This window comes from Dioscorea cayenensis, chromosome 6, assembly GCF_009730915.1.
Source record: "Dioscorea cayenensis subsp. rotundata cultivar TDr96_F1 chromosome 6, TDr96_F1_v2_PseudoChromosome.rev07_lg8_w22 25.fasta, whole genome shotgun sequence".
Lineage (NCBI taxonomy): Eukaryota > Viridiplantae > Streptophyta > Magnoliopsida > Dioscoreales > Dioscoreaceae > Dioscorea > Dioscorea cayenensis.
This window is the reverse complement of record NC_052476.1, coordinates 13,400,429-13,472,517: the sequence shown is the minus strand read 5'-3', so window position 1 is coordinate 13,472,517 and position 72,089 is coordinate 13,400,429. Positions and strand designations below refer to the sequence as shown.

The following is a 72,089-nucleotide window of genomic DNA, read 5'->3' as shown; positions in this document are numbered from 1 at the left end:
ACTCTCTATCCTCAATATCAATGTTTTGTGTACCCGAATCTTCACCAACTTCTCTCAATCTCCGATGCAAAGTTCTTTCAATTTCACTATCCGATGTAATCAATGTCGAGTACCTTGTAAAACCAAGAAAGATGATAGAAAGTTAAGATCGAAGGAAAAGAAAAATAACGATAAAAAAAAATGAGTAAAGAATGAAATGGCTAGAGTAATAATCTAAAAGTTTCCTAGAATTCCTTAAAAGTTCCCCGGCAACGGCGCCAAAAACTTGATTGCTTCCCCGCAAGTGTACGGGATCGCCAAGTAATACCTCGCGTGAAGACGCGAGGATCGTATTCCATGGGGCTAAGGATCTCCTATTACTCCTTCTCGAGCTATTATCTAGCCTAAGATCTCAAGTGATGGATTTTTACTCTACTAAATGTAATTAAAGCTAAAACAAGATTGTGACCAAATTAGAGAGAACAAGCAATAAGCAAGCAAGAAAATCAATGAGATGCAAAGGCCTATGGATGAGGATCCCCTTGAGGGGTTATCATGCAACATGGATGATGATCTAAAGATGCAAGGGTAAAATGGACCATGAGATTCCAAGATTAGCACAACCCGAATTTCTCGGCGATTGAACCCTAATCCCATACGAACATAGATAGAAATTTCTCCCAAATCTATATCCCTACGATTGCATTAAGTACGAGAAAATCTCACTTAGGAGTAAACCTACTCTTCTTCAGATTAAACCTACATGGAGGGCTACCAAACACCCAATTTCTCGGCGTGATGATACAAGAAGTATCCCCTTCTAATCCATTCATGATCTAATACATGCGGGCAAGTCACATCTACATGCATCACTCATAAAAGAGCTACGGATTTCTCCTTAGTGTAGCACTTAGCATGAAAACAATGGATTAGATCTCAAAATTACCCAAGCAAAGAATTAACAAGTAATCATCCAAAATACATGATAAAACCCCCCCAAGGTTCACCAACACCCGGTGGCCTTGGGGGTCTAGTGTGTCATCATCCCACAACAAGTAACATAATCAAGTAAAACACACAAGAAAAGCATGAGTGACACTCCCTAGATGAAATGGTGTAGGAGGAGGTAGAATGTATGCCGAATGATGCTTCCCTCGCCAAAGGAATGCCAAATGACGCTTCCTCTAGCCGCGGGTATCCTTCCTTCAAAGCGTGGTAGATCTCCCCTTTGAATGATGTTGCTTCTTGCCTTGAGAGTGTTGGACCTTGGGCTCAGATGATCTTCTAGCTTCCTTGCCCTTCTTCTCCTCCCCAAGGTCGCTCAAAAACCTCTCAAGTGTCTCCCCAAAATTGGCCAAGAAAAGGTCTCCAAAAAGCCTAGCTGAAAAAAAGTCCCCAATATCTGCCCTAAAGTTGGTATTTATACCCCCGAGGCATATGGGTCGTATGGGGGTCGTATGAGGGTCGTATGGCACCCAAAAACCCTAGATTCGCGATCCATACGGGGTGCATACGGTCCCCCATACTCGGGTAGTATGGAAATCAGCAGTACACTCCAAAACAATCCAGCTACATAAAGGCATATGGCCCCCATACTCGGGTAGTATGAAATTCCTGCTTTTCTCTTTTTGCCCAAATGATATCTTCTTGTTCTCCATGGCTTCCTTATGCCCTACAAAGCAAATAGAAGACGATTAAGCATAAAACGGGCATCAAACCTCACAAAATACATGCAAAGTGAATACGATAATTATATGAAAACACCTACATTTAGACACTTATCATACTTTCTTTGTATGCCTCGGTGAACCTAAGGCCAAGCACTTTCAATATTTTCTTCATTGATGCACAGAATGTTTTAATGTTTGCTTGAGGACAAGCAAAAGCTTAAGTGTGAGGGAGTTTGATAAGTGCTTGTGCGATATGAATGCGAAGTGATTGAGTGTGGGGGAGTTTGATAAGCTTAAACAATTGATTGAGGAAATGAGGTTAAACAGCTACCAATGGAATGCTAGAGAGAAGAAAAAGGTGGCCGGTCTCCATGAGATAGATGCGGTAACTTCATTGGCGGCCCAAGTGGAAAATTTGAGTAAGAAGTTAGATCTTCTAACTTCAAATAGAGTGGCGGCCGTAACTAATTGTACCAGGTGTGGTGGAGGACATGCTCCCTCAGATTGCCCGATCTCTATTGGTGATGTTTCTTCGGTGGAGAATGTTGATTTTGTAGGGAATGGCATGAGACCTCAAGTAAACCCATATAGCAATACCTACAATCCGGGTTGGAAGAATCATCCCAATTTCTCATGGAGTAATCAAGGTCCACAAAAGGCCATGGGGCCACCGGGTTTCGAACAACAACAAGCCCCTCAGGTGGAAAACACAGTCTCGGGTTTGGAAACCTGAATGACTGACCTAGAGAAGCATTTGGCTAGATTTGTGTAATCTGCAAATACTAGGTTTGAATCAGTCGAGGCTACACTTCACAACCACACCGCCTCTTTGCATAACCTTGAAAATCAGGTAGGTCAAATTGCAAAGTCTCTTTCTGAAAGGCCCCATGGAAGCTTACCAAGCAATACAGAGACCAATCCTAGAGAGTACGTGAAGGCGATCACTTTGAGAAGTGGTCGTGATGTTGAAGGTAGGCTTCCGAGTGAGATGCCAAAAGAACACACACCCGAGGTTATAGAGGTGGAAGAGGGGACTAGCAAAGAGAAAGAGGTGGTACTTCCACCTTTCAAGCCAAAAATCCCTTATCCCTCTAGATTGAAAAATGACCAAGGGGATGAACAGTACAAGAAGTTCCTGAGTTTGTTCAAGCAACTCCACATTAATATTCCTTTTGTTGAGGCATTGGCCAAAATGCCTAAGTATGCCAAGTTCTTGAAAGACTTATTGACCAACAAAAGGAAGTTGGAGGAGAGTGCTTTAGTGATTTTTGATGCTTCATGCTCGGCGGTATTGCAAAAGAACATGACGAACAAGAAGAAAGACCCGGGAAGCTTCATCATTCGGTGTAATATTAGCAATCTAGGTGAAGAAATGGCACTGGCGGACTCAGGGGCAAGTATCAACGTCATGCCATACACCTTATTTCCAAAGCTAGGCTTGGGAGAGCCTAGGCCTACTCAGATGACTTTGCAACTAGCGGACCAAACAGTGCGATATCCGAGAGGCATCATTGAAGACGTGCTTGTCAAGGTGGACAAATACATTTTTCCGGTTGACTTTGTAGTGCTAGATGTTGATGAGGATGCGGATGTACCCTTGATACTTGGGAGATAGTTCTTACGGACATCCAAAGCATTGATTGACATGGACGGCGGAGAGCTCACCTTGAGAGTTGGAGATGACAAGTTCACTTACCGCCTTGTTGAGGCCATGTGGCATTCTCTCAATTTCGATGATACTTTATATTTTCTAGACACTACTGATGAGATTGTTGATGAATACATACAGGAGATGTTCAATCCGGATCTGTATGAAGGTTTGTTCGACCAAGAGGAGGGACATGAAGATGTAATGATGCTTGGATCGACGGAAGAAGTACCATCTATCCCGGGGATCTTGAAGAAGGTGCTCCGGAAAATGAAAAAGGCTAGGAGACACCACCGGAAACAGTCCAATCTGTTGGAGACGCACGTGAACCTAAGAAGTTGGATGTATCATTGTTAGGTGGTCCGAAGCCCGATAATACACCCTCTACTCTCAAGAGACTTTGCACATCATGCTTTCAAGCCATGGGTAAGAGGGCACCTTTCATTCATGAACCCCCGTGAGGTAAGACAAGGTACGTCAAGCTTAGTGACATAAAACAAGCGCTTCTTGGGAGGCAACCCAAGTGTTTACTATTTTCTTAGCTTTAGTTCAGTTTGTTTGCGTAAATAATTTGTTTTGTGTTGGTGTCTTAATTTCTTAGATGAGTGTGCTGAGATTTCCTTGTGAACTTTGAATTTTAATCGTGTGTTTTCAGGTGGAATTGGCGAAGTTTGGTCATTTGAGCTCTATTTCATGTTTTTCACTGGTAAAAAAATTGCATAATAGAGCAGGCTCTGAGTGTGTAAACATGTTCAGAAATTTTCTGCAGAGCCTGCAGATTTTTCTAAGTCATCCAGAGGAAGCACACGGGTGTGTGGAATCTCCGCACCCCCGTGGATTTGCACTGCGAGCTCATCCAGAGAAGGCACAGAGGCGTGCGGCTACCCCTGTAAACAACCATGCGATTAGCACACGCCCGTGGGTAATTTCCGCATGGACGTGTGAATTCCTACAGGGTTTGGCGAATTTTCCCGAGAGCACACAGGGGCGTGGACTTGCCCCTGTGGGCGGCCTTGTGAACCATGCATGGGCATGGGTAATTTTCACACGCCCGTGCAAAACTCTGTAGAGGAGTTATCTCCATCCCGAGAAAACACAGTGCGTGCGGCTTTCTCCTATGAGTTGGGCATGTGAATGTCCACACGCGTGTGGAATTTCCGCAAGGGCATGTATAACACTTGGTATTTTTCTCGGATGTCCAGAGAAGCCACAGGGGCATGCGTCTTCCCCTATGGATCGGATGCACGGGCGTGGGTATTTTCCACACACTCGTGCGATAGAGTCAGAGTCGAAGGAGTGTTTTCTTGAGAGCGCACAGGGGCGTGCATGCGCCCCTGTGGCTCTGTTGTAATGAAGCGCACGGGCGTGGGTAATTACTGCACGCCCTTGTGGATGCACAGAATATCAAGGGTCGTGAGTCCTTTTTAAAGAAGATTAGTTTCTCTCCCCCTTCACGACCTCTATTCATCTGAAAACACTCTCACATCCTTCTCCGATTTCATAGCGCTACATTGATAGGATTTTTGGGAGGTTTTCCGGCCGGTTCTTCATTTTCTCATCCCATCTTGTCGGTAAAGCTCTATTCATTGTTTTCTTTGCCAATTCATGGTTTCCATCGATTAATCTGGTTAATAATGCTTTGTTTCTTCAATTAGAAGGATAATTGATGTTTAGAACGAAGTTAGAAGTATTTTTAAGTTGTATTGTTGAACTTTTGGAGTGCGGCCGTGCGGTTTTCACGCCCCGTGGATCCACACGGGCGTGCGGAAATTCCACATGACCGTGTGGATTTCTTCAGTATTATTTTATCAACTTGTTTGATCGATTCATTTCAAATTTTGCAAATTATGGCACCTCGATCGAAGAAGCAATGTGATAAGAGGCCGCGTGAGTCATCCCCTGAGGCTGAGGGCATGAGGTTTGCGATTCCAGAGCATCAGGTTCGCTATGAGCGCTTGTCGAGACTCCGCTTCGGACAGACTCGATTCCTGGACATGACTATACTGCGAGATCTACAGCAGGGAGATGAGTTCGATGATGAGGTAGAGGATCTCATTTCAGTAGGTGGTTGGCGGCAGTTATCATTGTTCAAATTTGATAGATCTTACACAAGCTTCGACAGTTTGGATACCATTCAGTTCAGAGTATTTGGACACCACCATACCTTGAGCGTGACTCAATTTTCGTTATGACTTGGCTTGTATGAGGAGGCATTCACAGATATGAAGGAGTACGTTCAGTTACCAACTGATTATCCTGGAACTTTGACCCCGCAGAGAGCTTACAGAGTGCTATGTGGTCAGGATCACTGCGAGCCGGGGGTGTCCAAGCCTACGTGCCTTTCCTGACCTACTTACAGATATTTACATGCCATCATAAGTAGGTCGGTGAATGGCCGTGGTGATAGCACTGGTGTTCTGAGCCGACAGGAATTATTGTATCTGTACTCGATGGTGCAGCGCGTACCGATTCACTTAGGGCACATCATGGCATGGTACATCAGATATTAGGGGCACTATGCTAGACTGGGAGTGATCTTCTCGGGACCCTACATTACGAGATTAGTGCTAGCCATGGGTCTCTTAGATTCAATTCACGGGGCCAAGAAGACGAGTATAGCTACTCCCCTGAGCCTAGAGACGATGAGGTTGATGGGCATGATCCACAGGGTTTGGACAGGGGTTTTTGCGTTAGTGCTACCAGCTCCAGAGATAGCCGAAGATGAGGGTGATGAAACCGGGTCATCTCAGCCTGCTCCAGAGCCTCAGCCAGCCCCGATGGAGACCAAGGCACCTCCAGTGGCAGAGGAACCACCCCCCGTATGTATATTTTCACCATCTCGAGCTTATGATCACTTTGAGAGGGTCGAGAGCGCTTTGGGGGTGATACGGAATGAGGTAGCTGAGGCTCAAGCCGAGATTGCAGAGATTAGGGATACGCAGGCCACTCAGTACACAAAGTTCATGGCACATCTTGACGTATTACAATAGATCTTAGAGCGTGACGTCAATTCATCATTTGTCTTATGGCTGAGGACTCCTCAGGCCCCCTCAGCTCCTCCGGCACCCTCATCCCCTACCCCGACACCGGTGGACCCTACCATGTGCATCTTTACCAGCAGCACCGGAGCCCGAGCGCGACACCGACATTTAACTTTGTTTTTTTTGCATTTTCTTTATGTTGCATTTTTTTTAGACTTGTTCACTCTGAAAGAATTCTCCTTTTGAGTTTATTTTCATTTTGCATCTCGAGTTGTATTCATTGTCTATCTTTTATATATACTTGAGGTATTTTTCTTTTTATTGAGCTTCACTGAACCACTTCGTGTATGCGTGCAGATGGTCTTGGCTCCTTGGGAATTGAGACTCAGTCATGGGCACGGCCAAGGTGCTGAGGCACTTGGCCGTGTGAGCTTCACAACCCGTCAGAATACTACTCCCATGGAATTAGCTTCATCAAACGCAACACTAGGAGTTAGGGGAGTATTGTTTTGATTGCTTCTCCCACATTTGCTTTTGAATGAAATATATTTTGAGTGAGCTTGCATGTGTACATTGGGGATAATGTACAACATAAGTGTGTGTGTGTGTGGGGAAGTTTCATAGTGCACACATCTTTTCTATTGTTCTTGATTGTTATATGCTCACATAGCTAATGGCGGTTCACCTTAGTTGCAAGCATTGTATTCTTGAGTTTAGGAGAATTTCTAACATTGAATGTTTTCATGCTCTAGTTTTTGCTTGAATTTCTAGGAATATTTGCCCAATTTACACTTATTGCACTAATCACTTTTTAAACTCTTTTGGAAACTCAAGTTCGATGTTAAAGGAACTAGTTATAGTTGTTTCTTGTGTTAATTTTTGAAAAAAGAAGTTTTATTGTGGAAAGAGCTACCACCTATGAAGTATAAAGCTACTCACATAAGTCAGATACTTGTTATGCCCTAATGAGAGAAAGAGCTATCTCATAGGATGAGTGAAAGCTACCACTCCAGTAGAAAGAGCTACCACCTCGATAGTGTGAAAGCCACCTTAGCGGCCGCTTTGGAAAGGGCTACCTCAGAGGATGTGTGAAGCTACTACCATCTTTGAAATTGTTGTCACTTTTGTAAATAAATAAGTCCCTTGTACTAAGAACTTTAAGGAGTATACTTTGGGTTGACTTGAGTGAGTTCACACACGTACACGACTTCGGGTTTTGTTTCCTTTTTGATTCAAGTTTTTAACTAGAGCTTTGATTTTTCGTATTTAGTGTTGAAATTTTTCTCACTTGTAGAATGCTCTCTTTGTATATTTTGGTGAACATAAGGCCAAGCACTTTCAATATTTTCTTCATGGATGCACATAACGTTTTAATTTTTGCTTGAGGACAAGCAAAAGCTTAAGTGTGGGGGAGTTTGATAAGTGCTTGTGCGATATGAATGCGAAGCGTTCATTCCTTATGTTGAGCATTACTTTTCTCAGGTTTTTACACTAATATGTGTGTTTTTATGTTACTTTCGTGCAGGTAGGGTTGTGAGGCCAAGTATGAAGGAAAGAGCCAATGTGGATTACAATGCACTGATTTTGGAGGAAATCTTGCTAAGGTTCAAGCACGAAGACATAGGTCGATGTGAGATGCTAGAGTGTGTGCCAACCTCCTCGTATTCGAGTTGGCACATCCATTTGGTGGGGCACAAAGGAAGTCACACTCGAGCATTCCGACCTATGCACATAGAATAAGAGCTTCACCAATGTGCCTATCATTGAAGAAGCAAGTGATCCGTTTGCGTTACTCCGATGAAAGTATGGATTCGGGAAGCTATTCAGGCCGGATAATGTAGCGTCAGACACATGGTAGAAAGCATGTAGCAGCATGGTAGAAAAGTCATCGTAGAGCAAAGACTGCTCATACCGGCCGAGAAAACAAGAGTTTAGAGGATCCACACGGGCGTGTGGAAATTATCCACGCCCGTGTGGAAATTCCCAACGGGCGCGTGAAGCATCCACGCCCATGCAGTCGCCCGATTCCAGCCCTATTTAAAGCCGAATCAGCCCCGATTTTAGTATTCTTTTCTCCATCTTTTCCCCAACATGAGAGAGGGCTTCGGCTAGGGTTTTGAGGGGTATTGGCCAAGGTTTTGGAGAGGTTCTACGGCTCCGACATCGTCATTCCTTAGGAAGAAGGTTGGTAGGGGAGCTTCCGTTGAGGCGTATCCTATACCGGACGTGGGAATCCTTTGACGATGAGTAGAGGACTTTCCACAAGATCATCGACACGACTATCTAGGGGGTTTCTTTATGGATTTATTGCTTTTACATTCTATTTCTTTGATTGTACTTAGCTCCATGGAGAGCTAAACCTCTAGTGGGTACTCGGGTATTTGAGAACCCTAGGATGTATTCGTTTCTTTGAATCTCTTTATTATGCTTTCAATAAATTGATGTTTATTGTGAGTTCCAACCTTGAATGCTTGATTGTATGAACATTTCCCCTAGAGTGACACTAGGGTTGATAGTTCTTGTTGGTAACCTTGTGAGTGAGTGACACACCACGAGTGTTAGACAAAGCTAGGTTGGAGAGGGTTGAGAGGGTGAGTCGAGAGGTACAGGAGCGTCCCTTTTCCCCTCCGACGTGATAGATTCTATCTTCGTTCCTCGAGTTCCTTGTGGTCATAATAGAGTGAACGGTCTAAGGGATGAACTTCCGCTTGGGCTTAGTTGCATGTGCAACGGAGTGAAGCGTTGAGGTGATTTTAGTATATAGGGCTCAATTGTGGTTAGGGACCTTCCACATGGACCAAAGGGTTAGGTCTATAATTAGGAAGAGATTTATCACTTAAAATCCCTAGAGCTCATTGCAACTCTATATGAGTGCGAGGTGTTGAGATTGTTTGATTTCTCCTCCGGGACATGTATAGAGTTAGGCATAGTTGACCTTAGATTTGGGATTATGTAATTAAGGATTTCCACGACTCACCATTGCATTGATTAGGAAGCATAATAGAGGGTTCTTGCACTTGAAACAATTATCCTAGGCGGAGCATTATCCGGGTACCCCTATCTTTATCGATTGCTTATCCCCTTCTTTACTTTCGCTCTCTTATTTGTTGCTTTTATTGTGGAGAATTGAATCACTGTCACACTCATCATTATTGATCTTTCACATAGCTAAGAATTGAATTAAGTATTTTTATTCCCTACTCCCTGCGGATTCGATATCCGCTCACCCGGGATTATTACTTTGACAAACCCCTTGCACTTGCGGGATATACGCAAGGGGACCTTGTCATTAACTAAAGTCTAAAAGATTAAATAAAAACTAAAAAAAATGAAAACAAAAGTAAAGGAAACTAAAGAATCATGAGTGGGGCGCCTCAAACATCGACGTCGTCTTCTGGTGTTGCCGGTGTGCCGAAAGAATGTTCTTATCCAAGGTTAACCGTATGAAATCAAAGCATTTCGGAACAAGTTTTTTGGTCCTTGGTGTCATACCTGCAAATAAAGCTTCAAAAGAAGTCAGTTAAGCATGAATTTGATGAGTACAGGGCTCCACGCGTGCGTGGAGGACAAGCCAAGCACTTTTCTAGCCTTATTGGGTACTTTTCTAGCCCATGCGGGCGTGTGCGGAAGCCACGCGCCCGCGTGGGCGCGTTCTGTTCTCGGCTAGGGCGCCACGCGAGCGAGTGGCGCCAGCCCGCGCGACAAGCCAGTCCACGCAGGTGCGTCGGCTAGCCGCGCGCCCGCGTGGGCGTGTAGCCGAATGGCTGGCCAGCCCACGCGGGCGCGTGGGCTGGCCGCACGCCCGTGTGGGTGCGCCGCCGAACAGTTGGCCGGCCCACGCGGGGGCGTGGGCCGGCCACGCGGGCGCGTTGGCGCCCAGCCATGGCCAAGAAGCCATGATTGGGCTCCAACGCTTCCAAAAATTTTCGGTCCATACATTCTAAAGTGTTTCTACAAAATTTTCCATGAAAAACAACACTTATAAACCAATAAAACTTAATGGATTGGCAAAATAAGAGCATGGAGAAAATGGGAGAAGATGAAGCTTACCGATGCAAATTGGTGAAGGAAACTTAATGCAAATACCGACAAAACACTTTTAAATCTCAAAGGAGCTGAAGAAACTTAGTTTTGTGCTCAAAAGTTGAGATTCTTGAAGATGGAGAAGTGGGACATGAAGAGTGTAAGTGATGAAGATAATGAAAAGTGACCCCTCATATTCTTATAAGCCACATGGGGGTGTGGAAATTCCACACCCCCGCATGGGTACTGTACACGGCCGTGTGGAAATTTCACGCGATCACGTGAGCTGCAAAATTTTTGCAGACAGTCCACGCAAGGCTCCAAACTTCAAAATAACACTAATTCTTCAACTATAAACATGAATTACACCCTAAACCATGCCACATACACGAAAATCAATTTAAATCACCAAAATTTTCCATGAAAACTTCAACACCAACAAAAATTCATCAAATCACCCACTCATGAATTTATTACTGCAGAAATGAAAATCTAAACTAGAAAACATTTAAAAATTTGGGTTGCCTCCCAAAAAGCGCTTGTTTTATGTCACTAAGCTTGACGTACCTCTTCCTTACCTTACGGAGGCTTGAAAAGAGTGTGTTCCTCCGGACTAGACATTTCATAGCTACTTCCTTTAAAACAAGAATCTAGTTGTCAGGGTGGAATATTAATTAGAGAGTCCAACCATCTTACTTTTGGCCTCCAAGGAAACAATTTGGGTTAGGAATTGTCCAAGCTTAGCATAGGTGGGTCATTGGATGGCTTCAATCTCCTACCCACATCTTCTTCCCTTCCCAACGTCTCTTTCTTGCATTGTAAGAGTTAATCAATCCCAAAGAGAAATGCTTGTTGCATTACCTTGGGGTTTGCTTCTTCTTGTGTATTTTCAACTTGAAAGGAACATGAGACTAGAAAATCCCCTTGAAAATTTCCTCGTTCACAAGCATAATCTTCATTCACACAATCCAAAATCTCAAAATGATATTCAACTTCTATCTTTTCATTTTCTACACCAATGTACTCAATTTGCCCAACTTCTTCAATTGTGCTCATGGCCTCATCATGTCCCGGAGACACTTGCCTTGCTTGTTCAAATTCTTCTTTTTCCTTAGCAAGCATGTCCAAGATCTCTCCTAATTGATGCTCAATATTTTGATGGAGACCTTGTGACAACTTAATGTGGCCTCAATATTTTGGAAACGGGCATCGGTTGCTTCAATAAATCTTGGTAACACTCTTTCCAACCGAAGTACATCTTCTTCAACTTTCTCATCCCATTGAAGTTCTTGTTGAGGTGCTTCCCATTTTTGTCCATCAATATCCCATAAGAGATTTGGGTAGCTCCTTCGATTTGGATGATATGTGGTGTGACATAGATTGTATTGTTGATGAACACTAACAAGTCGATCAATTTTTCTAGTGACAGCATCAACCTGTAAACATAATTCTATAAGTGGATCAATCATCATTCAAGTTTCTTGCAAGAAAAAGTAAATAAGACAAAATAAAACAAAATAGAATGATGGAAGAAGATAGAGTGAAATAGATAAAAACAAAATAAAAATCGATGAGAATGATGGAAGAAAAAGAAAGTGTGGAATAGAAAAATAAAATGAAAAAGATAAATGGCTAGAGCAACAGAGTCCTAGCTTTCCTAGTATCTTGTCCCCGGTAACGGCGCCAAAAACTTGACACGCCTGAATATGCGTGTGTGTACCACAAGTGCACGGGTGTCAAAGTAATAATTACCCCGGTGAGTGGGTAGTCGAATCCACAGGGAACAGGGCTACTAGTACTAACTTCTTCTCTGCTTTCTAACCTAATCATAAATGGAAAGGTGTGGTGATCTAATGTGTGAAGAAATGAATACCGGAGACGAATATGCAAGGGTTAAATGGATGGAGATCTCAATCAATAAAAGTGGGGTATTCGGGCAATGCTCCCCCTAGGATTCAGGTATTAGGTACTGAATAAGCAAAGTGTTTTGATGATGAGTAAGTTAAGTCATGGAAATCCAAATATAATCGGATCCGGCCTTCCGATCACTGATACTAGTCCCCTACGAAGTCCCGGTGGTGAAATCACTCAATCTCAAAACCTCACACCACATATGACTGCAAAGCACTCTAGGGATTCCAAGAGGTGTATCAAATTCGTAAAGATTGATCAAACCCTAATTCCCGGCAAAGGATCCTAACCCCCTACAAGGTCCCGGTGGAGAAATCTTTCAATCTCACACCTCACACCAAATATGGTTGCATAGAGCTTAGGGAACGAAGTTAGAATACACCAATCACAGGGGAGAGGGGACACTCCACTATCTCATGACTCATCCTTTCAACCCTCTTTAACCTTGATGTTCTAACTCTAATGGAGACCTCTCTCACATCAAAGTAACAAATTATGCAAATCCAATCAACCACAAGAATTAATTAAACAAGCAAGCAATGAGAATACAAGATTAAGACTTAATCAAACTCGGATTAAATAGAAACACTAAGCAAATCCACAAAAGATGAGAATCCTAGGGTTCACAAGCCCAAATACCCTCTAGGGTTTTAGCTCTCCATGGAGCAACATACAAAACACACCATCAATGAATGAAAGTACATTAAAACCATAGAAATAAACCCCCTTATATATGAACTGATGGCCTTGATGGAGAGCTTCGACGTCTTGAAGGACCCACTCCGAAGCTAGGTTCACCGGTGTCTTACTTGATGCTATGACGGAGGAGGAATCGATTAAAGTTGGTGATGAAGCGCCTCCAAAGCCGCAAAGACCTCCTCTCCAAACCCTAGCCGTCTCACCCCTCAAGAGCCGCACAAAAGATGAGAAAGTATAGGGCAAAACGGCTATTTATAGGCCTTAGATGGCGCCTGCCACGTGCCCTCACGCGCCTGTGTGGATTTTCCACACGGCCGCGTGGGCTGCAGGAATTTCCACACGGGCGCATGGAATTTCCATGTGGGCGTGTGAACAGTACATTTACTGCATTACTGCTACAGTAATTTTCACAAAAACGCGGACCAAACACTCTTCTCTTGAGGCCACATGTCCGGGCACACGTCTATGTGGTAGGCTATAAAACTTTTCTTCATCGACGTATCTTTCAGAGGTCTTGTAATCTTCACAAAGAGAAGGAATACGAAGATGTGGCTTCCTTTGTGCCCTTCCAACTAGTGAATTAACTTGAATCTTCTTGGAAGTTGGCACACATCTCCATGTTTATGAACTCCTCTCGTGTCTTGGTCCTTGAATTGAACAAGAACTCCCAACATTATGTCTTTATAGCCCATCTTTGCTTCCTTTTTACTCTTCAAGGCATTCACAACCTATATGCATAAAAGAACACCAAATACACAATATGAGACATAAACCATGGTGAAAAACAATGCTCAATGCATGTAAAACATATATAAAAATTTGTCTACTCAAGCACTTATCAACCATCCTTGCGGCCGCAAAGATGGTCCTCAAGACCCTCGGGATGAGTCTTGAGGGGCATCCTTGCGGCTGCAAGGATGGTCCTGAATACTCACTGGATGAGTCCCGAGGGGCATCCTTGCGGCCGCAAGGATGGTCCTCGGGATTTTCCTGACGCACATCGATTCTCCACACATTTCACACTTCATTTATGATTAAAACCTTGAAAAATAAAGCCGAAAACAATTATAAAACACTCAAAACATCATCAAGCTTGCATCAAAAACAAGAATTGCTCAAAGACCACATGACAAACAAGAAAATACAAAGGCTAAAGAACTCAAAAAAATGATGAAAATGCAATTACAACAAAACCACACAAAGAGTACAAGTTAAGCACAAAAACACAAATGAGAACAAGAATATGAGAAATGAAATGAACTTGGGTTGCCTCCCAAGAAGCGCTTGTTTAACGTCGTTAGCTTGACGTGCATTACCTCAAACAATCATAGTGGGATAAATGGAGGAAGTTACCTCGTACCTTTGGGGCCATGTTGCCACTTGGAAAATAATGTTTCAACCTGTAGCCGTTGACTTTAAACGCACCTTTTGTTGGGTGACAAATTTCCACAGCGCCATGATAAAATACCTGTAATACTGTATATGGCCCATACCATCTCAACTTCAATTTTCCCGGGAAAAGCCTCAGTCTTGAATTGAAGAGAAGCACTTGATCACCGGCTTGAAAGTGCTTAGCTCATCTTATGTGTCAGTCGTGGTATTCCTTTGTCTTTTCTTTGTAACACACAGAGCTATCATATGCCATGGCTCACCATTCATCCAACTCATTTAACTGGAACTTTCGCTTGTGGCCGATTATATGAGAGTGAAAGTTTAGTTGCTTTATAGCCCAATAGGCCTTGTGCTCTAATTGATCCAATAGGTGTCTTAAATGCCGTTCTATATGCCCAGAGTGCATCATCAAGTTGATATACCCAGTCCTTACGGTGATGAGTTACCATTTTCTTGACGATTCTCTTCAATTCCCTATTAGATACCTCGACTTGACCACTTGTTTGGGGGTGATATGCAGTTGAGATTCTATGTGATACCCCATATCATTTCAAGACTTTCTCGAGCTGGGAGTTGCAGAAGTGAGTGCCCCAGTCACGAATAATTGCCTTTGGAGTGCCAAATAGTGAGAACAATTTCTTGAGGAATTTCACTATGACCCTCGCATCACAAGATGGAAGTGCTTGCGCCTCCACCCATTTGGAGACATAATCCACTGCTACAAGGATGAATTTGTTACCATGAGAGCAAGGAAATGGTCCCATAAAATCTATTCCCCAAATATCAAATATCTCACAAGACTGGTTCCACGATTGTGGCATTTCGTCTCTTTTTGAGATATTACCGGCTCTTTGGCACTTATCACAATGCTGCACCATCGTTTGAACATCTTGAAAAATTGTGGGCCAGTAAAACCCTGCATCAATAACCTTCTTAGCCGTTTCTCTTCCAATGTAATGCCCCCCAGTCGGATATGAGTGACAGTGCAGCAGAATATCCTATCCTTCCTTCACCGAAACACATCTCCTGACAATGTGATCAGCGCAAACTCTAAACAAATAGGGGTCTTCCCATATATAGTGCTTCAAATCGGCGAAGAATTTTTTTTCTTTGTTGATGAGTAAGCAACTTGGGTGGTATCTTTGTTGTAAGATAATTGGCAATGTCAGCTAACCACGGAGTCTCGTCCTCTGTCACTATTTGAATGCTACATAGTTGTTCCACAGGGAATGTGTCAATTATCCCTTCTCTCTTCAACTCCTCATCAATAGGCCCTTCAAGGCGTGATAAGTGATCAGCAGCCATGTTTTCTGCCCCCTTTTTATACGTTATCTCTAATCAAACTCTTGTAGTAGAAGCACCCAATGGATCAATCGAGGTTTGGCCTCTGACTTATTAAGCAGGTATTTGAGTGCAGAGTGATCAGTATAAACAATTACCTTGGATAGCACCAAATATGACTAAAATTTATAAAAAGCAAAGACCACTGCTAGCAGTTCTTTCTCCGTGGTAGTGTAGTTCTCATGTGCATCATTCAAAGTCTTACTTGTATAATAGATAGGATGGAAGTGTTTATCCCGTCTTTGTCCTAATATTGTACCCACTGCATAGTCACTTGCATCACACATCACCTCAAAAGGTAAATTCCAATCTGGGGAAACCACTATTGGTGCTTCAATAAGTTTCTTTTTCAAACAAAGGAAGGCCTTTATGCAATCTTTGTTAAACTCAAAACGAACATCTTTTTCCAAGAGCTTTGTCAATGGTCGGGCAATTGCAGAAAAGTCTTTGATGAACCTTCTCTCAAACCCTGCATGTCCTAGAAAGCTTCTGATTGTCTTTACTGAGCTCGAGAAGGTAGTTTCTCAATGCTGGAAACTTTCGCTCTGTTAACTTCAATTCCTCTCCTTGAAATCTTATGAACGAGTACAATGCCCTCCTTGACCATAAAGTGGCACTTCTCCAAGCTAAGAACCAAATTAGTTTCCTCAAATCTTTTTAACACTCGATCAAGATTTTTAAGGCATAACTCGAATGAATCCCCAAAGACAGAGAAATTATCCATAAACACCTCCATAATGTCTTCCACCATATTCTCGAAGATTGCAAGCATGCATTTTTGGAATGTAGCCGGTGCATTACACAGCTTAAAGAGCATTCGACGATATGCAAATATCCCATAAGGACAAGTGAAAGTAGTCTTCTCTTGATCTTCTGGAGCAATAGGAATCTGAAAGTACCCCGAAAGACCATATAAGAATCATTAATAAGAGTGTCCCGCAAGTCTGACAAGCATCTGGTCAATGAACGGTAAAGGGAAATGATCTTTCCTCGTAGCATCATTAAGTTTCCTATAGTCAATACAGACTCTCCAACCTGTGATGGTTCTTGTGGGAATAAGTTCATTTTTGTCATTAGTAATGACCGTTATCCCCCCTTTGTTGGCACCACTTGCACTGACTAACCCAAGCGCTATCAGAGATCGGGTAGATTATGGCCGCACGAAGCAACTTTATGACTTCATTCTTCATGACCTTCTTCATGTTGGGGTTGAGTCTTCGTTGGGGAATTGTTGCGGATTTGTGATTATCCTCCATAAGTATAAATGAGTACAAATAGATGGGCTGATCCCTCTAATGTCAGAAATCTTCCAAGCAATTACCTTCTTGTGCCTTCTTACCACGCTCAAGAGTTGGTCCTTCTGTTCCCTTATTAAATCCGAAGTGATGACAACAGGGAGTGTCGATTTTTCCCCTAGGAAGTCATATTCTAAGTGCTCAGGGAAAGGTTTCAATTATAGCTCTGGGGGTTCTTCAATTGATGACTTTACCCTTCCGTAGTTTTTAAAATTGCCTTCCTCGATCTCCTCCATTTCTTCTAAGTCACCATAACTTCTCAAGCTATGTTCCTTCACTTGAAGTTCTGCCTCAATTGTATTCAAATCTTCTCTCTGGGCATAGTTCACCTCTTCTATGCTTTCGAGTGTTGATTGAATAACCTCCTCATTATTTAAACAGGTTAACTCATGTGGTCTCTCTAATCTGTTGTCCAGTTCTTTATGAAGATACTTGGGCTGACCACTGGATGAAAGAATGTCTTATGCCAACTTTCCGTATATTGATTAAAGAAAATTGTTGAAGATTGATTGAGCTCCTTGATTGTAAACAAATTGCATAAGTGAGTCCTCACAAAAGCTTTCCTTCTATTGATTATTATTGAAGTCCATGTTGTCCCCCTGAACTGGTTCATTTGAGTAGAGAGGGTAAGGATACTGCAGGTAGGGGTTATTAAAATAACTGTTAGTTATACACATGATTAAAATAAAAAGATAAGAAAGAAATACAAAGATGTACTGTTTATAAAGGGTTAACAACTAAGAACAAGAAAAGTGTAAAAACACAACAAACGAGCTAAAACAAAAAAAAAAGAAAAGGCTAAATCAACAAGTTTAAAGCTTTCCAAATATTCCTCAGTGAAACATCACCCGCAACGGTGCCAAAAACTTGATCGACACAGAGTGGGAGCACCCGCAAGCGCACGGGGTCGTCAAGTAATAAACCACTCACGCACGCAGGAGTGGATCGTATTCCCAAGGGCCTGAGGAGCTACTTTACTCACTTCTTACCTGTTGTTTAGCTCACCAATTCCAATTCAAGAGAAAAGAAGAAAAGAAAGCAAAGTGAAACGTAAGAGAAATTCTTAAGAAATATGATACGATCAAAACACTGGAGAAGTTCAAGGTTGGAAAATGGTCAAGTATGCGGATCAACATGGGGGTTACTTAAGTGAGAAGGAAATTGAGTAGCTAAGCACGTGGCTAGTTGGGACGAGAAAACCAAAACTCAGGTCAACCGATGGTCACAACAATTGACCCCTAACCCGGTGCAAGTGTTGAGTACAGAATTTCTTCCGCCCAACTTCCCACACAGTTGCAAGGAGAAAGATGGTTTTCACAAGTTAGGGTAGAAACACAAGTAGTTCTCAACCCTAGGAATGGAGGGGTACAAATACGCGATTGTCACGGCGTACTTATACAATAATCCCTTACTAGTTTGGTGAAGTCTAGCACTAAGGCAATGGTTATGCTACAAAATGCTACCAAGAAATTGATACATGACTCAATCAAATGTACAAAAACAATCAAGAACACCAAACAAGAATCACAGCAAGCCAAACATGCATAAACTACTCAAATAAACCAAAACATCACAAGTTCACCCACAAGGTTCACCTACATCCGGTGACCTAGGGGTTTAGTTGTTCATGTTCAACAAAGAAACCAAACAATCAATATAAACAACTAAAATAAACATGAGGAACACTCCTGATCGCTTACCCACAAGTGTACGAGATCGCAAAGTAATACCCCTCATGCGAGTACGAGGGGGTCATATTCCCAAGGGCCGGAGAAGCTACTCTTACTTCCTCTTCGCTATGTTGTTGAACCTCCAAGTTTGAACGTGATAGTGATAAAACAAATAAACAAGTAAAATGCAAATAAAATGCTAACAATGAAGGCAAGATACGGGGGATAATCAAGGGAAGAATGTGGTGGCGGATGAGGATCCTCTTAGGAGCTACTAAAGTGTGCAGGATGCCAGAACTAATATGCAAATAGCTAGTTGGACCGAGAAAACCGTAGATTAGGTCAACCCTATGGTCACGGCAATTGACCCCTAATCCGGTATGAGTATTGGATACATAATCTCTTCCACCCAAATCCTCCAACGATTACAATGGCAAAGGTGGTTTTCTCAAGTCAGGGTCAGAATACAAGCTAATACTTAACCCTAGAATTGGAGGGGTATAAATACACGATGGTCACGGCGTATTTATGCGTGTTTCCCTTCCAAGCTTGGTGATTCTAACACTAGGGCAATGGTCATGCAACCTAGCATTACCTAAGAATTGATACACTGAGTTCTCATGCATACCAAAGCATTCAAATACACCAAGCAAGGATCACAAACAAGCCAAAATACAATAGAAAGAACCAAGCATCCATACAAGCACAAGTTCACCCCCAAGGTTCACCTACATCCAGTGACTTTGGGGTTTACTTGTTCATAGTAATCAAATAGAACAAGAAATCCATGCAAACAACCAAACAAAACATTAGAAACACTCCCTCAAAGAATGAAGGCCGGAGAAGCTTCCAAAGATGCCACACAAGAGGTGTCTTCCCGTGTCTTCAACCTCCTGTACACAAGCCCTAGGAGTACATCTCGCCCAAAATCATGCTCTCCTCGTTGAATCCTCCATGGAAATGCCCTTAAAACCTTATTTCTAGCTCCGATTTGGTGTGGTGGTGGTGAGCTCCAAGAAGAAGGCCTCTTTCCTTCAAAAGAAACCCTAACAATGCTTATAAAGGGATGAACTCGGGCTTCCCTGTGGGTGGCCTCTCCCTCACAATACTGCCCGCAATGATGGTCATAATACTGCCTGTAAGGAAATCCAGACTTAGACTTTTTTGTTAAATTTTCATGTTCCGGGCTGCTACAGTGCATGTACAGTGCCCGGGGTCCAAAAATGACGTTTTTGATGTTGATTTCTTCTTACATTCCGTCGTTGAGCTCACCTAGGCTTCTTTTGTGCCTGAAACATGAAATAAAACAATTAAACCATAAAAAAGGCATCAAGTTCTCAATAAAATATAATAAACATGCGCATCGGTGCGTACAAAATACGTACATTTAGACATTTATCAAACATCCCCACAACTAAGAGTTTGCTTGTCCCCAAGCAAACAAACATGAAGAATAGGGGCAAGAAGATAAATGGCTAAATGCATGACCTAAAGCTCAAGTGTAAAGGACTCCACAAGCACGAATGGACAGAAATCAAGAAGTGAGTTGTTCAATGAATATTGAAGTGATAATAGTTCTGTCTCATCTAGAGTGGTCCTGTGAGTGTGAGTGCTAACTCCCCCTTGACCTTCACACACTGGATTACCCCAGGATGCCCATTCAGCCCACACAAAATGAAAATGACATTAAGACGCTAAAGACATCCTCAATACTCAATTAAGAATCCTCTGGTTCCTAGGTAAAACACTAACTTTCAAGTGGCTACGTAGCAAGCATCAGCGGAACAAGAGAGATACTTTATTTCTTTCACAAAAATATACAACATACACACTTTTTTTTTTCTCTGAGTCCGACTAATGTAGACTGGACAAAAATTTTTACAATTTTCTGAGGGATGCACATGCTGATTAGGCACAAGAGCCACCCAACGTACTCGAATACAGTCTACATAGACGCATTCATGCTATACTAGCAGAGGAAAATTATCATAGACTCTTTTTTTTTCCATTTTTCTCATTTTTTTTCTTTTTTTTTTGTCTTTTCACATGCACATACTGTATCTCATGTCCCCAAGTATAAAACTTGCTACAATAGTTCACTTTAAGGTAGAGAAACCAATAAAGGAACTCAAAAGCGCTTAAAAGTGCATTGAAGGTAGAATTTAACAAATTAATGCCAAAATCATAATGATGGGTTGGTTGGAGTGTACAAAGTGAAAGTGCTCATGAACGTGTATAAAGGTGCACAAAAGATGAAACAGATCTACATTCAAGCACAGATAGAGTACAACTCACAGCTATCATTCTACCAAGCTAGGAAGTCCTTAACAATGAAATCATAGCTATCATTGGTGATTCAAGCATGCAATTGTAAAAATACTCCATCCCCACACCGAAAGTTGTACATTGTCCCCAATGTAACTAAATCAGCAGAACAAGGTGTGAAAGATAGGCAATAAATACAAGGAAATGGAGTAAGAAACTTCCCTAGTCATGTGATGAAGAGATTGACACTCGGGTCTGGACTTAGGGAAAAACAGTGTGATGAGGGTCTGGAGTGTGCCGTGACTTGAACAACGGCTCTAAAAGCAACAAAAAACACTGATCACACTTCCAGAAGCAACAATAATAGAGAGTAGCGCAAAAGCAAGGTTATAAATAGATAAAAAAAATTTAGTAAGGGGGAACCCTAACTAACTCCCACAAAAACACACTACAATGACAACACAAAACTACAATCAAGACAAAGAAATAAATAACAAAAATAGATAAATATCCATGTGTTGGATGCCTAGAGATCAGGTGGAAGCGATGAAGCCGCGCAGTGGTAGCTACAGAGGTGGTGCCAACCGATGAGGATGAGCTACGCAAGAATGTTAACATGTTGGCGGTGTTGATCTCAATGCGGCTCAGTGATGCAACCAGGTCTCAGTATCCCCTTGCTTAAAGGATGAAATCTCCTGTCTCAGTCTCGCTGCCTTGCTTGGTGGGAAATATCTAGCAAGGAACTTCTCCACCATGTCTTTCCATGTGGTGAAGGAACCAGGAGCTAAAGAAGTGAGCCATCTGTATACCGCTCCTCTCAGACTGAATGGAAATAATATCAACCTAATGGCATCATCAGATACGGAGTTGATCTTGAAGGTTGAGCAAATTTGAAGGAAGCGAGAAAGATAAGCATGTGGGTCCTCATCAGCTAACCCATCAAACTGTACTAAGTTTTGAACCATTCATATCCTGCTTGCCTTGATCTCAAAATTATTAGCCAGAACAGTAGGTGCTTGCACACTAAATTCTTCCCCGGTAAATTGTGGCCTCTCAAAATCGGATAAAGTTCTCCTTGGCTTGGCGATAACTGAAGGCTCACTAGATTCAACCCGGATCTCTTGTTGTCTTGAACTTTCAGCCACTTCTCTCAACCGTTGATGCAAGCCTCATTCAATTTCATCGTTGGGCTCAACTAAATTCACTTGACTCACTCGTGTCATAAGATGGGTACCTTGCAAGATAATTAGAGTCAAGACTTAGATATTGAAGAAGAAAAAAAAAGAAAAGAGAATGCAAATGGAGGAATGATGAAATATATACACAAATGATAAACAAAAACAAAACAATGGTCAAATCAACACGCTTAAAGTTTTCCGAGTATTCCCTGTTGGTTCCCCGGCAACGGCGCCAAAAACTTGATCGCTTCCCCGCAAGTGTACTGGATCGCAAAATAATACCCCTCGTGCGAGCACGAGGGGGTCGTATTCCCAATGGCCCGAGAAGCTACTCTTACTTCCTCTTCGCTATGTTGTTTAACCTCCAAGTTTGAATGTGATAGTGATAAAACAAATAAACAAGTAAAATGCAAATAAAATGCTAACAATGAAGGCAAGATACTGGGGATAATCAAGGGAAGAAAGCGGTAACGGATGAGGATCCTCTCAGGGGCTACTAAAGTGTGCAGGATGCCAGAACTAACATGCAAATGGCTAATTGGACCGAGAAAACCGTAGATTAGGTCAACCCGATGGTCACGGCAATTGACCCCTAATCCAGTACGAGTATTGGATATGGAATCTCTTCCGCCCAAATCCTCCTACGATTGCAATGGGAAAGGTGGTTTTCTCAAGTTAGGGTCAGAATACAAACTAATACGTAACCCTAGAATTGGAGGGGTATAAATACCCGATGGTCACGGCATATTTATACGCGTTTCCCTTCCAAGCTTGGTGAGTCTAACACTAGGGCAATGGTCATCCAACCTAGTATTACATAAGAATTGATACACCGAGTTCTCATGCATACCAAAGCATTCAAATACACCAAGCAAGGATCACAAACAAGCCAAAATACAATAGAAAGAACCAAGCATCCATACAAGCACAAGTTCACCCCCAAGGTTCACCTACATCCGGTGACTTTGGGGTTTAGTTGTTCATAATCATCAAATACAACAAGAAATCCATGCAAACAACCAAACAAAACATGAGAAACACTCCCTCAAAGAATGAAGGCCGGAGAAGCTTCCAAAGACGCCACACAAGAGGTGGCTTCCCTTGTCTTCAACCTCTTCTACACAAGCCCTAGGAGTACATCTCACCCAAAATCGCGCTCTCCTCATCGAATCCTCCGTGGAAATTCCCTCAAAACCATACTTTTAGCTCCGATTTGGTGTGGTGGTGGTGAGCTCCAAGAAGAAGGCCTCTTCCCTTCAAAAGAAACCCTGACAATGCTTATAAAGGGATGAACTCGGGCTTCCCTGCGGGTGGCCTAACGCTCACAATACTGCCCGTAAGGATGGTCATAATACTGCCTGTAAGGAAATCCAGACTTGGACTTTTTCTGAAATTTTCATGTTCCGGGCTGCTACAGTGCATGTACAGTGCTCGGGGTCAAAAAAATGACGTTTTTGATGTCGATTTCTTCTCACATTCCGTTGTTGAGCTCACCTAGGCTTCTTTTATGCCTGAAACATGAAATAAAATGATTAAACCATAAAAAAGGCATCAAGTTCTCAATAAAATACAATAAATATGCGCATTGGTATGTACAAAATACGTACATTTAGATGTTTATCAACTCCCTCAAATGGTAAAGGCCGAATGACGCTTGAATCACCGGAGAAAACCTTCCGAAGAAGCCACTTGCAGGGGTGGCTTCCCGTTGTCTTCAACCACCAAGAAATGTAACCCTAGAAGTAGATCCTCCTAATTCTTGCTCTCCCCACCGAGAAATGCTCAAATTTTCCCTTTTCTTTTTTTTTGCCCTCCTCAAGATCAGGTTCAAGGTGGTGTGGAAGTGCTTCCCTAACCCTAGCCGTCTCTTGCCCAAAGAAGATGATGATCCCCTAAGGGAAGCTCCCCAAAAAGAAGCCCTCAAAGCCTTATAAACCCTCAGGTCCCGATAGGTAAATGGGTCAATATAACCCGTATGCCGACCCCTTGGGATTTCCAATTTTCTACAGAGAAGCGTGTGATAAGCTATAGTAACTGGTACAGTAATTCCGCCAGAGAAACACCATTTTGATACTGAATTCATCCCCAATCGCGTCGCCCGAGTTCCACATTCTTCTATTAGGCCTGAAATGCAAAAATAACACAATTTAGACCAAAAAGGCATCGGCTCAACAAATAAATGTAACTAATAATACCAAACAAATACATGCAAAATATGTACTGTTAGACGTTTATTAGGCGTGTGGAAATTCCACAAGCCAGTGTGAAAAACCACAAGAGCGCTCACACACGAGTGTGGATTCTCGATTCTAGCCCTTTAAAACCGGATTTCAGCCACGATTTTAGTTTTCTTTTCTCCATATTTTCCCCAACTTCTGAGAGGGCTGCGGCTAGGGTTTTGAGAGGTATTGGCTAGGGCTTTGGAGAGGATCTACAGCTTTGACATCGCGTGCCGTTTGGAAGAAGGTTAGTGGGAGAGCTTTCATTGGCACTGATCCGGCGAGGTGTATCCGAGGCCGGACAAAGGACCCTTGCGACGAGTAGAGGACTCTCCACAAGACCATCGCCACGACTAACGAGGGGGTTTTCTATGGATGCTTTGTTTTTACATTCGATTTCATTGATTGTATCTTGCTCCATGGAGGGCTAAACCCCTAGTGGGTGCTTAGGTATTTGTGAACCCTAGGATGTATTCGTTTCATTGAATCTCTTTATTATGCTTTCAATTAATTGATGTTTATTGTGAGTTCCAATCTTGTACGCTTGATTGTATGAATACTGCAATAGAGTGACAGTAGGGTTGAGAGTTCTTCTTGGTAACTCTTGTGAGTGAGTGAAACAGCATGAGAGTTAGACAAAGCTATATTGGAGAGGGTTGAGAGGGTGAGTCGAGAGGTAGCGGAGTGTACCCTTTCCCCTCCGGTGTGATCTATCCTACCTCCACTTTCCAAGAGTTCTTTGTGACCATAGTAGAGTGAATGGGCTAAGGGATGACCTTTCGCTGGGGCTTAGTTGCGAGTGCAACGGAGTGAAACGTTGAAGTGATTTTATTATCTAGGGCTTAATTGTGGCAAGAGATCTTTCACCTGGATGAAAGGGTTAGGTCTATACATAGGAATAGGGTTTATCATTTGGAATCCCTAGAGCTCATTGCAATTCTATATGAGTGCTAGGTGTTGAGATTATTCGATTTCTCCTCCGAGACATGTATAGAGTTAGGCATGGTTAAGCATAGATTCGGGACTATGCAATTAAGGATTTCCACGACTCACTATTGCATTAATTATGAAGCATAATAGAGGTTTCTTACACTTGAAACAATTGTCCTAGGCGGAATAATAACCGGGTACCCCATCTTTATCAATTGCCTTACCTTCTCCTTTACTTGTGCTATCTTTCTTGTTGTTTTTACTCTTGAGAATTGAATCTTGTCACACATATCACTATTCATCTTCCACATTAGTTAAGAAACAATTTAAGTGTCTTTATTCCCTACTTTCTGTGGATACGATACCCACTCATCTGGGATTATTACTTCGACACCCGTGCACTTGTAGTGTACACGCATATTCGGTGGTGTCAAGTTTTTGGCTCCGTTGCAGGGGACTAGGCGTTTAGAGATACTTTCCACTTTGTTTTTCTTAGCTATTCATTTATTTATTCTATTTCATATTTTCTTATTCTATCATCATTCTGATTTTGTTTCCTTTCTTTTGGTGCAGCTCCAGGTTATAACCCGAGGGAACCCCTCCATATGAATTGAAGGAGATCCCGAGCTCTAACGTGCACTTAGAAGAAAAGGGAAAGAACCTGTGTAAGAACAATCTAACCCTAGAGATCATGTGAAGGCGATCACTTTGAGAAGTGGGCGTGAGATCGATGATAGGCCTCTGAGTGAGAAGCCAAATGAACACGCACCCGAGGTTATAGAAGTTGAAGAAGGAACAAGCAAAGAGATGGAGGTGGCACCTCCACCTTTCAAGCCAAGGATCCCTTATCCCTCTAGATTGAAGAATGACCAACGGGATGAACAGTACAAGAAGTTCTTGAGTTTGTTCAAGCAACACCACATCAATATTCCTTTTGTTGAGGACTGGCCCAAATGTATAATTATTCCAAATCCTTGAAGGACTTGTTGACCAATAAGAGGAAGTTGGAGGAGAGTGCTTCAGTGATCTTAGATGCGTCTTGATCAGTGGTGTTGCAAAAGAACATGCCAAACAAGAAGAAAGACCCGGGAAGCTTCATCATTCCGTGTGATAACGGCAGTCTAGGTAAGGAAATGGCATTGGCGGATTCAGGAGCTAGCATCAACGTCATGCTATACACCTTCTTTCAAAAACTAGGCTTGGGCGAGCCTAGACCTACTCGGATGACTTTGCAACTAGTGAACCGAATGGTAAGACATCCGAGAGGCATTATCGAGGACGTGCTTGTCAAGGTGGACAAGTACATTTTTCTGGTTGACTTCGTAGTGTTAGACGTCAATGAAAATGCGGATGTACCCTTGATACTTGGGAGGCCGTTTAGCAAACTTCCAAGGCAATGATTGACATGGACGGCGGAGAGCTAACTTTGAGAGTTGGAGATGATAAGCTCACATACCGCCTTACTGAAGCCATGTGGCATTCTCTTGATTTTGATGATACTTTGTATTTTCTAGATGCTACTGATGAGATTGTTGATGAATATATGCAGGAGATGTTCAATCCGAATCCATACCAAGGCTTGTTCCACTAAGAGAAGGACAATGAAGAAATAATTATGCTTGGTTTGATGGAAGAAGTATCATCTACCCCGGGGATCTTAAATAAGGTGCTCCGAAAATTAAAGAGGGCTAGGAGACGCCACCGGAAACACTCCAAGGCTGTTGGAGATGTGCGTGAACCGAACAATTTGAGTGAACCATTTCAAGCCGGTCTCAAGCACGATAATTCAATTTCTACCCTGAAGAGATTTTGTTCATCATGTTTCCAAGCCATGGGTGATAAGTGCTTGTGCGATACGAATGCGAAGCGTTCATGCCTTATGTTAAGCATTACTTTTCTCGGGTTTTTACACTAATATGTGTGTTTTTATGTTACTTTTATGCAGGTAGGGTTGTGAGGCCGAGTATTAAGGAAATAAGCCAATGTGGATCATAATACACCAATTTTGGAGGAAATCTTGCTAAGGTTCAAACGCGAAGACATAGGTCAGGTGTGAGATGCTAGAGTGTGTGCCAACCTCCTCCCATTCGAGTGGGCACATCCATTTGGAGGGGCACAAAGGCAGTGACAATCGAGTATTCCGACTTATGCACATAGAACAAGAGCTCCACCAACGTGTACACCATTGAAGAAGCAAGTGATCCACGACGTAGCAAAGCACTGTAGCAACATTATAGCATATACTGTAGCAGCACTGCTCACAGCCGGCCGAGAAACCAGAGAAACAAAGAATCCACACGGGAGTGTGGAAATTATCCACGCCCGTGTGGAAATTCCACACAGGCGCGTGGAGCATCCACGCCCGTGTAGTCGCCTGATTCCAGCCCTATATAAAGCCGATTTAGCCCCGATTTTGATATTCTTTTCTCCATCTTTTCACCAACTTGAGAGAGGGCTTCGGCTTGGGTTTCTATGGGTATTGGGCAAGGTTTTGGAGAGGTTCTATGGCTCCGACATCATCATTCCTTAAGAAGAAGGTTGGTAGGGGAGCTTCCGTTGAGGCATATCCTATACCGGACGAGGGAATCCTTGGACGACGAGTAGAGGACTTTCCATAAGACCATCGACATGACTATCGAGGGGGTTCCTTTATTGATTCATTGCTTTTACATTCTATTTCTTTTATTGTACTTAGCTCCATGGAGAGCTAAACCCCTAGTGGGTACTCGGGTATTGTGAACCCTAGGATGTATTTGTTTCTTTGAACCTCTTTATTATGCTTTCAATAAATTGATGTTTATTGTGAGTTCCAACCTTGAATGCTTGATTGTATGAACATTTCCACTAGAGTGATACTAGGATTGAGAGTTCTTGTTGGTAACCTTGTGAGTGAGTGACACACCATGAGCGTTAGATGAAGTTAGGTTGGAGAGGGTTGAGAGGGTGAGTCAAGAGGTACAGGAGCATCCCCTTTCCTCGAGTTCTTTGCGGCCATAATAGAGTGAATGATCTAAGGGATGAACTTCCGCTGGGGCTTAGGTGCGCATGCAACGGAGTGAAGGGTTGAGGTGATCTTAATTTCTAGGGCTTAATTGTGGTCAGGGACCTTCCACCTGGACCAAAGGGTTAGGTCTATAATTAGGAAGAGATTTATCACTTGGAATCCCTAGAGCTTATTGCAACTCTATGCGAGTGCGAGGTGTTGAGATTGTTCGATTTCTCCTCCGGGACATGTATAGAGTTAGGCATAGTTGACCTTAGATTTAGGACAATGTAATTAAGGATTTCCACGACTCACCATTGCATTGATTAGGAAGCATAATAGAGGGTTTTTGCACTTGAAACAATTATACTAGGTGCGAGCATTATCCGGGTACCCCATCTTTATCGATTGCCTTACCCCCTTCTTTACTTTTGCTCTTTACTTGTTGCTTTTACTGTTGAGAATTGAATCATTGTCACACTCATTATCATTGATCTTTTATATAGGTAAGAATCGGATTAAGTATTTTTTATTTCCTACTCCCTATGGATTCGATACCCGCTCACCCGGGATTATTACTTCGACAAACCCATGCACTTGCAGGATATACGCAAGGGGACCTTGTCAATGGTTAAGAGGGCAACTTTCATCTATGAGCCCCCGTGAGTTAAGACAACGTACATCAAGCTAAGTGACGTTAAACAAGCACTTCTCGGGAGGCAACCCAAGGGTTTACTATTTTCTTAGTGTTAGTTTAGTGTTTGCATGAATAAAGTGTTGCGTGTTGGTGTCTTCATTTTTATATACTTATGCTGCGATTTTATTGTGGGTTTTCAAGTTCATCGTGTGTTTTCAATTGAATTTGGCAAAGTTTTGGTCATTTTAGTTATTTCTCATGTTTTTTCGTTGGTATAAATTGCGTATTGGTGCAAGCTCTGAGTGTGTAAGCATGTTAAGAAATTTTTCTGCAGAGGCTGCAGAGTTTTCTAACGATCCAGAGAAAACACATGTGCGTGTGGAGTTAACACACACCCGTGATTTTGTATTGCAAGCTCATCTAGAGAAGGCACAGGGGCGTGGACTCGCCCTTGTGAATGACCATACAATCCTCGCATGCCCGTGGGTAATTTTCGTACGGGTGTGTGAAGTCCTATAGAGATTGGCAGACTTTCCCAAAAGCACAAAGGGGCATGGACTCGACCATGTGGGCAACCTTGTGAAAATCTGCACGGGCGTGTGTAATTTCCACACGCCCATGCGAATCTCTACAGAAGAGCTCTCTTCATCCCGAGAAGTGATAGGGGAGTGCGCTTGCCCCTGTGAGTTAGGCTTGTGAATACCCATGCCCGTGTGGAATTTCCACACGGGCGTGCAGAACACTTAGCAAGTTTTCTCAGATGTCCAAAGCAGCCACAGGGGCGTGCGGCTGCCCCTGTTGGTTAGGCGCATGGGCGTGGGTATTTCTCACACACCCGTGTATTTGGGATCAGAGGCACTTAGTGTTTTCCTGAGAGCACACAAGGGCATGCACCTGCCCCTGTGAAGCTTTCCTGTGGGGGTAAACGACCGTGTGTAATTTCTGCACTCCCATGTAGATGCGCAAAATTTCAAGAGACACGAGTTTTTCTTTAAAAATCTTTGTGGATTCTCCTTTTTTTTATCTCCAATCACCCGAAAACCCGTCCTGATCAACTTCTGGGCCTTTTACTGTTGTTTTGGAGGATTTTTTTCACATTTCATGCCGATTTTCGGAATACCATCATCTATTTTATCGGTAACCGTTCTTATCCTCTTTTCTTCGCAAATTCTTGCTTTTATTAGATTGAGAATCTTGAGTTGTGCCAATTTTCATGATATAATGTCTTATGCATGTTTGGGAAGTCCTTAGGAGCAGTTTAACGTTGAATTTTTTGAGAATTGGTGCACAACCGTGCAGTTTTCACACCCCGCAGATCCACACGGGCGTGGGTAATTTCCACAGGCCCATGTGGAATTCTGCAGTATGGTGTTTTTGAGTATTATTTGATCCTTACTTCCTCATTTGTCGCAAGAATGGTACTGCACTTGAGGAGGAAAGAAAGCAAGCGCTCTAGGGAGCCTTCACCCGAGCTAGCACATATTGTATTTCAGAATCCTAAACATCAAGCTCGTTTCGAGCGGCTATCAGAGCTTAGGTTTGGCCAATCCCAGTTCATCGACCTGAGTGTGCTAATTGGGGTCCAACGGGGTAATAAGTTTATCAGGGAGTTGGAGCCGCTGATGGCCATAGGAGGCTGACAGAGGTTGTTGTCTACAAGAGAGCTAGTTTTCAGGCCGCTTACTTTAGAGGTGCTAGCGTCTTTTGAGTTTGTGGATGACAAACAGTTTAGAGTGTTGGGTCGTCAATTTTGCTATGAGTATTTCTAAGTTTTTAGTTCGCATGGGCTTATACGATGAAGCATATATAGAAACCAAGGAGTATGGACATCTACCAACAGATTACTTTGGCAACTTGAGTCCACAGCAGGCTTACCAAGTTTTATGCGGACAGGGGCAGCATGAACTGGGAATATCCAAAGCCATATGTTTGTCTTGGCTAAGCTACAGATATTTATTCGCTATCATTAGCAGATCTGTGGATGGCCGAGGTGATAACACTAGTACTCTAAGCCGACATAGTCTGCTTTATCTCTATTCGATGGCTAGATCCGTGCCAATTCATCTCAGACACATTGTGGTGGATTACATGCGGTACCAGGGCTATAACGGGAGAGTAGGAGTATTATTTGTTGGTCCCTACATTACTAGACTTATTCTGGGGATGGGTCTCAGTGATGCTCTTCAGGATACCGATCAGACAGTTATCTCCTCTCTGCTTGGACTTGATACTCTCAGGATAATTGGAGTGGTGCTCATATATGGGCCTGAAGCTTACATTTTAGTCACTACCACCACTAAGAGCGCCAGTGGCGGTAGGGATACAGCAGAGGGTTCCGCACCGATGGCGACCGAGACCTCAGGGGGCCCAGGTACCCTTTCAGGAGCCTATGATCATATTGAGAGGCTCGTGAGCACTATGAGTGTATTGCGGTCTGAGATCATTGAGATTCAGTCGATACAGTCAGTGCAGTATGTCGATATGATGGCCCATTTCAACTTCTTAAGACAGCTGTTGAGAGGCAGACCCCCAGCTCCGCCATCATCTTCTTCACTATCTCCACCAGCACCCTTTGATATAGCACCAGCAGAAAAGGATCTAGAGTGTGACATCAACACTTGATTTTATTTACCTTATCTTTTATTTCTGTAATTTATTTTGGAATTGTATACTCCAAAAGGAATCTTCTTCTAAGTTTATTTTCATTTTGTATCTAGAGTTGTATTTATTGTCTTATCTTTTATATACTCGAGTTATTTTGTTTTTATTGAGCTTCACCAAAACCCCTCGTGTATGTGTGAAGATGGTCTTGTCATCATGGGAATTGAGACTTTGTCATGGGCACGCCCAAGGTGTTTCAGTTACTTGGCCGTGTGAGCTTCACGATCCGTTGGGACAACACTCCTAAGGACTTAGCTCCATCAAATGCAACACTAGGAGTCAGGAGTGTATTGTTTTGATTGCTTCTCCCACATCTGAATCCAATTCAGTTACATTATGAATGAGCTTGCATGTGTACATTGGGGACAATGTACAACTTAAGTGTGTGTGTGTGGGGGGGAGTTTCATAGCGCACACATCTCTTTTGTATTAGTTTTGATTGATATACATGCTCACATAGCCAATGCGGTTCACCTTAGTTGCATTGATTGTATTCTTGAGTTTAGGAAAATTTTTAACATTGAATGTTTTCATGCTCTAGTTTTTGCCTGAATTTCTAGGAATTATTGTCGGATTGACACTTGTTGCACTACTCACTCTTTGAGTCCTATTGGAAACTCATGTTAGATGTATAAGGGACTAGTTTTAGTTGTTTCTTGTGTTAATTATGAAAAAAAATGAAAATAAAGAACAATATAGTTTTGTTCTTTATTTGTGCTTGTTGGGTGGAAAGAGCTACCACCTCTGATGTATGAAGCTACTCTCATAAGTGGGATACTAGTTATGCCTTAATGAGAGAAAGAGCTATTTCATGGGATGTATGAAATCTAGCACCCTGGTAGAAAGAGCTACCACCTCAAAAGTGTGAAAGCCACCATAGCGGCCGCTTTGGAAAGGGCTACCTTAGAGGATGTGTGAAGCTACTACAATTTTTAAATTTTTGTCACCTTTTTGTTGATAAATAAGTCCCTTATACGTAGAACTTTGAGGAGTATACTTTTGGTCGACTTGAGTGAGTTCACACACTTACATGATTTCGGGTTTGTCGCCTTATTGATTCAAGTTTTTAGCTAGAGAATTGATTTTTCGTATTTAGTGTTGAAATTTCCTGTAGTTACAGAATGGACTCTTTGTATGCTTTGGTGAACCAAAGGCAAAGCACTTCCAATATTTCCTTCACCTGCACTTTAATGTTTTAATTTTTTCTTGAGGAAAAGCAAAAGCTTAAGTGTGGACAAGTTTGATAAATGCTTATGCGATAAGAATACGAAGTGTTCTTTCCTTGTGTTGAGCATTACTTTTCTCAGGTTTTAACACTAATATGTGTGTATTTATGTTACTTTCATGCAGGTAGGGTTGTGAGGCCGAATATGAAAGAAAAAATCCAATGTGGGTCGTATATGCACCAATTTGGAGGAAATCTTGATAAGATTTAAACGCGAAGACATAGGTTGGGTTTGAGATGCGGGAATGTGTGCCAGCCTCCTCGTATTCAAGGTAGTATAACTATTTGGAGGGGCACAAGGGCAGTCACATTCAGGCATTCTGACTTGTGCATATAGAACAAGATCTCCACCAATATGTCCGTTATTGAAGAAGCGAAGCGATCCATGACATAAACGTGTGTCTGTTTGCATTACCTCAATGAAAGCATGGATTTGGGAGTATTTCGGGCCGATACTGTAGTAGGGTACTGTAGAAAAAGTGTAGCAAGAATACTGTACCAGCACTGTTCACAGCCGGCTGAGAAAACAAGAAAACAGAGAATCCACATGGGCGTGTGGAAATTCAACACGCCCATGTCAAAAATCCACAGGAGCGCTAATAAGGTCATGTGGATTCCCGATTCCAGCCCTTTAAAAGCCGATTTCAGCCGTGATTTCAATATTCTTTTCTCCATCTTTTCCCCAACTTGAGAGAGGGTTTCGGTTAGGGTTTTGAGAGGTATTGGCTAGGGTTTTGGAGAGGTTCTACAGCTCTGACATCGCACGCCGATTGGAAGAAGGTTAGTGGGAGAGCTTTCGTCGGCACCAATTCGGCGAGTTGTATGCTAGGCTGGACAAAGGGACCCTTGCGATGAGTAGAGGACTCTCCACAAGACCATCGCCACGACTAACGAGGGGGTTTTCTATGGATGCTTTGTTTTTACATTCGATTTCATTGATTGTATCTAGCTCCATGGAGGGCTAAACCCCTAGTGGGTACTTGGGTATTTGTAAACCCTAGGATGTATTCATTTCATTGAATCTCTTTATTATGCTTTCAATTAATTGATGTTTATTGTGAGTTCCAATCTTGTATGCTTGATTGTATACAAACTACCCTAGAGTGACACTAGGGTTGAGAGTTCTTCTTGGTAACTCTTGTGAGTGAGTGACACACCATGAGAGTTAGACAAAGCTAGATTGGAGAGGGTTGAGAGGGTGAGTCGAGAGGTAGCGGAGTGTACCCTTTCCCCTCCGGTGTGATTTATCCTATCTCCATGTTCTGAGAGTTCTTTGCGGCCATAGTAGAGTGATAAGTGCTTGTGCGATATGAATGTGAAGCATTCTTTCCTTATGTTAAGCATTACCTTTCTCGGGTTTTTACACTAATATGTGTGTTTTTATGTTACTTTTAAGCTGGTAGGGTTGTGAGGCCAATTATGAATGTAAGAAGCCAATGTGGATCATAATGCACCGATTTTGGAGGAAATCTTGTTAAGGTTCAAACGCGAAGACATAGGTCGGGTGTGAGATGGTAGAGTGTGTGCCAACCTCATCTTATTTGAGTTAGCACAACCATTTGGAGGGGCACAAGGGTAGTCATACTCAAGCATTCCGACTTATGCATATAGAACAAGATCTCCACCAACTTTTCCATCATTGAAGAAGCAAAGCGATCCATGACGTGAACGTGTGCCTGTTTGCGTTACCTCGATGAAAAGTATGAAATTCAGGAAGTATTTCAGGCCGAATACTATAGCAGAGCATTGTAGCAAAATACTATAGCAGTACTGTTCACAGCCGGCCGAGAAAACTGCAGAACAGAGAATCCACACGGGCGTGTAGAAATTCCACACGCCCATGTGAAAAATCCACAGGGCGTGTGGATCCCCGATTCCAGCCCTATTTAAAGCCGATTCAACCCTGATTTAATTATTCTTTTCTCCATCTTTTCCACAACTTGAGAGAGGATTTCGGCTAGGGTTTTGAGAGGTATTGGCTAGGGTTTTGGAGAGGTTCTACGGCTCCGACATCATCATCTCTTTGGAAGAAGGTTGGTTAGGGAGTATCCGTCGAGGCGTATCCTATATCGGACAAGGGGATCTTTGGACGACGACTAGAGGACTTTCCACAAGACCATCGACACAACTATCGAGGGGGTTTTCTATGGATTCAGTACTTTTACATTCTATTTCTTTGATTGTATTTAGCTCCATGGAGAGGTAAACCCCTAGTGGGTACTTGGGTATTTGTGAACCCTAGGATGTATTAATTTCTTTGAATCTCTTTATTATGCTTTCAATTAATTGATGTTTATTGTGAGTTCCAACTTTGAATGCTTGATTGTGTGAATACTCCCCTAGAGTGACACTAGGGTTCAGAGTTCTTGTTGGTAACCTTGTGAGTGAGTGACACACCACGAGCGTTAGACAAAGCTAGGTTGGAGAGGGTTGAGAGGGTAAGGCGAGAGGTACATGAGCATCCCCTTTTCCCTCCGATGTGTTAGATTCTACTTTGGTTCCTTGAGTTCTTTGCAGCTACAATAGAGTGAATGGTCGAAGGGATGACCTTCCGCTGGGGCTTAGTTGCAGGTGGAACGGAGTGAAGCGCATAAGTGATCTTTGTATCTAGGGCTTAATTGTGGTTAGGGACCTTCCACCTGGACCAAAGGGTTAGGTCTACAATTATGAAGAGATTTATCACTTGGAATTCCTAGAACTTATTGCAATTCTATGCGAGTGCGAGGTTGAGAGGTTATTCAATCTCTCCTCCGGGACATGTATAGAGTTAGGTATAGTTGACCTTAGATTTGGAACTATGTAATCAAGGATTTCCATGACTCACTTGCATTGATTAGGAAGCATAATAGAGGGTTCTTGCACTTGAAATTTAGTCCTAGGCGGAGCAATAATCGGGTACCCCATCTTTATCGATTGCCTTACCTTCTTCTTTACTTATGCTCTCTTACTTGTTGTTTTCACTTTTGAGAATTGAATCATTGGCATACATATCACTATTCATCTTTCACATAGCTAAGAAGCGAATTAAGTGTTTTTATTCCCTACTCACTGTGGATACGATACCCGCTCATCCGGGATTATTACTTCGACAAACCAGTGCACTTGCGGGATATACGTAAGGGGATCTTATCATAGAGTGAATGGGCTAAGGGATGACATTTCGCTGGGGCTTAGTTGCGAGTGCAACAGAGTGAAGCGTTGAAGTGATTTTAGCATCTAGGGCTTAATTGTGGCTAGGGATCTTTCACCTAGACCAAAGGGTTAGGTCTATAAATAGGAATAAGGTTTATCATTTGGAATCCCTAGAGCTCATTGCAATTCTATATGAGTGTGAGGTGTTGAGATTGTTCGATTTCTCCTTCAGGACATGTATAGAGTTAGGCATGGTTGACCTTAGATTCGGGACTATGCAATTAAGGATTTCTATGACTCACTATTGCATTTATTAGGAAGCATAACAGAGGTTTCTTGAACTTAAAATGATTGTCCTAGGCGGAATAATATCCTGGGTACCCCATCTTTATCGATTACCTTACCTTCTCCTTTACTTGTGCTCTCTTTCTTATTGTTTTTACTCTTGAGAATTGAATCTTGTCACACATATTACTATTCATCTTCCACATTACTTAAGAAACAATTTAAGTGCGTTTATTCCCTACTCTCTGTGGATACGATACCCACTCATCTGGGATTATTACTTTGACACCCATGCACTTGCAGTGTACATGCATATTCGGTCAATCAAGCATTCAAGATTGGAACTCTAAGATAACATTCAATCAATCAAGCATTCAAGATTGGAACTCAAATAAAACAACAATTAATGAAAGCATAATAACAAGGTTTAATGAAACAAATACATCCTAGGGTTCATAAATCCAAGTACCAACTAGGGGGTCTAGCTCTCCATTTGTTCTTAATTGATATACATTATGAGTGAGCTTGCATGTGTACATTGGGGATAATGTACAACTTAACTGCGGAGGGGAGTTTCATAGTGCACACATCTTTTTTTATATTAATTTTGATTGATATACATGCTCACATAGCCAATGGCAGTTCACCTTAGTTGCAATAATTGTATTCTTGAGTTTAGGAGAATTTTTAACATTGAATGTCTTCATGCTCTAGTTTTTGCTTGTTTTTTAGGAATTTTTACCAGATTGACACTTGTTGCACTACTCACTCTTTAAACTCTTTTGAATACTCTTGTTCGATGTTAAAGGGACTAGTTATTGTTGTTTCTTTTGTTATTTGTGAAAAAAATGGTGAAATGAAAAGAAAGAACAAAATAGTTTTATTGTTTATTTGTACTTGTTGGGTGGAAAGAACTACCACCTATGAAGTATGAAGCTACTCTGTTAAGTCGGATACTTGTTATGCCCTAATGAGAGAAAGAGCTATCTCATAAGATGAGTGAAAGCTACCACTCCGGTAGAAAGAGCTACCACCTCGAAAGTGTGAAAGCCACCTTAACAGCCGCTTTGGAAAGGGCTACCTTAGAGGATGTGTGAAGCTACTACCATCTTTGAAATTTTATTACTGTTTGTAGATAAATAAGTCCCTTGTACTTAGAACTTTGAGGAGTATACTTTGGGTGGTTTTGAGTGAGTTCATACACTTACACACTTTCGGGTTTGTTGTCCTATTTGATTCAAGTTTTTAGCTAGACATTGATTTTTCGTATTTAATGTTGAAATTTCCCTTACTTGTGGAATGCTCTCTTTGTATGCTTTGGTGAACCTAAGGCAAAGAACTTCCAATATTTCCTTCATCTATTCTTTAATGTTTAATTTTTGCTTGAAGACAAGCAAAAGCTTAAGTGTGGGGGAGTTTGATAAGTCCTTGTGTGATAAGAATGCGAAAGTGTTCTTTAATTATTATGAGCATTAATTTTGATCGGTTTGTAACGCTAATATGTGTGTATTTATGTTACTTTCATGCAGATAGGGTTGTGAGGCCGAATATTAGAGAAAGAAGCCAATGTGGATCGTAAATGCACCATTTGGAGGAAGTCTTGGGAAGGTTCAAACCCGAAAACATAAGTCGGGTTTAAGATGCGAGAATGTATACCAACCTCCTTGTATTCAAGTTAGCACAATAATTTTGAGGGGCACAAGGGCAGTCACATTCAAGCATTCTGACTTGTGCATGTATAGCAAGATCTCCACCAACATGTCCGTTATTGAAGAAGCAAAGCGATCTATGACGTAAACGTGTTTTTGAATAATTCTATGTTGTATTTGTAGAATTTTTGTGAGTTGGCCATGCGGCTCTCACGCCCCAAAGATTCATACTGGCGTGTGGAATTTCCATACGACCGTGTGGATTCCTGCAGAACTAGGTTTTCAAGTTTAATTTGATTGGTTCTTTTAAAATTTTGTCGGAATGGGTCCCCGATCATAGAAGATGGCTGGCAAATATCCTCACGAACCTTCACCGAAGCAACTTAAGTTCGCTATACCTGAACATCCAGCCGGTTTTGAGCGTTTGTCGAAGCTCAAGTTTAGACACTCAGGATTTCCAGACTTGAGCGCTTTGAGGGAGATTCAGTTATGTGATGAGATGGTAGATGAGGTCGAGGAGCTCTTATCTGTGGGAAGTTGGTGACACTTGTTATCTATTTGAGGGCCAGCTATCCATATGCTAATGGTGGAGGTACTTGCATCATTTGAGTTTGACTAATCATACTCTAGCTTCTCTAATGTCGACATCAGTCAGTTTAGAGCATTCGGACAATACCATAGTATGAGCATGACACAGTTCGCTGTCAGACTTGGCTTGTATAACAAGGCCTACATCGACACATTGGTGTATGAGCAGTTACAGGCTGATTATCTGGGTAGTTTGACTCCTCAGCATGCTTAAAAAGCACTATATGGCCAGGGACAGTATGAGCCAGGAGTCTCCAAGGCAACTTGCCTCTCCAGGCCAGCTTACTGCTGCATACACGCCGTTCTTAGCCGATCAGTAAATGACCGTAGTGACAGTATATGGGTTTTAAGCCGACAAGAGTTACTCTATCTTTATTCCATGGTACAGAGCGAGCCACTCCACCTTGGCCACATCGTAGCAGAGTACCTGAGGCATCAGGGCCAGTATGCCAAGTTTGGAGTCCTCTTCTCAGGCCCCTACATTACTAGACTTATCATGGGTATGCAACTGATGAATGCTATTCGAGAGGCCGAGAAGATCATAGTGCTGTCTCCCTTGGTTTGGAGACCATGGGTTTTCCACTTTTATGAATTCTTCATTCAATGTTCGGAGTTCCTTCAACCAATATCGAAGGATTTCCTCTGGTCATAACCTAGAACTGTAACCAAAGAAAAGTAAACAAATCAGAGCGATGGAAGACCGTTCTTGCAGACTTCCAAAGCATTGATTGACAAGCTCACATACCGCCTTGATGAAGCCATGCGGCATTTTCTTGATTTTGATGATACTTTGTTTTTTCTAGACACTACTGATAAAATTGTTGATGAATACATGTAGGAAATGTTCAATCCGGACTTGTATGAGGGTTTGTTCGACCAAGAGGAGAAAATTGAAGAAGTAATCATGCTTGGTTCGACTGAAGAAGTACTGTCTACCCCGAGGATCTTGAAGAAGGTGCTCCAAAAGATGAAGAGGGCAAGGAGACGCCACCAGAAACACTCCTAGACTATTGGAGGTACGCGCGAACTGAAATGATGAACCATTTCTAGGTAGTCCCAATCCCGACAATTCACCCTCTACTCTCAAGAGACTTTGCTCATCATGCTTTCAAGCCATGGGTAAGAGGGCAACTTTCATCTATGAACCCCCATGAGGTAAGATGAAGTACATCAAGCTTAGTGACGTTAAACAAGCGGTTCTTGGGAAGCAACCGAAGTGTTTGCAGTTTTTCCTAGTTATAATTTAGTTTTGAATGAATAACTTATTAAGTGTTGGCATCTTCATGTCTAGATTATTATACTGTTTTCATTTTGGTGGATTTCTGTGTCATCGAGTGTTTTCATGTGGATTTGGTGAAGATTTATTTGTTTGAGCTTGTTTCTATTGTTTTTCACTGGTAATTGTTGCATAAAAGAGCAGGCTCTGAATGTGTAAACATGTTCAGAAAATTTTTGCAGAGCCTGCAGAGTTTTTTCAAGTCATCTAGAGAAAACGCACGGGCGTGTGGAATCTCCACATGCCCGTGTGGGTTGTATTGCGTGCTCATCCAAAGAAGGCATAGGGGCGTGGACTAGCCCCTCTGAGATACCTTACGATTATCGCATGGCCGTGCAGAATTACCGCACGGGCGTGCGTTGTTCTACAGAAAACTTGGGAATTATTTTCCCGAGGGCACACAGGGGCGTGGACTCATCCCTGTGGGCACCCTTGTGACCAATGCATGGGCGTGGAAAATAAAGAAAGAACAAAGACTTTTATCATTTAATTGTGCTTGTTGGGTGGAAAGAGCTACCACCCATGATGTATGAAACTACTCTCATAAGTCGGATACTAGCTATGTCCTATTGAGAGAAAGAGCTATCTCATGTGATGTGTGAAAGATACCACCCAGGTAGAAAGAGCTACCACCTCGAAAGTGTCAAAGCCACATTAGCGGCTGCTTTGGAAAGGGCTACCTTAGAGGATGTGTGAAGCTACTACCCTTTTTGAAATGTTTGGTACTCTTTGTAGATAAATAAGTCCCTTATACCTAGAACTTTGAGGAGTATACTTTGGGTTGACTTGAGTGAGTTCACACACTTACACGATTTTGGGTTTGTTGTCCTTTTCAATTCAAGTTTTTAGCTAGAGCATTGATTCTTTCGTATTTAGTGTTGAAATTTCCTTTACTATTAGAATGCTTTCTTTGCATGCTTTGGTGAACATAAGGCCAAGCACTTCCAATAGTCCCTTCATCTATGCATACAATGTTTTAACTTTTGCTTAAGGACAAGGAAAAGCTTAAGTGTGGGGGAGTTTGATAAGTGCTTGTACGATACGAATGCGAAGCGTTCTTTCCTTATGATGAGCATTACTTTTGTCAGGTTTTAATGCTAATACGTGTGTATTTATGTACTTTTATGCAGGTTGGGTTGTGAGGCTGATTATTTGTGAAAAGAGCCATTGTAGATTGTTTTACGCATTATTTGGAGGAGATCTTGAGAAGGCTCAAACGCGGAGACATGAGTCGGGTATAGAATGCTAGAATCTGTGCCAACCTCCATGTATTCGAGCTAAGGCAATGATTCGGAGGGGCACGAAGGTAGTCACATCCTAGTATTCGAGCTTGTGCATATTTAGCAAGATCTCCACCAACGTGACTATTTATTTAATAACCAAGACGATCTACGATGTGAATGTGTGCCTGTTTACTTTAAATCGATGAAAGCAGGGATTCAGGAGTATTTCATGTCATACTGTAGCAAGGTACTGTATCAATCACTGTTCACAGTCGGCCGAAGAATGAGCAAAACAGAGGAGCCACACGGGCGTGTGGAAATTCCATACGCCCGTGCGTTAAATCCACAGGCTCGTGTGGAATATCCACAGGGGCATGTGGAATCCCGATTCCAACCCTATTTAAGGCCGATTTCAGCCCCGATTTCAGAATTCTTCTCTCCATCTTTTCCCCAACTTGAGAGAGGGTCGTGGCTAGGGTTTTGAGAAGTATTGGCTAGGGATTTAGAGAGGTTCTACCGCTCCGACATCATCATCTCTTTGGAAGAAGGTTGGTAAGGGAGCCTTTGTTGGATTGATTCGGTGAGGCGTATCTTATATCGGACAAGGGAAACTTTCGACGAGTATAGGACTCTCCACAAGACCATCACCATGACTATCGAGGGGGTTTTCCTATGGATTGTTTTCTTTTATATTTGATTTCATTATCGTTTGAATTGTTCTCCATGGAGAGCTAAACCCCTAGTGGGTACTTGGGTATTTGTAAACCCTAGGATATATTAGTTTGATTGTTTGAATTAATTGATGTTATTGTGGGTACTTGGGTATTTGTAAACCCTAGTGGGTTTTCCTATGGATTGTTCTCTTTTATATTTGATTTCTTTTTATTATGCTTTCAATTAATTGATGTTATTGTGAGTTCCAATCTTGAATGTTTGATTGTTTGAATACTCCATTAGAGTGACACTAGGGTTGAGAGTTCATGTGGTAACACCCTTGTGAGTGGGTGACACACCACGAGAGTTAGACAAAGCTTGATTGGAGAGGGTTGAGAGGGTGAGTCGAGAGGTACAGGAGCATCCCCTTTCCCCTCCGATGTGATAGATTGTACCTCCGTTCCTCGAGTTCTTTGCGGCAATAATAGAGTAAATAAGCTAAGGGATGACCCTCCGCTGGGGCTTAGTTGTGAGTGCAACGGAGTGAAGCGTCGAGATGATTTTAGCATCTAGGGCTTAGTTGTGGTTAGGGACTTTTCTTCTGGAACAAGGGTTAGGTCTACAATTAGGAAGAGATTTATCACTTGGAATCCATAAGGCTTAATGCAATTCTTCTTACGAGTACGAGGTTGAGAGGTTGTTCAACCTCTCCTCCAGGACATGTAGAGGATTAGGCTTGGTTAACCCTAGATTAGGGGCCATGCATTAAAGGATGTCCGTGACTCACCATTGCATTAGTTCGGAAGCATAATAGAGAGTTCTTGCACTTGAAACAATTTTCCTAGGCGGATCAATACCCGGGTACCCCATCTTTATCGATTGCCTTACCTTCTCCTTTACTTTTGCTCGCTTTCGGGTTGTTTTACTTTTGAGAATTGAATCTTGTCATACATATCACTATTTATTCTTTTATATAGTTAAGAAGCAAATTAAGTATTTTTATTCCCTTTTCCCTGTTGATACGATATCCCACTCACTGGGATTTATTACTTTGACAACTCCGTGCACTTGCGGGAGAGCACTATCAAGTTTTTGGCGCCGTTACCGGGGAGAAGGCGTTCAGAGATACTTTGCACTTTTGTTTCCTTAGCTATTCCTTTATCCATTCTATGTCACATTTTCTTTTTTATCATCATTCTAATTTGTTTTCTTTCCTTTGTGCTGCTTCAGGTTGATGACCCGAGGGAACCCCTCAATATTAATTGAAGGAGATCCCGAGCTTGAAAGAACACTTAGAAGGAAAAGGAAAGGACCTTTGGAAGAACAATCTAATCTAGGTGATTTGGAAGTTGAAGGGTCAGATAATATGGCAGAACAAAATAAGCAGCAGAGGACACTCTCTGATTATGCTAGACTCTCGATTTTGGGCACACAATTGAGTATTGTGTGACCCCCAATTACTGCTCAGAATTTTGAGCTAAAGCCGGCATTCATCCACATGTTGCAGCAATCCGCACAGTTCAATGGTTTGGCCGAGGAGGATCCAATTAGTCACATAGAGAACTTTCTCGAGGTGTGTGATATGCTCAAGATAAACGGGGTGATGGATGATGCTATCAAGTTGAGAGCCTTCCCATTTTCCCTAAAAGGGAGAGCAAAGTAGTGGCTACACTCATTACCTAGAGCCTCGATTACTACATACAAGGAGATGGCAGAAGCTTTTCTAGCCCGTTATTTCCCTCCTGGAAAATCTGCAAATCTTAGGAATGAGATCTCATCCTTTGTACAGTCAGAATTGGAGTCTCTATTCGAGACATGGGAAAGGTTCAAGGAGCTCCTGAGAAAGTGCCCACAACACGAATTCACGGAGTGGATGATTGTTCGAACTTTTTACAACGGGTTGAATCCGAGTACAAGATAACTCTTGGATGCGGCAGCAAGAGGTACCTTAGGTAGCAAGACCCCCATCAACTTATTAAAGAAATGGGTTTAAACAGCTACCAATGGAATGCCAGGGAGAAGAAAAAGGTAGCCGGTCTTTATAAGATAGATGCAGTAATTTCATTGGCGACACAAGTGGAAAAGTTTGAGTAAGAAGTTAGATCTTCTAACTTCAAACAGAGTGGCGGCTGTGAGTACTTGCACCGGGTGTGGTGGAGGACATGCTCCCTCCAATTTCCTGATCTCTATTGGTGATGCATCTTCGGTTGAGAACGTCGATTTTGTAGGTAATGGCATGAGGACTCAAGGAAACCCATATAGCAATACCTACAATCCTGGTTGGAAGAATCATCCAAATTTCTCGTGGAGCAACCAAGGTCCACAAAAGGCCATGGGGCCACTTGGTTTCCAACAACAAGCCCCGAACGTGGAAAACAGAGTTTTAGGTTTGGAAACCCGAATGAATGATTCGGAGAAGGCCTTGATTAGATTTGTGCATTCTTCAAATACAAGGTCTGAATCAGTTGAGGCTACACTTTGCAATCACACCGCCTCTTTGTATAACCTTGAAACTCAGGTGGGGCAGATTTGGAAGTCTCTCTCGAAAATGCCACATGGAAGCTTGCTGAGCAATACCGAGAAATGTCTGGGTACCCCATATCTCTATCGACTACCTCCTTATCCCTATTGCACTTCTTTTCTTTTCTTTACTTTTATTTGCATTGATATTGTTCACACAACTCCTCAATCATTTTCACTATAGTTAAATAGAAATTCTTCTGTTTCCAAGCACTATTCCCTGTGGATATGACTACCCACTCACCAGGGTATTTTAGCCAATTTACTAGTTGGAAGGGCACAAAGACAATCACATCCTCATGTTTCTTCTCTTTGTGAAGATTGCAACACTTTTCAAGGATGCGTTGATAAAGAAAAGTCTTATAGCCTACCACATGGACGTGTGCCCGGCCATGTGGACTCAAGAGAAGAGTGTTTGAACCGCATTTGCGAAGAGACTGGAAAATCCTACAGGTCATGCGGGCGCATGGAAAATCCACATGGACGCATGAAGGCATGTGATAGACGTAGTTTGTGCTTATAAATAGCCATCTTGCCCTATTCTTTGACATCTTTTTGTGTGACTCTTGAGGGGTGAGATGGCTAGGGTTTGGAGATGAGGTCTTTGGCGAGATTGGAGGCCGTTCTTCACCAACTTTGGTCGATCTTTCATCCATCATTGTAATGAGGGGGCCTTCGGTAACCTAGCTCTGGAGAAGGATTCTTTAAGACGTTGAGCGAGCCATCAAGGCCATCATCACGAATCAAGTTGGTTTTTCTCTATGGTTTACATTGCTATTCATTGTATTAATCTTTGTTTTGTAACTTGCTCCATGGAGGGCTAACCCTAGTAGGTATTTGGGCATGTGAACCCTAGGATCTGTTTTTTTGTATTGATGTGATTTTTGTTTTTAATTAAATCCGAGTTGATTTGAGTTTTAATCTTGTGTTCCCATGGCTTGCATGTTTTATTGATCCTTGTGGTTGATTGTATATGCATAATTTGTTACTTTGATGAGAGAGAGATCTCCATTAGATTTAGAACTCCAAGGTTAAAGAGGGTTGACAGAGTGAGTCATGAGATAGTGGAGTGTCCCTTTCCCTTCCGATGAGTGTTTCCTATCTCCATATTTCCCAGACTCTATGCAACCATATTTGGTGTGAGGCGTGAAATTGAGAGATTTCTCCGCTGGGACCTTGTAGGGGGTTAGGGATTCTTTGTCTAGAAATAGGGTTAGATCTATATTTAGGAATCGCTTTCACTCTTAGGTATCCCTAGAGCTTATTGCGGTCATATGGGGTTTGAGGTGTTGAGATTGAGTGATTTCTCCACCGGGACCTTGTAGGGGACTAGTATCGGTGGCTTGGAGGCAAAGGCCCATTGTTCTTGGATTACCTCAACTCATTAAACTCATTTTAGAAGCATTTAGCAAGTCTCGAGCTTCAGTTTTAGATCCTAGGGGAGCATTGCCTGGATACCTCATCTTTATTGATTTAGATCTCCCTCTATATTACCCTTGTATATTCATCTCTAGTATTCATTTCTTTGCACATTAGATCATCACATTATCCCATTTATCATTAGGCTATATAGCAGAGAAGCAATTAGTACTAGTAAACCTATTCCTTGTGGATTCTAGTACCCAACTCACATGGTATTTTATTACTTCGACACTCGTGCACTTGCGGTACACACACTTAATTCTGTCATGTCAGCTCCAAACTTCAAATTAACTCTAATTATTCAACTATAAACATGAATTACACCCCAAACCATGCCACATATATCAAGCCCCATCCCACAGGTCCCACACATGACATACCCCATGACAACCCATCTGAGGCCAAACACCTGCCTTAATCCTAGATCGATGCAAGGCTAACCTGTTCCTTGAACAAAACTACTATAACAACAAAGAATAACTCAATAATGAACATATATAATAACCTCATTATAGAAGATCATCAATTTAACACAAGGTATGAATTATAAGTAAACCTTATAAGAATAACATAACAACAACAACAATGACAGAAACCCCATCAGAACATTATGAAGTCAAGCAAACATTTACACTTACATCCCAAAAATACAAAGTTATAACTTGAAATATATATAATCATCAATTCATCCCAAAATATGTGTATGGTTTCTCAGTCAACACTGGACAATAGCGTTATACATGAATAATCAAGAGGGAGAATCATATAAGTTGGTCGACATCGTAAACTCAGGGATCCCACAGCCTACATGCCAAGTATAGGAATATATATGCACAAACTAAAAGAAATAAATACACTGCAATAGATTCTTGCCAAGTACTTCCATCTGCATCGCTTCACTGAACTAACAACTGGGGAGAATAAAAAGAGGCTGAGTAACTTGGTTACTTAGTGAGGGGAATCACATGGAACTATAAAACTATAAAATCATATATGTAAAAAATAAATATAATCAATTTAACAATAAACAATTTTAAGAGTTTACCAACACTCAAAATAAAGAAATCAACAACCATAGAGTAGCACAAAAATTCACAAAGAACAAAGTATAAAAATAAAATTATTTTATAATAACAATTGATCAAAACCAAACTCTAACTTAAATAGGAATTATTTTCCAACCAACTAAAGAAATAAAGGTCTGCAGAAAGTGAATAGCTAAACAAAAATAATTTTCTTTCTACAATTTCAAACCCAAGTATTTGCATAACACAAGGTTTTAATAGTTGTAACATGTTAAATGATTCATTAGTGTAGCCATAACCAAGACAGTATAACTAACAAGTGTGAAACAAGAATTCAAGTTTGCATAATTATTAATATACACTATTAATAACTAGTTTAAAACAGAAACAATTTAAAACCAACTATAATTGCAAAAGCATCCATTGCTTTCAATAAATCAATAAAATAAGTATTTACAAAATCTCAATCGATGACCAGATCTTAGTAAATAGCCTCTAAAATGTTAGATTATCAAGTGAGGTACTAAATAAGGAACTATAGCTCATACATGAACAAATAGAAAATCCAAAACTAGAATGTGCTTTAAAATTCAACAATGATAAAATATTGTAGAAATCAAGTACAAAACAATGGATGTGAGCTTTTCACCTAGAAATGCAAGTCAACAACCATTTCATTCATCAAGCAACCCAAAACAAGTTTAAAATTTGAGAATAATACATTTTCTTTCAATTACTTAACAATTCAAAATGTTTAGAATATAAATAAGTAAATGAATAAGTCAAAAGTCGATAGTATCACAAATAGCCTCAAAAACCCAGCGTTAATAACCATGACCTCAGTTATGTCAGGAGCCACCAAAATGCACATATCTTAGCGTTGGCCGCTAGGAAGTTTCTGTGATGACTCCGAATAAGCCAACTATATCCAAGTCAGGCTCTATGCTCCCACCTAAAATGGCATATCTGGTTTGACAGTTTTCCAAGCCACCTCTAAATAGGTCGGCCCGTGGAAACCATCCACTTCTTATTGCAGTAAGTACTGAAGCTCCGCTCCCATGTTATCATCAAAATATTTAAAAAACAATCCAGCCCACAACCACAGAATATACATCAACACAATAGCAAGATTCTCATCGAAAGATCACCAGTGTTCACAATTGCAATTCTCATTCCATGAGTGAATAACTTGATTATAACATCTTCAATGAAGCCATCTTTATCAAGAACATCTTACAAGAATATTCTTTGAAAACATACTTCAAATATAGCATCAATTTCATCAAATTATCACAAGCTTTATCATATAAAATTTTCACTCCAAGAGTGAGTAAGCTATCCAAAACTTCACATTTGGACATCTTTCCAACAAATAAGCATCATTTGCAAAATAATCCTTGAGTATACTTTTCAAGAATAACTTCAACAATAACACAAAATGTGTTGCAGAAATGGTTTGCATAAACTCATTTAATATCATAACAAGAATTCCAAGTTTCATGAAAACATACATTTTTAAAATATTTCAATAATAAATTTTTTAAACACAAATACACCATTCTTCAAAGTATCATTGAATAAACTCAGTCATGATCCCAAATATTGTTTTCAAATACCAAAGAAAACAATTTGACAAACTTTAGAAATGTTGACATATCATTTAAAGGAATTGTAAAATCATTTTCATCTCAAATTCACAACCTTTCACATAAACCATCCTCACTCCAAGAGTGAGTAATTCGCACATATTAAATCAAATAAACATTATGCTAATCATGAAACAAATCTTTTCATATAGGAAGACACCAATTTCAATAGTTCCTTGTAGATGCATTTCAAAAACTAAGTTTTTTAAACACAAATAACATCATAGAAAATATTCTAAATATGTCATTTAAAAAATCAACCATAATTTTAGAGGACTGAACCAATTGATCATACGCCTCCTTTTTTATCAAGAAAACATTGTGTAAGAGAAACCTTTGAAAGTATAATATAAGTATAACATCAGCACAATGAAATTCAACTTATTTTCACAACTCATTTAGTCATCATAACCAAGACGCCCAGTTTTCTTGAAAATACACACTTCAAAACATATGACCCAAACATATAGTTTCCAATCACAAGTAACATATACTTTTTAAATATTCTTGAAATAAGTTAAATAATAAATCATCATAGTTTCTAAATGCCTTAAAAAATATTTCCAAGAGTATTAGCAACAATAAATTATCATTTAAGGCCAAGGCAACTTAAACATTTTAAAACATGCATGATTTATAGTTCATAATTTAATAAATCCCACTCACAAACTTAGCGAGCTAAAAACCTCCGGTGCTACTTCTCCACCGGCTCTTTTCCTTACTTCATGTTTCTCCTCCTAGAAGCAATTAAACAAACCAAATAAATAACTGCACAACATCAACAACTAGATTAATTGAAATGAAGGAAAATGATCAAAATGGGGAAATGGCTGCTTCTAGGGTTTTCTGAACACTCTAGCTAAAAGATCTAACAATAATAGTTCTTTCACAACCCTTAAAACCTACAAGGAAAGCAATAAATACCAAATTAGGTTCGGTATTACAGTAACCCCAAAATCAAAGGAAGAAGAAAGTTCAAGGGTTTCTCGATACCAAGATCATACAAATCAACACCATTACTCCTCTCAAGTTTTACCATCGAAGAGGAAGAAAAGGGGAAATAATCAAGCTTCCACTTGAATCCACAACCAAAACCTACCTATACTCATCCAAAGAACAAGGAAGAAGAAGCAAGGAAAAGGGCTTACATTGAGTCAAGGGATGCTCACTCCTTAGGATGCAAGAACGAGCCCACAAATCCCACCAAAATTACCCATTAAGCCTTAAGAATGGCGGAGGAAGAGAGGAGAAGTGAATGGGAAGGTTTTGAGGGAAGATAGGTGAAGAAACAAGCTTAAATGGGGCTTTAAAGAGACGAACGCATGATATTCCAGGGGGAACACGGTCTGAATATGACAGTGTACTTCCTACTGATTTTCTCAGGAGATTTTGGCATCAGGCGCCGCACGGGCGTGTCCGAGTTGGCATGACAATGTAGTAAAACTACTGTAGCAAAACACTATTTTCACCGATCTACAGAAAGGACACTGTCTGAGTGCTCCTGACACGAGCTTCTCAGAGTTGGAATTTGAAATTTCAATGATCGGATTCTCTTAAGAAAATCAGCGAGCCCGACACGGGTTGAGCACGACCATGTGCACCCTGAAAACCACTTTTTAACCCTAAACCAAAGACAATCAGAAAACCACCAAGATAACAAAGTAACAAGCAAAGGAAAATGGACCGAATTACCACAACATACATGAAAATCAATTTAAATCACCGAAAATTTTCCATGAAAAGTCCAACACCAACAAAAATTTATCAAGGCACACACTCATGAATTTTTTCTGCAAAATTTAAAATCTAAGCAAGAAAATAATTAAAAACTTGGGTTGCCTCCCATGAAGCGCTTGTTTTACGTCACTAAGCTTGATGTACCTCTTCCTTACCTTATCGAAGCTTGAAAATAGTGTGTTCCTCCCAACTAGAAGTTCCATAGCTACTTGCTTTAAACCAAAAAATCAACTTGTCGAAGTGGAGAATGTGTTGGAGAGTCCAACCATCTTACCTTTGGCCTATGATGTGTTCTCCGCAAGTGCACAGGTCGCACACAAGTAGTAAATTGTTACCCAATGAGGGGTAGGGCTGTCGAACCATAGAGACTGGACTTAAAGTACTAATTGATCTTCTAATCTCTAGCCTGTAAATAATTGTTTGTAACTATATCTTAAAAGAAGAAGGATAACAGGAAAGTACTGAAATTGAACTAGGTGAGAGACGTAGAGATAGAGCAGGTAAAATTATAGAATCTAATATTTTAACAACAAGAGAGCAATGCCCCGGGATGATTCCTATGAGCTATTATATGCTGACTGACCTTTAATGTCTACCAGGTACATTCTATGGTGACAACGCTGTTTTGCGTGTGTACCGCAAGTACACAGGTTTAACGAAGTAATAATAACCCAGTGAGTGGGTAGTTGAATCCACATGGAATGTGATTAGAAACACAAAGATTGCTATTTAACTATAACAAAAAATGAATTAATAGTGATGTGAATAAGAATCAATGCAAATAGAAATAAGAAAAGAAGAAGGAGGTCCAAATAAAAGATATGGAAGGCAATCGAAGATAAATGGAGTACCTAGACATTGCTCACCCTAGGACTACTATTTCAAGTGCAAGATAAATCATTAGGCTTCCTAACTAATGTTTAATGAGTCGTGGAGATCCTTAAACTCATAGTCCCAAAACTTAAGGTCAACCATTACTAACCCTACACTATGCCACGGTGGAGAAATCTCTCAGTCTCGACACCTCACACCATGCTAAGTTGTTCTAGGCTCTAGGGATTTCAAGTGATAAACCCTATTCCCTAAAATAGATCTAACCATTTTGTCTAGGCTAAAGACCCCGGGTCATAATTAAGCCCCATACACTAAGGATTACTTCAACGCTTTACTCTGTTGCTTGCGCAACTAAGCCCCACCGAAGTTCGTCTCTTAGCACTTCACTCTATTGCAACCGTAAAGAACTCTTAGAACGTGGAGGTAGGATAAATCACACAGGAGGGAAAAGGGGACATTTCGGTAACTCTCGACTCACCCTCTCAATCCTCTCTAATCTAGCATTGTCTAACCCTCATGGTGTGTGTCACTCATCCACAAGGATTACCAAAATGGACTCACAATACTAGTGTAACTGACAAGGACCCTTGCAAGTGCACGAGTTTGTTAAATTAATAATCCCAGATGAGTGGGGTATCGTATGCACAGGCAGTAGGGAATAAGAATACTCAAATTGCTACTTAACCAAGTGAAAATGAATAATGATTGTGTTGATAAGATGTAGTATAAACAAGAATAAAACAAACAAGAAAGAGAAGCACAAGTAAATGAGAGATAAGGCAATCGATATAAATGGGGTACTCAGATATTGTTCTGCCTAGGACAATCGTTTCAAGTGTAGAACAAACTATTGTACTTCCTATTTAATGCATTAATGAGTCATGGAAATCCTTCAATACACGGTCCCAAATCTAAGGTCAACCGTGACTTACTCTATACGATGTCCCGGTGGAGAAATCGAACAATCTTAACACCTTCCACTTATATAGAATTGCATGGAGTTCTAGGGATTCCAAGTGATAAACCCTCTTCCTAGATGTACACCTAACCCTTTGGTCCAAGCGAGAGGTCCTAGTCATAATTAAGCCCTAGGTGCTAAAATCACTTCAACGTTTCACTCCGTTGCTTTTGCAACTAAGCCCATGCGGAAGGTCATCTCTTAGCCCATTCACTCTACTATGATGGCAAAAAATTCAAGGAAATGGAGGTAGGATAAATCACGTCAAAGGGGAAACGGGACATTGTGCTACATCTCGACTCACCCTCTCAACCCTCTCCACTCTATCTTTGTCTAACTCTAATAGTGTGTCACTTCGCTGACAAGGGTTACTAAGGGTGAACTCTTAACCCTAGTGTCACTCTAAGGGAGCATTCAATCAATCAAACATTCAATATTGGAACTCAATTAAAACATTAATTAAGGAAAGCATAATAAAAGATTTAATGAAACAAATACATCTTAAGGTTCACAAATCCAAGTACCCACTAGGGGGTTTAGCTCTCCATAGAGCTAGTTACAATCAACAATGAAATCGAATGTAAAAACAAGTAATCCATAGAAAAACCCCCTCGGTAGTCATGTCGATGGTATTATGGAGTGACCTCGTCTCCTCCAAAGGTCTCCTTGTCCGGCCTAGGGTACACCTTGCCAGATCGGTGCCGACGAAAGCTCCTCCAATAACCTTCTTCTAAGTGGAGCGTGATGTCAAAGCCATAGAACCTCTCTAAACCCCTTGCCAATACCTCTCAAAACCCTAGCCGTCGTCCTCTTGAAAGTTGGGGAAAAGATGGAGAAAAGAATACCGAACTCGGGTTAAAAATCAGCTTTTAAAGGGCTGGAATCGGGCATCACATGCCCATGTGGATGCCCCTGTGGGTTTTTCGCACAGGCGTGAGGAATTTCCACTTGCCCATGTTAATTCTCTGAAATTCAGTTTCTCGGCCGACTGTCAACAATATCTTATACAGTAAATTGTTGCATTGTTTTGCTACAGTGCTCTGCTGCAATACCGGTCGGAAACACTCCCAAATCCATGTTTCATTGTGGTAACATAAACGGGCACACGTTTTTGTCATAGGCCATTTTGCTTCTTTAATAAATGGCCTCTTTGGTGAAACTCTTGCTATCAATGTACAAATCGGGATACTCGAATGTGACTGCCTTTGTGCCCCTGTAAATCATTGTGCTAGCTTGAATACAAGGAGGTTGGCACACATTCTCGTATCTTGAATCCCAACTTATGTCTTCGTGTTTGATTCTTCTCAATATTTCCTCCAAATGTGTGTGTTCACGATCTACATTGGCTTTTTTCTTTAACATTCGGCTTCATAACCCTATATGCATGAAAGTAACACAAATGCACAAGTATTAGCACTAAAACCTGATAAAAGTAATTCTCAACAGAAGGAAAGAATAATTCGTATTCTTATCAGACAAGCACATATCAGTAACTCTAAGGAAAATCAACTCAACAAGCATTCAAGACTAAAACTTAATTAAAGACATTAATTAAAGAAACATAATAGAAAGGTCAAAGAAACAATATCGTACTAGGGTTTACAAGCCCAAGTACCCACTAAAGGTTTAGCTCTCCATGGAGCAAAATACAATCAATAATGAAATTAAAAGTAAAAATATGCAATCCATGAATAAAACCCCTATGGTATTCATGTTGATGGCCTTGTAGAGTGGCCCCATCTTCTCCAAATGGTTCCCTTGTCAAGCCTAGGGCACACCTCGCCAGATCGGTGTTGACGAAAACTTTCCCAATAACTCTCTTCCGAAGGAAACATAGTGTCATAGGATGTAAACCTCTCTAAAAGTCTAGCCAAAGCCTCTCAAAACCCTAGCGGCCGGTGCCTCAAAAGATGAGAAAAGATAGGCCAAAGGATGGAAAGAAGGATCCCTAAATCAGGCTGAAATCGAGACTTAAATAGGGTTGGAATCGGGCATCCACACTGGCATGTGGAATTTCCATATGCCTGTGTGAATCCCCAGGAAAATGATTTTCTACGGCCTGTGAATAGTAACTTCTACTGTAAATTACTACAGTGATTTGCTTTGGCTTTTTTCTTCCATACTTGTCTCCACAACCGTACATGCACAAAAGAACACAAATACACATGTATTAGCGATAAAAACTAAGAAAAGTAATGCTCATCATAAGAAAAAGAATACTTCGTATTACTAATACATAAGCACTTATCATATGGTTCTTGCGTGTGCTTAAAAGCAATGTTGCATCTATGGTTCTTAAATACACCAAGGTCTGCTAGGGTAATTGTTCATCTCAAACACATCAAGTTTTGCAATCACAATAAGCAATCACAACTATGGTCATCCATACACCAAGTTTTACTAAAGCATCTGTGAACATCAAACACATCAAGTTATGCAAACACATCATTAAACACAAGAAACCAAAAGAACTCTGTAGATCATTAGAAGAAAGCATTCAAAACATACAAAGCATCAAAGTTCAACAACCTGGGGCACCATGGACGGTTAGCCCCTAAGGGATGGATACAACATGGAGAAAATAACTACAAATCTAGAGAAAGAAGATAAGACTCCCTTCTCTTCAAGATCACCTCTAATGTTGAGTGATAAGTGCTTGTGTGATAAGAATTTGAAGTATTCTTTCCTTATTATGAGCATTACTTTTATTAGGTTTTAGCGCTAATATGTGTGCATTTATGTTACTTTCTTGCATATAGGGTTGTGAAGCTGAATGTTAAAGAAAGAAGCCAATGTAGGTTGTGAATGCACTATTTGGAGGTGTGGGCCCCACACATTTTTTTTTAATTTATTTCATATTTATTTATTGTTTTGTTAAGTGTCTTATTGTTGATATAATTGGTTTAATTTTTATAAGAAAAACGGGATCACCGGTATTTTGTGTGGACAATGATTTTGCACTCAACATATTTTGTTATAGAAATTCGTAGTCCCCAATTAACTGTGCAATAACCCTGTCACTTGGGGGTTAAACACTAACCGTGTCGACACGTACTTCTGACATAGAACCTATAGTTTCGCACCGTTCCGTCGGTGAAGAATAACGGCTTCTGATATTCTGGCTCGGGTCACCGAGGATAAACCTATGAGTTCTGAAATCCGACTCGGGTCACCGAGTTTAAATAAATGAGTTATGATATTTTGTTTTGGTATTAGTTGTTTGGGGGACATATATGCTTGTTATTTTGGTAAAGTAAATCTGTTATGATTTATTTCCTATTTCTAAATTTCACTTTGTTATTTTTTCCGCTTTGTTACATTTTGTATGTTTTTTTGAAATTATTGAACATTTTTGTGATCCCGATATTTTTAGTGGTTTCTTACTGGGCTCTCAAGCTCATAATCCTGTTGTTAATTTTTTTTTCGAGGTTTTGAGGCCTTGTATGCCTACTTGGTTTCGGCTTTGTAGGTGTGCGGCCGTTTGTCAGCGCACTGGGCCTGGTGAGCCGGGTTCGGGGCGTGACAGGAGGAAATCTTGAGAAGGTTCAAACGCGAAGTCATAAGTCAGGTTCAAGATGTAAGAATGTGTGCTAACTTCCTTCTATTCAAGTTAGCACAATGATTTAAAGGGGCACAAAGGTAGTCACATTCGAGTATCCCAGCTTGTACATTGATAGAAAGATCTTCACCAACGAAACAATTTATTGAAGAAGCAAGGTGATCTACGATATAAATGTGTGTCGTTTACGTTACCTCGATGAAAACATGGATTCGAGAGTGTTTTGGGTCGCTACTGTAGCAGGTTCTGTTCACAGGTGCCCGAAAAAGTGAAGTTCAGAGAATCCACACGGGCGTGCGGACATTATCCACGCCCATGTAGAATTTCCACAGGCCCATGTGAAGAATCCACACGGGCGTTTGGATGACCGATTCTAGCCCTATTTAAGGCGGATTTCAGCCCCGATTTGAGGATTCTTTTCTCTATCTTTTCCCTAACTTGAGAGAGGGCGGCGGCTAGGGTTTTGAGAGGTATTAGTAAGGGATTTGGAGAGGTTCTATGGCTTCGATATCGCGCTCCATTTGGAAGAAGGTTAGTGGGAGAGCTTTCATCGTCATCAATCCGGTGAGGTGTATCCTAGGCCGGACAAAGGGACCTTTGGAAGAGTAGAGGCTTCTCCACAAGACCATCATCACAACTATTGAGGGGGTTTTCTATGGATTACTTGCTTTTACATTTGATTTCATTGTTGATTGTAACTAGCTCCATGGAGAGCTAAACACCCTAGTCGGTACTTAGATTTGTGAACCCTAGGATGTATTTGTTTTATTAAATCTTTTATAATGCTTTCATTAATTGATGCTTTAATTGAGTTCCGATCTTGATTGATTGATTGAATGAATACTCTCTTAGAGTAAGAGTAGGGTTGAGAGTTCTTATTGGTAACCCTTGTGAGTAAGTGGCACACCATGAGAGTTAGACAAAGCTAGATTGGAGAAGGTTGAGAGGATGAGTTGAGAGGTAGCGGAGTGTCCCCTTTCCGCTATGGTGTGATTTATCCTACCTCCATTTCCTTGAGTTCTTTGCGGTCATAGTAGAGTAAATGGGCTAAGGGATGACCTTCCGCTGGGGCTTAGTTGCAGAGGTAACGGAGTGAAGCATTGAAGTGATTTTAGCACCTAGGGCTTAATTGTGACTGGGGACCTTCCACCTGGACCAAAGGGTTAGGTCTACATCTAGGAAGAGGATTATCATTTGGAATACCTAGAACTCATTCCAATTCTGTACGAGTGCAAAGTGTTGAGATTGTTTGATTTCTCCTCCGGGACATGTATAGAGCCAGGCATGGTTGACCTTAGATTTGGGACCATGTATTGAAGGATCTCCATGACTCATTAATGCATTAGTTAGGGAGCATAATTTTGCACTTGAATCGATCGTCCTAGGTGGAACATTATCCGAGTACCCCATTTATATCGATTGCCTTACCTCTCCTTTACTTGTGCTTCTGTTTTTTGTCTCTTTTATTTTTGTTTAAATTAGATCTTATTAACAAAACCATTATTCATCTTTCACTTAGTTAAGAAGCAATTTAAGATTTTTTATTCCCTACTCTCTGTGGATACGATACCCACTAACCTAGGATTTTATTACTCAACAAACCTGTGCACTTGCGGTACATATGCAAGGGGCGTTGTCAAGTTTTTAGTGTCATTTCCGAGGAGTAGACGTTTAGAGATACTTTGTACTTTGTTTCCTTAGCTATTCATTCATTAATTTTATTTCACATCTTCTTTTTCTAACATCGTTCTGATTTGTTTTGTTTCTTTTGGTGTAGCTCCAGGTTATAACCTGAGGAAATCCTTCGACATTGATTGAAGGAGATCCAGAACTTGAACATATACTTAGGGGCCATTCATTTCACAATAAGTGGGGGAAAAGTGGACCCACTTCCCCCACTTCCAATGTTCATTTCAACTGAAGTGGGGGAAGTGGTCACTTCCCCCACTTCAGTACTTCCCCCATTTTGCATTACAACCACTTCAGTGAAATTTCAACTAAAGTGGGGGAAGTGAGCCTCCTTTAAAATACTCACCTCCACCACTTCCATAACTCCCACGAATTGGATCTTGCCCTTGAACTCCCGAGACCTTCATCGCCATCGAAGCCCTCAAGAACATCATCATAGTCGCACGTCGAAGGCATCTGTCTTTTGCAAAAAAAGAAAAAACCATGACAAATCGCTTCTCACTGTCAGGCGTTGATGCCATTGCTATGCAAAAGCTTCTTCTTGCCGTTGTTGCATTTTTATCTCCATTACCTTGTGGTACTTATCCCTCTTTCCTTATCCTTTGTTCCATTCTCATTCATCTTTTAGGATTTGATTTGCTTTTACTCTTTGTTTGATTGATATGGACGGTGTATTCCTATTTGAGGTCATTGGAGTTACTGAATTTAGGGCTTTATCTTGATGTTTTAATTTCTGGTTTATGGAAAATTTTTGTTTTAGGGCTTGTTTATTTATTTTTGATTTATGTCTTTGAGTAATGAATCTAGAGTTTCTTCACACAGCCATCTTTTCTTTTGACAAATTTCAAACTATACCTTGTTTGTAAGACTGGATTTTACTTGTTTGAAAGTTTGTTGGTGTCTTATAATGTAACTCTTCAAAGATCCATTTTTTTCTGACAAATTTTAGCCTATAAATCCCTGTTTGTAAGACTGGATACTTGCTGGCAAAACTTTAAGAGATGATTTAAGGACATTGATTTAGTGTTGAGTTCTAGTAGTAGTATAGCTTTGAAAGTTTGTTGGTGTCTTATTAATGTAATTCCCTGGATGGTTGTCTGTATTTGATGGGTTTTGTTGACAACATTTGAATAAGTATCTTATTCATGTTATAAATTTTAACGAAGTTAATGAACATATAGATTCTTTATCTGATTCATGAGATTATTCTTTCTCATGTTGTATTTTAGATCAAATTTCACATAACCTTCCACTGTGAAGATATGCAATTCCTTCTTGTTTGCCTTTAAACAAGTTTTAAATTAATGACCATCCATGTTCTAGAACTTCAAGTTAATTATTATTTTTTTTGGGAATTGCAATTATATTCCAAATTTTAAGTTTTCTTCTTCAACAATAAACAGCCAATTGAGTGACAAGTTCATTACTCTTCTTTTCTGTTGTGGTTTCCATGCTATGCTCATTCATTGACTCTTGTCTTCAGAAAGATCCCAAAGCACGGCCAATAGTAGATGATGTCATTGTACATTCTTTGTTGATATCGGTATTTTTGTTGTTATAATGAATTGATTTTTTAATCTCGGGTTTATCCTCCTTGTGGTTGCATGTTGCCCATGTTGTGAGGATTTTATTTTAGGATGGAACCCACTTTAAGTATAGTTTTAATAGTGTTCAGTTCTTTCACAAGTTGTTGAAGGGGTTGTTCTTATGTATATTGTTGTCAGACTTGTCTGCATATTGGATGGCACAAATTGCATGGTGCATGGTCATGGTCATTTATGGGTTTAGCATCTTCAGGAGAGATCATAATTAAATAAATCTTGCTAGTAGCATCGTCTATGCTGTGATAATAATATAGCATAAGTTCTTACATTATTATTATGTTTACAAGCACTTCTGCTATATTATTATGTTTTACATAATACCCATGCCGAGTTATATGCATGTTTTACAAGCACTTCTGAAGCAGAGTTCTATGTAAGGTGTACATAATAAGAAGTGCTTGTAAAGCAACTTAAAATATCTTATATCTCTTAAAGATTATGGTGTACATAATAAGAAGTGCTTGAATGCAAGTGAAGATAATTATATAGGATTTCTTATGAAACATAACACTCTACATATAAAAAAGTAATATATATATATCATTTGGAGTTTACACCATACTAATCCCAGAGGTTATAACATAAGCAATTGTAACATCAGTGAGCATCACATATTGAGCCAATCCCGAGAGTTTGACTTTTACACTACCTAAAACAAAGAACTTGCATTATCAGGGACTGCTTAGGCAATGACTAGAACTCAAATGAATACATATATATATATATATGAATATATAGTTTGAAAAGGAGCAAATATATATATATATATAATTGTACAATGGCCCATGCTAAGGACAATACCCCAGAACCAATTACACTAGTGATTATATGTTAAGTTGTTGTCAACAATGTTCCTAAAATAATAATAATAATAATAATAATAATAATAATAATAATAATAATAATAAGAAGAAGAAGAAGAAGAAGAAGAAGAAGAAGAAGAAGAAGAAGAACAGTGCATTTTAGATCATGTGAAAAATTTGAACTTTTCACTCAAGTTAATTCAATAACTGAGAACATGTCACTATATTTTGTTTTCATTCTCCTTTTAATTACATGGTTTCTAATGACATGTATTCTAATTAATGGCTTTATTTTCAAGTGTATGGATGCATAATGCTTGTTTCATTTATTTTTGTTCATTTTGAATGAAGTGCTCAACTGAAATTAATATACAATTGAAAATTTCTATTCCAATCATGTATAGGTCTCTAATGTCTAATAACAATTTAGACAATCATTTGCGCTGAAACACCAGTATATGTGACCATTGCAGTGATTTTACATATTTTGGCTAATCGACGACAATGCCAAATATTAGCTCGAGAGCCCTCAACGATTAGGAATATTCATCGGAAGGCGCACATGACTCGAATATTAGATGGAGGAGTACATAATTGTGTCTAATACATACGGATGATGAAGGACACTTTTCTCAGACTCTGCACTATATTAAGAGAACGTGGTCATCTGAGGGATACCATTAACATTGATGTAGAGGAACAAGTGGCTTTATTCCTACATATAGTCGGCCACCATACAAAAAATAGGGCATTAAAAATTGATTTTATTAGATCAGGTGCAACAGTTAGCAAGTATTTTAATGATGTGCTCAAAGCTATTTGCAATATCATGGATTTATTTCTCAAACAACCAACCGGATCACTACATCCTGATATAGAATACAATCCAAATTATTATCCCTTTTTTAAGCTATGACGCATTTACTGATATTTTCATTACCGGTGCCCATATATTCAAAGGGCAAACTAATTTTTTTTTTGGTTGACAGGATTGTATTGGGTTTGTTGATGGGACTCATTTAGATGCAAGGGTCAGTACAGATCTAAGTAGTAAATTTTGGGGACGAAAAGACATTACACAAAATGTACTTGTTGCGTGTGATTTCGACTTAAAGCTTACGTATGTTTTCGCTGGTTGGGAAGGTTCAGCAAATGACTATCTAGTCCTAAAGGATGCGTTGTCAAGACCACCTCCTTATTGCCTTCATATTCCTGAAGGTTTAGTAGCATAATGGCATATTAAATTTTTCATTAATGATACAAATTTTTTTAAAAATAATGTCAGGAACTCATATCTACTTTATTTCGGGGAAATACTACCTTGTTGATGCTGGTTACACAACAACTCTTGGATTTATATCTCCTTATAGAAAAGTTAGGTACCATCTACGAGAACAAGTAGGCCATAGGCCACAAAATGTGAAAGAGTTATTTAATTTTTGTCATTCACAATTAAGATCACGAGTTGAGAGAGCATTTGGAATTTTAAAAAATCGGTTCCGGATTTTAGATTCAAGACCATTTTATCCTTTTACAACACAAGTTGACCTAGTTCTTGCATGTTGCATATTGCACAATTTCGTATGCGAAATAGACCCAGATGATATAATATCATAGGAAGGGTGTGTCTAATGATAAGTGTTTGTGCGATATGAATGCGAAGCGTTCATTCCTTATGTTGAGCATTACTTTTCTCAGGTTTTTACACTAATATGTGTGTTTTTTATGTTACTTTCATGCAGGTAGGGTTGTGAGGCCAAGTATGAAGCAAAGAAGCCAATGTGGATTACAATGCACCGATTTTGGAGGAAATCTTGCTAAGGTTCAAACGCGAAGACATAGGTCGATGTGAGATGCTAGAGTGTGTGCCAACCTCCTCGTATTCGAGTTTGGCACATCCATTTAGAGGGGCACAAAGGCAGTCACACTCGAGCATTCCGACTTATGCACATAGAACAAGAGCTCCACCAACGTACCTATCATTCAAGAAGCAAGTGATCCACGACGAGAACGTGTGCCCGTTTGCGTTACTCCGATGAAAGTATGGATTCGGGAAGCTATTCAGGCAGGGCACTTCAGCAACACTTTAGCAAGCACTGTTCACAGCTGCCCGAGAAAACAGGACTTCAGAGGATCCACACGGGGATGTGGAAATTATCCACGCCCGTGTGGAAATTCTGCACGGGCGCGTGAAGCATCCACGCCCGTGTAGTCGCCCGATTCCAGCCCTATTTAAAGCCGAATCAGTCCCGATTTTAGTATTCTTTTCTCCATCTTTTCCCCAACTTGAGAGAGGGCTTCGCCTAGGGTTTTGAGGGGTATTGGCCAAGGTTTTGGAGAGTTTCTATGGATCCGACATCGTCATTCCTTAGGAAGAAGGTTGGTATGGGAGCTTCCATCGACGCATGTCCTATACCGGACGAGGGAATCCTTGGACGACGAGTAGATGACTTTCCACACGACCATCGACACAACTATCGAGGCGGTTTCTTTATAGATTCATTGCTTTTACATTCTATTTCTTTGATTGTACTTAGCGCCATGGAGAGCTAAACCCCTAGTGGGTACTTGGGTATTGTGAACCCTAGGATGTATTTGTTTCATTGAATCTCTTTACTTTGCTTTCAATTAATTGATGTTTATTGTGAGTTCCAACCTTGAATGCTTGATTGTATGAACATTTCCCCTAAAGTGACACTAGGGTTGAGAATTCTCGTTGGTAACCTTGTGAGTGAGTGACACACCACGAGCATTAGACACAGCTAGGTTGGAGAGGGTTGAGAGGGTGAGTCGAGAGGTACAAGAGCGTCCCCTTTCCCCTCCGACGTGATAGATTCTATCTCCGTTCCTCGAGTTCTTTGCGGCCATAATAGAGTGAATGGTCTAAGGGATGAACTTCCGCCGGGGCTTAGTTGTGCGTGCAACGGAGTGAAGCGTTAAGGTGATCTTAGTATCTAGGGCTCAATTATGGTTAGGGACCTTCTACCTGGACCAAAGGGTTAGGTCTATAATTAGGAAGAGATTTATCAATTGGAATCCCTAGAGCTCATTGAAACTCTATGCGAGTGCGAGGTGTTGGGATTGTTCGATTTCTCCTCCGGGACATGTATAGAGTTAGGCATAGTTGACCTTAGATTTGGGACTATGTAATTAAGGATTTCCACGACTCACCACTACATTAATTAGGAAGTATAATAGAGGGTTCTTGCATTTGAAACAATTATCCTAGGCGGAGCATTATCCGAGTACCCCATCTTTATCGATTGTCTTACCCCCTTTCTTTACTTTGTTCTCTTACTTGTTGCTTTTATTATTGAGAATGGAATCATTATCACACTCATCATCATTGATCTTTCACATAGTTAAGAATCGAATTAAGTATTTTTATTCCCTACTTCTTGTGGATTCGATACCCGCTCACCCGGGATTATTACTTTGACAAACCTGTGCACTTGCGGGATATAAGCAAGGGTACCTTGTCAAGTATTTGGCACTGTTGCCGGGGAATAGGCATTTAGAGATACTTTGCACTTTGTTTTCTTAGCTATTTACCATTCATTCTATTTCATATCTTCTTATTCTATCATCATTCTAATTTTTTTTTCTTTCTTTTTGGGTGTAGCTCCAGGTTATGACCCGAGGGAATCCCTCAATATTGATTGAAGGGGATCCTGAGCTTGAACGTACACTTAGAAGAAAAGGGAAAGAGCCTGTGCAAGAACAGTCTAATCCAACTGATTTGGAAGCAGAAGAATCTGAAAACATGGGAGAACAGAATGAGCAACAGGAAACATTATCTGATTATGCCAGACCTTCCCATTTTGCAGCAATCCGCCGATTATAGCTAAAGCCGCACAATTCAATGGTTTGGCATTCATCCACATGTTGCAGCAATCCGCACAATTCAATGGTTTGGCCGATGAGGATCCAAACAGTCACATATAGAGCTTTCTCGAGGTGTGCGATATGCTGAAGATAAATGGGGTGACGGATGATGCCATCAAATTGAGAGCCTTCCCATTTTCCCTAAAAGGAAGAGCGAAGCAGTGGCTACACTCATTACCTAAAGCATCAATTACCACGTGGGAGGACATGGTGGAAGCTTTTCTATCTCGTTATTTCCCTCCCGGAAAATCAGCAAAACTTAGGAACGAGATTTCATCCTTTGTTTAGTTGGAATTGGAGTCTCTAGTCGAGACATGGGAAAGGTTCAAGGAGCTCCTCAGGAAGTGCCCGCAACACGGATTCCCGAAGTTGATAATTGTTCAAACCTTTTACAATGGTTTGAACCCGAGTACAAGGCAACTCTTGGATGTGATAGCAAGAGGTACTTAGGTAGCAAGACCCCCGATGAGGCCCGCCAGTTGATTGAAGAAATGGGGTTAAACATCTATCAATGGAATGCTAAGGAGAAGAAAAAGGTGGCCGGTCTCCATGAGATAGATGCGGTAACTTCATTGGCGGCCCAAGTGGAAAATTTGAGTAAGAAGTCAGACCTTCTAACTTCAAATAGAGTGGCGGCTGTGACTAATTGCACCAAGTACGGTGGAGGACATGCTCCCTCCGATTGCCCGATCTCTATTGGTGATATTTTTTCGGTGGAGAATATTGATTTTGTAGGTAATGGCATGATACCTCAAGGAAACCCATATGGCAATACCTACAATCTGGGTTGGAAGAATCATCCCAATTTCTCATGGAGTAATCAAGGTCCACAAAAGGCCATGGGGCCACCGGGTTTCCAACGACAACAAGCCCCTCAGGTGGAAAACAGAGTTTCAGGTTTGGAAACCCGAATGACTGACCTAGAGAAGCACTTGGCTAGATTTGTGCAATCTCCAAATACTAGGTTTGAATCAGTTGAGGCTACACTTCGCAACCACACCGCCTCTTTGCATAACCTTGAAAATCAAGTGGGTCAAATTGCAAAGTCACTATCTGAAAGGCCACATGGAAGCTTACCAAGCAATACAGAGACCAATCCTAGAGAGCACGTGAAGGCGATCACTTCGAGAAGTGGTCCTGAGGTTGAAGGTAGGCTTACGAGTGAGATGCCAAAAGAACACGCACCCGAGGTTATAGAGGTGGAAGAGGGGACGAGCAAAGAGAAAGAGGTGGTACCCCCACCTTTCAAGCCAAGAATCCCTTATCCCTCTAGATTGAAAAATGACTAAGGGGATGAACAGTATAAGAAGTTCCTTAGTTTGTTCAAGCAACTCCACATTAATATACCTTTTGTTGAAAAATGCCTAAGTATGCAAAGTTCTTGAAAGACTTGTTGACTAACAAGAGGAAGTTAGAGGAGAGTGCTTCAGTGATTTTAGATGCTTCATGCTCTACGGTATTGCGAAAGAACATGCCGAATAAGAAGAAAGACCCAGGAAGCATCATCATTTCGTCGTGATATTGGCAATCTTGGTGAAGAAATGACATTGGCAGACTCAGGGGCAAGTATCAACATCATGCCATACACATTCTTTCAAAAGCTAGGCTTGGACGAGCCTAGGCCTACTCGGATGACTTTGCAACTAGCTGATCGAACAGTGCGACATCCGAGAGGCATCATTGAAGACGTGCTTGTCAAGGTGGACAAGTACATTTTTCCAGTTGACTTTGTAGTGCTACATGTTAATGAGGATGCGGATATACCCTTGATACTTGGGAGACCGTTCTTGCGGACTTCCAAAGCATTGATTGACATGGACGGCGGAGAGCTCACCTTGAGAGTTAGAGATGACAAGCTCACATACCGCCTTGCTGAGGCCATGTGGCATTCTCTCAATTTCGATGATACTTTATATTTTCTAGACACTATTGATGAGATTGTTGATGAATACATACAGGAGATGTTCAATCCGGATTCGTATCAGGGTTTGTTCTACCAAGAGGAGGGACATGAAGATGTAATGATGCTTGGATCTACGAAAGAAGTACCATCTACCGCGGGGATCTTGAAGAAAGTGCTCCAGAAAATGAAGAGGGCTAGGAGACGCCACCGGAAACACTCCAAGGCTGTTGGAGACGTATGTGAACCGAAGAAGTTGGACGTATCATTGTTAGGTGGTCCGAAGAACGATAATAAACCCTCTACTCTCAAGACACTTTGCACATCATGCTTTCAAGTCATGGGTAAGAGGGTAACTTTTATTCATGAACCCCCATGAGGTAAGACAAGGTACGTCGAGCTTAGTGATGTTAAACAAGCGCTTCTTGGGAGACAACCCAAGTGTTTACTGTTTTCTTAGCTTTAGTTTAGTTTGTTTGCATGAATAATTTGTTAAGTGTTGGTGTCTTAATTTCTTAGATGCTTGTGCTGCGATTTCATTGTGAACTTTGAATTTTAATCATGTGTTTTCATGTGGAATTGGCAAAGTTTGGTCATTTGAGCTCTATTTCATGTTTTTCACTGGTAAAAAATTGCATAATAGAGTAGGCTCTAAGTGTGTAAACATGTTCAGAAATTTCCTGCAGAGCCTGCAGATTTTTCTAAGTCATCCAGAGAAAACACACGGGCGTGTGGAATTTCAGCACGCCCGTGGATTTGCACTACGAGCTCATCCAAAGAAGGCACAAGGGCATGCGGCTGTCTCTATGAATGACCATGCGATTGTCACACGCCCGTGGGCAATTTCCGCACGGACGTGTGAATTCCTACAGGGTTTGGTGAATTTTCCCGACAGCACACAGGGGCGTGGACTCGCCCTTGTGGGCGACCTTGTGAACCATGCACGGGCATGGGTAATTTTCACACACCCGTGTGAAACTCAGCAGAGGAGTTCTCTCCATACCAAGAAAACACAGGGGCGTGCGGCTGCCCCTGTGAGTTGGGCATGTGAATGTCCACGCCCATGTGGAATTTCCGCAGGGGCGTGTATAACACATGGTATTTTTCTCGGATGTCCAGAGAAGCCACAGGGGCATGCGGCTTCCCCTGTGGGTCGGACGCATAGGCGTGGGTATTTTCCATATGCCTGTGAGATAGCAGTCAGAGTCGAAGAAGTGTTTTCCCGAGAGCGCACAGGGGCGTGCGTGCACCCCTGTGGCTCTTTTGCAATGAAGCGCACTAGCGTGGGTAATTACCGCACGCCCGTGTGGATACACAGAACATCAAGGGTCGCGAGTCCTTTTTAAAGAAGATTAGTTTCTCTCCCCCTTCAAGACCTCTATTCGTCTGAAAACACTCTCACATCGTTCTCCGATTTCATAGCGCTACATTGATAGGATTTTTGTGATGTTTTCGAGTCGGTTCTTCATTTTCTCATCCCATCTCGTTAGTAAGCCCTATTCATCATTTTCTTTATCAATTCATGGTTTCCATCGATTAATCTAGTTAATAATGCTTCGTTTCTTCAATTAGAAGGATGATTGATGTTTAGAACGAAGTTAGAAGCATTTTTAAGTTGTATTGTTGGATTTTCAGAGCACGGCCGTGCGGTTTTCACACACCGTGGATCCATACAAGCATGCAGAAATTCCACATGACCGTGTGGATTTCTGCAGTATTATTTTATCAACATGTTTGATCAATTTCGTTTCAAATTTTGCAGATTATGGCACCTCGATCAAAGAAGCAAGCTGATAAGAGGCCGTGTGAGTCATCCCCTGAGCCTGAGGACATGAGGTTTGCGATTCCAGAGCATCAGGTTCGCTATGAGCGCTTGTCGAGACTCCGGTTCAAACAGACTCGATTCCTGGACACGACTATACTGCGAGATCTATAGCAGGGAGATGAGTTCGCTGATGAGGTAGAGGATCTCATTTCAGCAGGTGGTTGGCGGCAGTTATTGACGATTAGAGAGCCCGCCATCGCAGAGTTTGTACTAGAGGTACTATCATCATTCGAATTTGACAGATCTTACACAAGCTTCGACAGTTTGGATACCATTCTGTTCAGAGTATTTGGACACCACCATACCTTGAGCGTCACTCAGTTTTCAGTATGACTTGGCTTGTATGAGGAGGCATTCACAGATACGGAGGAGTATGCTCAGTTACCGACTGATTATCCTGGAACCTTGACCCCGCAGAGAGCTTACAGAGTGCAATAAGGTCAGGGTCAGTACGAGCCAGGGGTGTCTAAGGCCACATGTCTTTCCCGACCTGCATACAAAATTTTACATGCCATCATGAGTAGGTCGGTGAATGGCCGTGGTGATAGCACTGGTGTTCTGAGCTGAGAGGAATTATTGTATCAGTACTCGATGGTGCAGCGTGTACCGATTCACTTAGGACACATCATGGCAGAGTACATCAGCCATCAAGGGTACTATGCTAGACTGGGAGTGATCTTCTCAAGCCCCTACATTACGAGATTAGTGCTAGACATGGGTCTCTTGGATTCAATTCGTGGGGCTAAGAAGACGAGTATACCTGCTCCCCTAAGCCTAGAGACGATGAGGTTGATGGGCATGGTCCGCAGGGTTCGGACAGGGGTTTTTACGTTAGTGCTGCCAGCTCCAGAGATAGCTGAGGATGAGGGTGATGAAGCCGTGGCATCTCAGCCTGCTCCCGAGCCTCAGCCAGCCCCGATGGAGATCGAGACACCTCCAGTGGCAGAGGAACCATCTCCCGTGCGTATATTTTCAGCATCTCGAGCTTATGATCGCTTTGAGAGGCTCGAGAGCACTTTGGGGGTGATACGGACTGAGGTAGCTGAGGCTCGAGCCGAGATTGCAGAGATTAGGGATACGCAGGCCACTCAGTACACAAAGTTCATGGCACGTTTTGACGTATTACAACAAATCTTAGAGCGCTATGTCGCCTCATCATTTGTCTTATAGCCGAGGACTCCTCAGGCACTCTCAGTTCCTCCTGTATCCTCATCCCCTACCCCGGCACCGGTGGACCCACCATGTGCATCTCCACAAGCAGCAGCAGTAGCACCTGAGCCTGAGGGCGACACCGATATTTGATTTTTAGTTCTTTTTCTTTTATGCATTTTATTTTAGACTTTTTTTCACTCAGAAAGGATTCTCCTTCTGAGTTTATTTTCATTTTGCATCTCGAGTTGTATTCATTGTCTATCTTTTATATATACTTGAGATATATTATTTTTATTGAGCTTTCACTGAACCCCCTCGTGTATGCGTGCAGATGGTCTTGTCTTCTTAGGAATTGAGACTTAGTCATGGGCACGGCCAAGGTGCTGAGGCACTTGGCCGTGTGAGCTTCACAACCCACCAGAACACTACTCTCATGGAATTAGCTTCATCAAACGCAACACTAGGAGTCAGGGGAGTATTATTTTGATTGCTTCTCCCACATTTGCTTTTGAATAATATATATTTTGAGTGAGCTTGAATGTGTACATTGGGGACAATGTACAACTTAAGTGTGGGGGGGATTTTCATAGTGCACACATCTTTTCTATTGTTCTTGATTGATATATGCCCACATAGCCAATGGCGGTTCACCTTAGTTGCAAGGATTGTTTTCTTGAGTTTAAGAGAATTTCTAACATTGAATGTTTTCATGCTTTAGTTCTTGCTTGAATTTCTAGGAATTTTTGCCCGATTTACACTTAGTGCACTACTCACTTTTTAAACTCTTTTGGAAACTCAAGTTTGATGTTAAAGGGACTAGTTATAGTTGTTTCTTGTATTAAATTCTTAAAAAAAAAAACAAAAAAAAAATAGTTTTATTGTTTATTTGTGCTTGTTGTGTGCAAAGAGCTACCACCTATGAAGTATGAAGCTACTCTCATAAGTCGGATACTAGTTATGCTCTAATGAGAGAAAGAGCTATCTCATAGGATGAGTGAAAGCTACCACTCCGGTAGAAAGAGCTACCACCTCAAAAGTGTGAAACCCACCTTAGCGGCCACTTTGGAAAGGGCTACCTTAGAGGATGTGTGAAGCTACTACCATCTTTGAAATTGTTGTCACTTTTGTAGACAAATAAGTCCCTTGTACTTAGAACTTTGATTCAAGTTTTTAGCTAGAGCATTGACTTGAGTGAGTTCACACACGTATACGACTTCGGGTTTTGTTTCCTTTTTGATTCAAGTTTTTAGCTAGAGCATTGATTTTTCATATTTAGTGTTGAAATTTCCCTCACTTGTAGAATGCTCTCTTTGTATATTTTGGTGAACCTAAGGGCAAGCACTTTCAATATTTTCTTCATTGATGCACATAACGTTTTAATTTTTGCTTGAGGACAAGCAAAAGCTTAAGTGTGGGGGAGTTTGATAAGTGCTTGTGCGGTATGAATGCGAAGCGTTCATTCCTTATGTTGAGCATTACATTTCTCAGGTTTTTACACTAATATGTGTGTTTTTTATGTTACTTTCATGCAGGTAGGGTTGTGAGGCCAAGTATGAAGCAAAGAAGCCAATGTGGATTACAATGCACCGATTTTGGAGGAAATCTTGCTAAGGTTCAAACACGAAGACATATGTCGATGTGAGATGCTAGAGTGTATGCCAACCTCCTCGTATTCGAGTTTGGCACATCCATTTGGAGGGGCACAAAGGCAGTCACACTCGAGCATTTTGACTTATGCACATAGAACAAGAGCTCCACCAACGTACCTATCATTCAAGAAGCAAGTGATCCACGATGTGAACGTGTGCCCGTTTGCATTACTCCGATGAAAGTATGGATTCGGGAAGCTATTCAGGCAGGGCACTGCAGCAACACTTTAGCAAGCACTATAGCAGCACTGTTCACAGCCGCCCGAGAAAACAGGAGTTCAGAGGATCCACACAGGCATGTGGAAATTATCCATGCCCGTGTGGAAATTCCGCACGGGCGCGTGAAGCATCCACGCCCGTGTAGTAACCCGATTCCAGCCCTATTTAAAGCTGAATCAGGCCTGATTTTAGTATTCTTTTCTCCATCTTTTCCCAACTTGAGAGAGGGCTTCGGCTAGGGTTTTAAGGAGTATTGGCGAAGGTTTTGGAGAGGTTCTACGGTTCTGACATCGTCGTTCCTTAGGAAGAAGGTTGGTAGGGAAGCTTCCATCGAGGCGTATCCTATACCGAACGAGGGAATCCTTGGACGACGAGTAGAGGACTTTCCACAAGACCATCGACACGACTATCGAGGGGGTTTCTTTATGGATTCATTGCTTTTACATTCTATTTCTTTGATTGTACTTAGCTCCATGGAGAGCTAAACCCCTAGTGGGTACTTGGGTATTGTGAACCCTAGGATGTATTTGTTTCATTTAATCTCTTTATTATGCTTTCAATTAATTGATGTTTATTGTGAGTTCCAACCTTGAATGCTTGATTTTATGAACATTTCCCTTAGAGTGACACTAGGGTTGATAGTTCTCGTTTGTAACCTTGTGAGTGAGTGACACACAACGAGCGTTAGATACAACTAGGTTATAGATGGTTGAGAGGGTGAGTGGAGAGGTACAGGAGCGTCCCCTTTCCCCTCTGACGTGATAGATTCTACCTCCGTTCCTCGAGTTCTTTGCGGCCATAATAGAGTGAATAGTCTAAGGGATGAACTTCCGCTGGGGCTTAGTTGCGCGTGCAACGGAGTGAAACGTTAAGGTGATCTTAGTATCTAGGGCTCAATTGTGGTTAGGGACCTTCCACCTGGACCAAAGGGTTAGGTCTATAATTAGGAAGAGATTTATCACTTGGAATCCCTAGAGCTCATTGCAACTCTATGCGAGTGCGAGGTGTTGAGATTGTTCAATTTCTCCTCCGGGACATGTATAGAGTTAAGCATAGTGGACCTTAGATTTAGGACTATGTAATTAAGGATTTCCATGACTCACCACTGCATTAATTAGGAAGTATAATAGAGGTTTCTTGCACTTGAAACAATTATCCTAGGTGGAGCATTATCCGAGTACCCCATCTTTATCGATTGCCTTACCCCCTTTCTTTACTTTGCTCTCTTACTTGTTGCTTTTATTGTTGAGAATTGAATCATTGTCACGCTCATCATCATTGATCTTTCACATAGTTAACAATCGAATTAAGTATTTTTATTCCCTACTCCCTGTGGATTCGATACCCGCTCACCCGGGATTATTACTTCGACAAACCCGTGCACTTGCGGGATATAAGGAAGGGGACCTTGTCATCTAACGAAGAAGAGCTTACAAATGAGAGACCTATCACTCTATGTCAATGCCATGAGACAAAGATGTGTTGCAGAGAACTTCGTGAAAAAATCATGAATGACATGTGGAATGGTTATGTTTCCCGACGACCAATTTAGAAGACTTGGACCAAAAAATGAAAATGTTTTGCTTTCCAATTTCAACTTTTGTAATTTTGTAGTAGTATGTTTGTAGTTTTTTATTTTGTGTTTTATTTCTTTCGTAATGAAAATTTTGCCTTGTTACTATTTAATCAATAAGACAATGGCATTGTTTATTAATAGGCAATTCTTGTTGTTTTTTTTAAATTGTTAATGCGATAGGTAATATGGCTTCATCACGTATCAATGTTGATGGAGTGCCAAGTGAGAAGCGAAAAGGGACACCAAACAAAAGATTGACAAAAGAGATGGATAATGTTTTAAGACCATTTCTTGCAGATACGGGCAAGAAGCGGCATGAAAGTTGACAAGTCCTTCAAAAGGCAGGCCTTTGTTGAGGCGGCTAATAATGTCAATGGAAGATTCCCTAGTGCCTCTATGGATGCTAATAATGTCAAAAACCACATGCGCACGCTGAAGCAAAAATATCATGGAATCAAGAAACTTATGAACCTTAGTGGTGTGGGTTAGAATGACACAGAGAAAATGCTAGTTCTTGAAGATGAAACATATCGAACTATCTATAGGTATAATACTTACATTTAGTTACTATT

The 72,089-nt window shown here is 41.2% G+C and overlaps 2 non-coding genes across 2 annotated transcripts; both read right to left on the bottom strand.

Moving 5' to 3' along the window:
- Positions 1-43,270: 43,270 nt before the first annotated feature.
- LOC120264185 lies at positions 43,271-43,377 on the bottom strand. Its single transcript, XR_005537356.1, has one exon. It is a non-coding gene; the product is annotated as a small nucleolar RNA R71 (small nucleolar RNA).
- Positions 43,378-63,451: 20,074 nt separating this feature from the next.
- LOC120264082 lies at positions 63,452-63,558 on the bottom strand. The gene has a single exon (XR_005537261.1). It is a non-coding gene; the product is annotated as a small nucleolar RNA R71 (small nucleolar RNA).
- Positions 63,559-72,089: the final 8,531 nt, after the last annotated feature.